The following is a 50,578-nucleotide window of genomic DNA, read 5'->3' as shown; positions in this document are numbered from 1 at the left end:
ATTAAGTATGAAGATGTGGAAACATCGCATAAAAGCCTTATTTTATCTCAAGTAATTACGCCAAGATCCTCTTAAGCAGATGAAGTGTGCACAAATTAGCTAAGATGCTAACATTCGCTAGCACCAAACTTCCTTATTTTCTCATTTGATACTTGTAACTTCACTTATGAGCTCTATCCTCTTCCTCTATACTGTATCATCACATGTGAAGTGGTAGAATATTTCCTTCAAAACTGTGATGTCCATCTGAGATCTCCATTTCCCTCTGTTTACATGCAAACGTGAATACGAACATCTGCCGAAATCTTCACTTTGGCTGGAATTTTTAGAAACCATCATTTTCAGTGTGCATGCCCATCATTGTTGGGTAAACGTTTTTCCAGGTATTCTGCTGCGTGTAAACGCAGCCTGACATTATGTTAAAAAAAAAAGGATATACTCATGGTCACACATGTATGTTAACTCTTGAAACATTTTTATTTTCTTATCAAACCTGTAGTTATCCAACAGCAGACTGATGTAATAATTATTCAAGGGTCTTCTAACAGAGGTGTCAAACACAATGGGTGACTTGAGGACCTTGGAGACATGGTAGACACAGATGTGACCTACGATGTGTCTTAACTGTCTACTCATGTAAGGATCACAAAAAAAATCATATTTAAACCACATTTAAATGGGCCCTTGATGTGTCATGTTTCTTACTGCATGTTGTGAGTTTGCTCAAGGTGAGTTTTATGCACTGAGACATTGAATGTGCTCACTCTTCATACATAACATAACATATGTTTTGACCACCGTGTCCATCTATCCATTTTCTTCCACTTTATCCGGGGCCATGTGGCAGGGGTAACAGTCTAAGCACGGATGCCCAGACTTCACTGTCCCCAGACACCTCCTCCAGCTCTTCCGGGGGACCCCAAGGTATTCCCAGGCCAGCTGAGAGACATAGTCTCTCCAGTGTTGGACCACCATATTTTCACTGTATATTTGAAAATGTTAAAACATGCAGTTGCTTTCATTATGACAGTGTTTTTCAACCTTGGGGTCAGGACCCCACATGGGGTCACCTGGAATTCAAATGGGATCCCCTGAAATTTCTAGTAATTGATGAAAATTAAAATAATAATAATAATAATAATAATAATTTAAATTACTAAAAAAATATATGGTGAGTTGATAGAGACGATGCCAACACATAAAAGACATGACAAACTGTGAAGCTGAAACTGAAGCACTGTGGTACTGTTTATCTTTCAAATGTTCATTGTGGTCGGTTTCAGATGCTGCAGCTCTTTCATAATTCATAGTTTGAGTTATTGTTTGTTCAGTATTAATTGTTAGCTGTGGAAATACAAGCTGGACTGACTGTACATATCCTGACCAAGGAAAATAAAATTCTCACTTTGTGCAGTAATCTCAACCTTGCTTTTCTGCCTCCGTCTATAATAATATACATTATATAGACTAAATGTCATTTAAAATTAATGTTTAGTTTAAAAAACAAATCAATTTTAGCAAAAAAAAAGTCTCTGTTTTGAATGTCTCGGGTCGCCAGAAATTTGTGATGTTAAAATGAGGTCACAAGCCAAAAAAGGTTGAGAACAACTGCATTATGGTCTATCTATCTGAGTGTTTTTCATTAATTTCACCACTGACAAAGCTGCCTGATTCCAGTTGTTATGAGAATGTTATGTTAGGATGTGGGGGCAGATGGGTAGCTCGGTGCTCATCACTAGAGAAGAGAAAGGCGATGGAGACACAAGGAGCAGAGAGGACATGTGACAGTGTGTAGAAACCCCTGTGGCTGCTCCCTTCCCCCCTCCAGCTCATTCAGCCTCTCCGTCTGCATTAAATGGGCTCTGTCTTCTCCCTCACAGCTGTAGCTTAACAGTAACGCTGTAAAATGAGTGACAGACACACACATTGTTCTTCACCCTGAGTACTCCTTAAAAAAATGTCATTTTTATTCATTTTATACTCAACAATGATTTGTTAACATTTATATATATTTGTGACAACAGTTGTATGACATAAAGTAGTTTTAATTAAAATTTCATGTTTCGAAAAGGATAGACACGATGTTAGTTCTATAAATACTGAATGGATACCAAGTATATGTTTTGGTTCATGTCTGCTCCAAGGCAGCCACACACACACACACACACACACACACACACACACACACACACTCAAAGAGGCTACATGCACACAAATACACTAACACATGCATCAACTAAAACATTAATTAGACTCACAAAAAGTCCCAAATTCACTCACATGCAGATGTACAAGCACAGTTTCACATTCATTAAACACACAAGCTGAATTATTCCTTTTGGTGGAGTTAAAGCCGAGCAGCGGCTGTTTGGTGTTTATTTACAAAGCAGGAACTGAGGCCATAAACCCAAAAAGCCCAAAGGCTGAGGCAGAATGACGAAGGCTCTGTGTACCTCTTTGTTTTCATCCAAACTACTTTCAAGTTCACATCTATTAGTATTTAATGAGGTAAATACCAAATGAAGGTGGTAATTCAGGCGGAGACTCTACTTTTTTTTTAAAGAACTGAATGGCACAGTACTTGCTCAGAGGCTAAAGCAGTGGGTTTAAACTCTGTCAGCGGTGGTTATCGTCCCAACAGCATTTTGCTGTGCTCTGATGATTTCACCAGATGACACAGTTTTAACATCAGGGCATCTTCGGCAGAGAGATGCACGTGCACACACCGGAGGGAAAAGAAGCATTCGTATGCTTATCTGGGCCACTACAGCCAGAAAAAGACAAACTCCATCCCAGGAAATAAATCAAGTTTCTCTTTTCAATTCCATTTTAGTCAATTGACATTTGTGTACATGAGTAACCAGCTCATAAAACTAGACAAAACATGGCACTAATGAAGGGTTTCCCCCAGCACAGCCACATCCAAACCAACTTCACTGTAACTGAACTGTATGAATCAGTGTCTGATTCCCTTAACCCTTTCATGGATACTGGTCACTACAGTGGACAGCTATTCTACAGCTGTTCATTTCAGTTTTTCATTTTATTCATGGAATTTTTTTTTTTTACACATATCTTTATTAAAGTTTTAAGACACTACATATCTTTTTCTGACATGAATCGGTAACCTTGTGTAGATCTCCCCTGAGCATAAACCCCCAGAATCACAAGCCCCCCCCACCCCCCCCCACCCCACCCCAGTTTTCACACAACTTATCAGTAAATACATGTTTCTTTGCTTCAAAAATTAAACGCATGGTGTCCAGCTGATTATTATTATTATTATTATTATTATTATTATTATTATAGTTTACTGTGTTACTTTTTTATTTTTTAATGTTTTTTTTTTTTTTTTTTTTATCTATTTATTTATTTTTTATACGACATTTTTCAATTACATAGTTTTTTTTTTTTCATGTTTAAAGAGAAATTAAAACACTCAGGTAAAAAAAATCTTGATTAAGGTTCTCATAATTCGTGAATGAAAGGGTTAAAAACAGTGTGGACGTGCCCACTACACAAAAACAGATGGAGCTATCATTTACTGTGTGATGAGCAGCGGTGTTTGTTTTGTGATTTTACATTAAATTAATTTTGCTTTCAGCTCAAGGAAAATGTGTTCATGATCACATAAACTGAAATCCAACAAAATCCAATCCAAAAAAATAAGAGTGGGGTCATGAGCGTGCTGATTATTTTGACTTATGCAAACTGAATTTCAGTTGATGAAATAAGGTTTCAAAATGGATGTCACAGCGGCTCTGTCCATTTCTTTTAGATCATCATTGATTTGTAAAAGCAATGCTGCAATGCACAGTGTAGGACACAACAAAGGAAGGCAAACAAAGGAAAGGATGGGAAGACAATGCCCAAGAGTGGACAGGTCTGACCTTTACAGAAACCCAGAGACTAGCAGAGGACAGACTGAGATGGAGGGAGGTGGTAGCCAAAGCCGCAGTGGTGCACCAATGGCTAACAAGGCTCTGAGAGAAATGGGGGAAAATAACAGGAGAAAGAATGAATGAATGATAGTACATGTTACAGCAGTTGTGAATGCCATATCTCAAATAAAGCCTAAACCATGTCAAAGTCCAAACCCAATTACAGCTTTGACAACATCATGCCAAGAGCAAAGGAAAGGAAAGACTGAAAAGGGCAACTGCTTGTGTATGTACTGGATAAACATATGTGTGTATGTGCATAAGTCAATATCTACCTGCCAGAGCGACTGAATGTATTAGAGCACCCACATGCCACACAGCACCAGTATCTCCTCATTATAAAGATAAAGATGTGATAGGAGACGACACACTGACAGGATGCCCCGGAGGCTCAAACCAACCGCAGTCGACCTTCAACCACCCAGCATGTTCACCTGAACCATCTATCTATCTATCTATCTATCTATCTATCTATCTATCTATCTATCTATCTATCTATCTATCTATCTATCTATCTATCTATCTATCTATCTATCTATCTATCTATCTATCTATCTATCTATCTATCTATCTATCTATCTATCTATCTATCCATCTATCCATCCATCCATCCATCCATCCATCCATCTATCCATCCATCCATTCGTAATTTTAGGGGAAGCCGAGCTTCTCATAGCAGTCTATGAGAAATCGCCTCTGCTATCTCTCTCTCTCTCTCTCTCTCTCTCTCTCTCTCTCTCTCTCTCTCTCTCTCTCTCTCTCTCTATCTATCTATCTATCTATCTATCTATCTATCTATCTATCTATCTATCTATCTATCTATCATGGTGGGAAAATCTGTCAATAGAGAACACAAAAGTCAAGGCTGGTCTTACATGTGAGTATATTCACCCCTTGCAAGGAGGACCCCTCTCTAACAAAAGCACAAGGCTAAAGTGTTGGAGGAAAAGGGGTAAGAAGGAGCACAGGCAGTGATTTTTTTATACACACAAGCTATGGCATGAAAGACATGATTCTTACAGAAATGAGGGCAAAGTTAAAGTCAGCTGACAAGTGGTCAAAACATCATGGAGCATTCATGAGACAGGAGACACTCAGGGTCCCTCTTCTATGAAATGGGGGAGAACCACAAGATGTAAAATGGGGGGGGGCTCTGGTCATGTGTGTCAATGTGAGACAAACACTCCATGTTCTTCTGGTGCACGATGGTCCAAGGGTGTACTGTGACATATGTCAGCATGATCACTTGGGAATAGAAGAGGTTTAAAAGTAAAAGGCACACAAGTTATATAATGATATGAGTTTGAGTAGTTAGACAGGAATTACACAAATGCCAGATATGAGTAATTTAAGTGACCTGGGTTTGACAGTTATATAAGTGACAAATAATTTTGCCACTACAGTCTATCTATCTATCTATCTATCTATCTATCTATCTATCTATCTATCTATCTATCTATCTATCTATCTATCTATCTATCTATCTATCTATCTATCTATCTATCTATCTATCTATCTATCTATCTATCTGTCTGTCTATCTGTCTGTCTGTCTGTCTGTCTGTCTGTCTATCTATCTATCTATCTATCTATCTATTTTAAATATTCATCAGTATGCATGAGGACATACTGCAGACATTTACAACCATTTCACAAATGCGCACTCAAAGCTGTATTTTTCAGTGGCACTTAGCATCTCACTTATCCTCTCTGTTGGTCTCTTTCCACAGACACCGTTACTGACACACTCATCACACAGCAGGCATCTCTGCACAGTTATTATACATTCACATAGGGACCCTGATGTCTGCCGCTTGACTCAATGGAAGAAGATTTTCTTCACCTTGAAGCGATGAGTCCAAACATTCACACAACACACTGGGTAATCATATCAAACCTGAGCGTGCATCAATAACTAGGAGCAGCAGTCAGACAGCGGGATGTAATAACAACACTAGTGTTACGCAATCATCTGCAACAGCTCTGCAACAAGTACTTAAAGTGTAAAGCTCACTGGTTAAATGGAAATGATTTTTTTCTTTGATGGTTTCTATGACAGTAACGTGTTTTTTTTACAGTATATACTCTTATATATACTTATATCTGCAGACTGATTGATTGATTTCTACTCCCCAAGAGCAAGAAATGTAATATCTAATATATCTGTCCAATAAAACATTAGAGTTTCAGGGCACTCTAATCCATAATGACTGAGCCAGATCCATTTCAGAAATGGATCAGATCAGATGTCAGGGTCAAGTGTCCTGTTCTCCAGACATTGTGCCCTTTGCCCTTGCTCAAAAAAGTGCAAATAAAAGATAAATAAAAAGTCACAGGCTCTTTCAAAATAAATATTTATCTATTTGTACTTGTCCTCAGTGTATCTCACATTATTACACAAAACTAGCACACTCCAGTATCCAGGTTATTTGAATGTGTGTAAAACTGCTAAAAATAGGCAAATTACTCCCTGATTTGTTCAACAAGGAGCTCCATGTAAAGCAGTGATCATAGCTATAGTTGTTTGTGACTTTATATAGGCTATTTTCTTCAGTTTGTCTTTCAAACTGAATGCAGACTACCCCCCAAAAAAAGTCCTGGTTGAACAGAGAAGGATGGAATTTACCATTCAGACCTGAAAGTAATAAATACATTGACCTGGAAATGAAAGTTAATTTACAATCAAGACAAGAGACAGATGTTAGTGAGTCATATCCAGATTGAAACAACAGTCTGATGTTTATGTAAAACAACACACTTTAATATGTAACAAGTAAGAAAAATGATTTTACACAGTCTGCTCTTGCATAAAATGTTATTCTCAAAACAAGATCAATAAGACTTAAAATAGGAATGCTGTTTTTCCACTGAGGCTCTTTTGGCATTTCCACTGTGAGAGAGCAGCTACCATCAGATATCATCAGATACTATTTCTAGCATCACCTTTTCCAAGGTACTGAGATAAAGCAATACCAAATGGGATGTTAAATCTTATCATTTTTGAGATGGAAAATCATATACAAAATCATGTAGATTTTACATTCCATTTAGATTGATCCAAATTGTGGCTATGTCATCGTGTTGCACTGTGGGACACTAACCCAAGTTAGTGGGAAATCTCAGAAAACATCTGAGCCATTTTTCAAGTGGGCTCTATTGTGACTTGAAAAATTGAATTTTATTTCAGAAAACATAACTTATATCCTCTTCTATTGTTTTCTCGTTCAACCAGCTGTGGTGAGACGGTCCTATTCTGCAGAACATGCTTGAATCGAGTTGAGACCAGTTCAGTTGATTCTGTGAATGGAAAAGCAGTACCATGTAAGTCTTGGTTAGATCAGGAGTTTTTGCAGGGTTGAAACCTGTATATTCAGTTGCATGGTAAGGAACAAATGCTTACTGAACAAAACTGGACATATTTATGCATCCACATCCCTTCATAATGGGCTTATAATTTTGGCTTTGGTGGTGAACCATGTTCATTCCCATACGTCCTCTTCATGACACTGTAAATGCCTTGTGTAGATGTTTTATGCATTTAATGTTTTCTGTCTTTGCAATCTGACTCCGTGGGATGAAGTTCCAAGAATTTCTCCCACTTCAGGGCTCCTGTGTGACAGCTCAGCAGTGTTTTATTCTGTCTTTATTATTTTGTTACTTTACAGGAAATGCAGGCCACTTTGATTCCTTAACACAGACAGCAGCTGTGGATATGAGAGTCACTTATGAAACAAATATCAACCTGCTGCATTTCAGTGAGCCTTATCACAGCTTTTGAAAAGCACGGGTACTGTGTTCAATTAGCTGTTGTTGTGGGGAAATAACTGCTCATCAGAGGGATGTTCAGTTATGGGTGCTTTGGTGTGTAATCATGCTCCAATAAGCAGCTCAGTATTCAGTTCACTCAGCTCTGGTTTTGTAGGAGAGGCTGAGGGGCTACTCCTCTCTGTAATGTGGCGGAGGAGTGCTGATGAAGAAGGTCTGCTGGCCAAAACCCACTCTTCCTCCCACCCTGCATAACATGGCAGAGACACAAGAGTGAGGATTTCATACAAAGGGAATTTCTGTACGGTTATGGGGAGAAAGAAAACATTCCAAAACCTTCTTTTTCTCTATTGTTTTTTTAATCTTATTGTTTCTAGTTGGCTATGTTTATTGCACATATCCTCAAGTGATCAAAAAAGATTATTATTATTATTAGTAGTAGTAGTAGTAGTAGTATTAATAATAAGATTTATTATTATTATTATTACGATTATTATTACATATTGTGCATAAAAAATTCAGACAAACTAATTTTGCAAGTGGATGTAAGTGAATATAATGAGGGAAATAAAAAGTAATTTGGCATCAACAAGTAATAATTACATTTGAGCAACATAAAACACAGGTATTTTGTGGGGGAAATCTTTGTACTATTTCATAAAATGACCGGTATTTGGCAAAACAACAATTTATTAAAAGAGATGATTGTGAATCATGGATATTGTATGGTGCACCACAGGGGTCTCCACTGGGCCCAAAATGGTTTCTTTTGAATACTGCATGGTTATATCAATGACAGTGAAATTTGTGCACAAGCCCAACATGTTTTGTTCTGGAGAGTAATTGCAGCAGCTTTTGCAGATGGTCATGAATAATAATGATTACAAAACAATTTAATAATGACAGGTTATCATTAAATTTAATTTGTATTATTTTGTTGAAAATATAGGAAACAGTTAACAATGTGTACAGACAGCTACATAAAACACATATTGATATCACTTCCCATTAGACACACACTTGATGAATGACAAGCTGAAGTAGTTCTAAGACAAATGTTTCAAGCCTGTTCTAACTCCATGTTGTCAGGCGCTGACACTTGGTCTTGACCTTTTGGTATTTCTTTTGTCAACACCCAGAGTATCCCTATAGTATCAACCTGCAGAGTAGCTCCAGAAATCAATGTAAGTCCTTCGATGTCAGAAAGTGACAGCATGTCCCAGGTGAGTGTATAGCCAGATTAATGATATTAGCACTGTATAAACGACACTTAAAATAGTTAGATAGTGATATTTGAGTGAATTTACTGCAGTATTTATAGGTCACTCTGAAGGAAATAAGTATTGTCAAGGTTATTTTATTTAAACAAGTCATTATTTAAAACTGTTGTTTCAGAAATGCTTTTTTTTTTACAAGCAATACTAATGGGGAAAAATAAATAAATAAAATAATAATAATCATCATCATTTTTATCATTCTTGTATATCCAAATTAAGTCTGAAGTCTAAACTGGAGTAAGGCAGATGCTGACAACACAGTCATGAAAACTGGGGATAATTAATGCAAGAAATGAAGAAATCGCTTGAGTAATATTTAAAACAAACATTCAATTTTGAAAGGAACCTTTATATGCTGAAGGGCAAACACTCATTCATCAATTTTCCCCATAATGGGAATTCCATAATTTTCACTCTAGTGTTTTTGTTCTTATTTCACCACAAGGCACAGTGTAACTAAAGGGTAAAACCCAGGTGAGCAGTGGATATGTAAGCAATTTATACTCGAGAATGATTTTCTGCAGGCTGGTTTATCTCCTCTGTGCACTGAGCAGATTATGAAATCCTGCCAGCGCACAATATAAACCCCTTTTCACCAGCAATGAATTTCATCAAGCAGTAGAACATGAGAGCCATCCAGCCATAGCCACATAGTCTACCTTGTGTTGAGCTGCAGCTGAATACAGAGCAGCCCGGGGAAGCCTCCCACAATCCCAGTCAAGATATTCATTACAGCCACAAATGTCCAAGTCAGCAGAACAGGAGAGCCAGGATTCAATGAGAATGCAGCCATCTCCAGTGGCTCTGATTTCATGCTCCAAGCCGCATTTCCCCAGTTGCGGAAACCTATTCTCCCAACCCCCCACCAGTGTTTTTCCATTGTCTCGGCCGTTTTTTCCCCTCGGTGTTAGCCCACAAACGTGACTGCATGCAGAAAGTGGCCATCACACTCTGATTCCTCCTTCACGCGCTGGATGCCAAGAGGAGAGGGATAGGATTTCATCTGCAGACAAGAGGTCTGTTTGCCAGCGTTGGTGCACTTAATGTGGTTCCACTCATGAGGAAAATGGTCCAGTATCTCTGTGAAATTATCTTTTGTTCTTTAGTGAGGGTTTTAAATCAGTGTCTTTGTGCTTTGTATGTCTGACTCTACTTCAAGCTGGAAAATGAGAAATAAAGAAAATACAGCTCTGTCACCCAAAAATCCTACAATATATAAAGTTTTGTGAACATTATAATATTCATCTCATCTCATAGCCTCTGGATGTCCACCAGATCACCGGTGACCCCTCTGAGCATGATCATAGACCAACCCCACAATGTTTATTATCTGTCCTGGTCATGCTTATGACATTAATTGTGCTTTGTGTATTACTGATAAGAAAGACAGGCACAAATTCAGCAAAAAAAAAACAAAAAAACATAAATGCATCCTACTGGACCTTTTTATTATGTTAATTACGCGTGGGGGCAGAACCTATGGGGAGCAGCCATTGCCGACCAGAAATGACATACCTTTGTTGATTTCAGATGATCAAGTGCGAGTAAACAAGGAGCAGTCAGTGATCGAGACTGAGTAGAAAGCACGTGATCAGGAAGCAAACTATGGTTAGCAATTTTGAGGAAATAGGTATATTTGGTTACCTATTTGACTCGATAAAGTGTCATCTTAGACTGGTGTCCGCTGCACGGGGTCAGTAACCAGTTCATCACAGCCCAGGAAATGAGACAAATCAATGAGTCTGCGTCACTACCGGTGCTGGAACAGCCCATGACGGAGGCAACATGTAGCTGACCACGCCTGACTGATGGAGGAGTAGTTTAGTACTAGCACATACTTGACAACAGGCTATGACGTAAGTTACCTGATGGAACCGCTATTATTAAACATGATCTTTTGAAATCACTAGCAATGAAAATTCCCCACAGGTACCCTTTTAGTTGTAAACATATTACTTGTGCCAACACAGACATGCTAAATATCATCAACTCATAAAGACCCAGTGATACTTTTCTGGCAGTTCCCAAGTGAATTGTATAAACCTTTCCTAAGTCATTTATCACCATTTATTGTAATATTATTCTCTTTATTTAGAACTTTTTCAGTGGAAATCATATATTTTCCTGTATTTAATTCACTGATCATGTAGCTGTTCATAAAAGCTCAGAGTAAATTCATAGGTTATTAGATCAAAACAGAGACAACTGAAGAAAAACTGACTTTTTTTGTAAAATATATCATTAACTGGACCTAAACCAAGTGTGTCCATCCACTGTCATTTATCAAACTCCATGGGTTTTACTGGTGAATCAGTGTTGCTGAAGATAACAGTGTTTCCATATTCACTACAGAACCTCTGAACGTTCAAATGGGTCATATCTGATGACCATGAAAAGATGACAAACTGTATTTTACACCAATGATTTACATGCATTAATAGGATTAGTGGATCAACAGGTATTAAACATTTTAGATTAATAGATGGTTTTAGTTGCCAGCGGCTGTTTCTTAGATTCTCCATATTTTTGCTGTTTGGGTACTTTTATGGAAATCATGAGGACTGAAGTATTAAAGTCAAGACGTGTTGAGGATGAAAATGACATGAATGAAAATTTCATCATGTACAGATCTGTAGCATCATGTTTAAGTTATATTATAACTTAGTTACGCATTAATTTATTTATATGTATTGAAGTTGCATTGTGATTGTATCAACATCTGCACTGGAATTCAATAACTCAAATCAAATGAAGAAAGAAATAATTCAACATTATTACAACTATAAATCAACCATTTCAACAATGTTTATTTTCGTGCAACTCGGGACTCTGGAGAGTTAATGACTGAGTTCTATATATATTCTAAAAGTAGAAGGAATGTAGTGACAGACTGAATTCATATCCACGGTCAGTGTTTTTGTGTCTGTAAACTGTACAGTCTCAGCCGCTGTTGTGTGAAGACAGTGTCGTGTCGGTCACCTCAAGCCAAAAGTTTATGTAACAAAGATAAGTGCATATCAATGTGCTGAAACCAAAACACAGGCAAATTAAGTGCAACGTGGCATTTAAAGGTGAACAACAACCTATTTTATTCATAATAAAAAAAAGCACAGTAGTTGTGTCGGATGCAAATGTATCCTGCTGGAGGAAATATGTAGATGAATTATTATGTAACAGCTCGAGTTTAACTGATATGCCAGTCTATCACAGATTAGTATTGAGATATGTTTTTGGTATCAGCACTGATACAAATGTTTTTATAGTTATTTATAATAAATGAAGCGGGGTTTACCGTGCAGAGTTGTGATACGAGATTCACTTTGGATAATAATATGTTAATTTTTACCGAGAGCTTTATCACTGGTCTTACCTAACCACATCTGAGGGATTGTTGGCCCTTGTATTTATTGGGCTCTAAAACAAAAACCATTTGTTCATTTAAATGCGTCATGATCTATTCATACAGTTCTATCAGTTACTGGTAGTTGTGGCCAAAGTATGTTTTGTGAGATTGTAGTGATTTTGACCTCTGACCTCTAGCCGCTATATTGTTACCTCCACCAGGAGGTATTGTGATCACTTTGCTTTGTGTGTTTGCGTGTGTGCATGTTTGCGTGTTTGTTTGTTAGTAAGATAACTCAAAAAGTTATGGACAGATTTTCAGGAAATTTTCAGGAAATGTTGATACTGGCACAAGGGAGAAATGATTAAATTTTGGTGGTGATCAGGGGGGGCAGATCTGTCTTGGCAGAGGTCTGTGCTCTCTGTGTGCTTTTCTTGTTTTTGTTTGTCTTTTGTCCTACATTTGTGGAGATGTGTCATGGATATCTTGTAAAACACCTACAAAATGCAAAAGTGAATGTTATTTCAGTGAAATTTCACAAAATACACATTGAAATACATTAACAGGTTAAGAATCACAGTATTTATTATGTAGACCAATGGCCCTGTGACTGTTATGATGTCACATGCAACTATATTAGAAGAATATTACTGGTTTGTCACTGGGGAAGTAAAATTTTACTGTTCTTGTTGGTTCAGCCGGCACCTTTACTACATTACATATACCGCTGGGTAATTTCATCCTGAGTGATGTAATCAAGTTTAAGATGAAGATTAAATCTGATTAATGATTAGAAACTACGCCTGTTGACCTGTGAGGAACCATGGGTTCTTGATCCTCTGATACAGTTCATTCCTTTACTTTCTTTACTGTCTTGGTAAATTCCACTGGAATTTTCAGTTGAATAACCTCTCAGCTGGCATGTCTGTTTCTGCACATGACTTTTGACACCATGGTAACATGGCCCAATTGTTTATCTGTTGCTAGGTAATCCACTTCAATGATGAATCTATGATTCTGGGCATAGCAACGTGATCGTAAGGCTATTCCATTACAAAATTACTAATATTTCCCAAAATACTGGTCCTATCAACTTGCTGCTCTCACTAGTCTCTTCCTTGACTAAATATACATGAATATGTCAAGCTGCAGCAGTCAGCTCTTTTCAGAGTTTGTGTGGTGCCCAAGACACACACACACACACACACACACACACAGAGTCCACTTCCTTGATGACCAAAATTAAAATATCAGCCCCACATTTTTACCACATTAATTATTTAAGTACTGTACTTTGTTAAATGTACCAGTTATATTCTGTCCTCAAGAACCTACATGCAAATGCAAAAATGGCTCCAGATGAAATCCCTGAATGAATGTGTCGACAGAGGATGTCCATTAGGTCTCCCTGGCTCCACCATGAATAACTACGGCAGCCGCTGACCTGCTATTATTTCACTGTGGGCGAGGACAAGGTTAGATTAGCAAAGAGCGGGAGCAGCAGAGACACAAGCCTTGAAGAGAATTGATATTGAAACATCACTGACACCTCTGCAGCCGTCACCCCTCTAATGACAGGGCACACAGACAAGAAACACTCATCCATATACATTAGGGCGCTCACTATATGTGCACATTCGAACTACACACAGACACATTGTGGTGTGTATCAGGCTTGTGGGAGATGGCAACCAGGGAGCAGAATGAGGTAATGATGAAAAAGCCGACAGCAGACAGGGAACATGGAGAGGAGAGCCTCATTTAATGAGCTATTGACATTTTCACAGGAGGAGTTCAGGGTGAGGATGAGCAGACAGGCCTATAGCTGCTGGATTTTAAAACCCCCGATTCACATTTACCTGAAAATATTAAAGGTGTATCCAAGGTGCATCCAAATACGGCATTTGATTTTGTTTTAGTCAAGGAAAAAAAACAAAAAGAGAGATGAGAAAAGGTCTTGAGGGGAAAAAAACAGATCAGGTTCCAGCAAGATGGATGATGGATGAATCAATAAATTAAATCATGCATCATGCAGGGAAAAAAAGCCTCAATCAGGATGGGCTGGACACACATGGAATACCAAATATTTCACAACATATAAGAAAAACAAATACCCAGGATATTTTTATTTCAGCTAAAGAAGCAGTGGTGTACGCGTATGTATATGGAATGTATATTACACATTAGAATAGTTTTAAAGGTTTGTTTTGTAAGATTTGCTTAATTGCAGATAAGTAACATAATATTCATAATTATGTTTTTCAGGGGGGCATTAAAGGTACAGTGTTGTAACCTACCTACCCTAGGTGGCAGCAAATACCTGAATCAATGCAAAGACAGCTTGATTTCTCTGGTTCGGTGTTGCGCTTACCTAATGGCTGGCACTTTGGGACAAAAAGCCTTGGCTGTATCTTTCTCAACTTTTGAACACTTTGTTTCCACAACCTGCCAAAATCCCAAGCACCTCAACTTCTCTGCCATCACTTCCATCAACCTGTTCTCACAGAATTCCATGTAATGATGTGTAATGACCACGGGCGCCTACCTCAAAATCTGTGGTGGTTTCATGGAATCGCTGAAAATTCCATGATGGGCCCACAGAAGTGATGCCGATGTAAGTCAGTGGCAGACATCAGGCCACGCACGGATCCCCTGATTCAAATATAACTGCATCGGCATCACTCATCTTATGTGGTCTACATGCAGATCCCCTTTGTCAAATGTTATCGCATGTAAGATGAGTGATCCAGATGTGTTTGACCACAGCTGATGCCTGTCACAGACTTACATTGGTATCACTTCTGTGGGCCCATCATGGAATTTTCTGCGATTAAGACAGTGGACAGTAAGACAGTTTTTTTTTTGCTAAAAAATTAATTTTATTTTTGCAAATAAACATTCATTTTAGATGACATTTAGTCTATATAATTTATATTATTATGGATGGAGGCAGAAAAGCCAGCTGTAGATTACTGTACAAAGTGAGAATTTTATTTTCCTTGGACAGAATATGTACAGTCAGTCCAGCTTGGATTTCCACAGCTCCAAATTAATACTGAACAAACAATAACTCAAACTATGAATTATGAAAGAGCTGCAGCATCTTAAACTGACCACAATGAACATTTGAAATATAAACAGTACTCCAGTGCTTCAGTTTCTGCCTCACAGTTTGTCATGTCTTTTATGTGTTGGCATCGTTTCTATCAACTCACCATATTTTTTTAGTTTTTTTTTTTGTTTTTTTTTTTAATTTTCATCAATTACATAGAAATTTCAGGCGACCCCATTTGAATTCCAGGCGACCTCACGTGGGGTCCCAATCCCAAGGTTGAAAAACATTGGATTAAGATATGGAGAAGCCCTCCCCGTTCTGCAGGCAATTACTTCAATTTTTGTCCTCTGAAGGCTCATGTAGCAGTTATACCTATGCTATGTATATTTAAATGGGTTTTCCTTGGTTAAATGTAATCAAACAAATTGGGTTTTTTTTGACTGATTGAGCACTATTTTTCAATTACAATCAATGATTAGATTGATTATTGGAAAGAACACTATAAAAATCCTACACATTGTACCTTTAAGGTGCATTACTGTCACCTACTATGTTTGAGTGTGGGCAGTTAACTGAAAAGCCCTGAGAAAAGAAAGATCAACTGTAATTAGAAATATACATGTCATTAACAGCCAGCATAGGGGAGGGTGAGGAGTATTTACTTCACTGCGCTCTGCATCTTCATTACTAGTTGATACTAAATAAGTATTTTATTGTGAATCTGTGATGTTATTAAAACAGGCAACAAGAAACCTGTGAAACATGGACCAAAATGTTGCTTTTATACACATTAGATTTATAATGTATAATATATGATATAATATATGTTTAGAGACTGGTTGACGGTTTATGTTCAGAGACTGAATGACCTCCTTCTGAACCTTATTAACGGCAGAATGATCAATTACAACCAATGGTCAGAAGATCAATGGTTATTCATACTGTGACTGTTCAACCACAGACATTAGTGTCCAACAGTTTATACCTGTAATTTCTTGCTTCAGTGCATCCAATTGCACACTTAGAATAATAGCTATCATGCATGTCAAATAAAATATTTGACAGTTTCTCCATATTATATTATGCTTTTTTTGTGGATTAGCTCAAATTTGTTCAAAACTGATAGGCTCTCCTCAAAGTAATTTAACTCATCCCTCAAATCGATTGCTTCTTAGATAGAGGCTGCATCTGTTTGCGTGATAAATGTGATAAAAAAAACTTCAGGAAGGCCTGGAGGTGAGATGATAAGAGTAATTTTTCATTCACTGTCAGTGCATTTGTTCAGTGTCCAGAGAGACGGACAGAAAGACAGACAGAGCTGCTGAGACGCATCCCTAAGACTAATCGACTGGAGCTCCAGGCAGCAGACAGAGGAAAGTCCCAGAAGACCGGCTGCCGCTTTGGTTCTTAAACACATTACTATTGATTTGTCAGTGTTCTTATGTCATCACAAACTGTACAGGACAAGATGAAGCTTTCTTTACTGAACAAAGAAAGGGCGATCGTTCAGACTGCTGAAAGACCTAAAAGACAAAAAACATCCCCAGGACTGAACCAGCTATTTAACAGCTTAATCCAGCCCAAAACATCCACTAAAGAAAACAAATCAACCCCAAAAAAATCAACTAAATGCAATACTGTGGAAATAAATCTCAACTGAAATGACTGAAATGAATGTTTACTGTTGTTTACCCCAATATCAACAGATGGCGCTGTCTACATTTAGATTGAGTAATAATAAAAGTGTCAAATTGACCCCAGATCTCCACAAGTACAAGTATTAAGCTCATGGCTTAAACACATCAGTATCATATGGCATCAGTTTTTTCCTTTAAAAAAATCTCAGCCTGGGTGACACAGTGGTGCAGTGGATAGCACTTGTGCCTTATAGCAAGATGGTCCTGGGTTTGATTCCAACACCAGTTGATGGGGGTGGGACCTGCCTTCACCCATAAGTAGCTGGAATAGGCTCCAGTAACCCTAATGAGGATAAAGCGGGTTCAGAAAATGAATGAATAAACAAAATCTCAGCTTTTCAGTATAGTTTTACCTATAGCTGTGTTTTTGGCCAGAAAACAGCCATAATAAAACTGCAAATCCTCTTGGTTTTCTGTATAGCTGCACTAAAGATTCATTTAGAATTGTTAAAACAAGGTCACAACTGTCACAGTTTAGTCTGAACCATGGATCAACAAATGGCACCAAATATAGTAACTCTATACCTTCATTATCAAACACTGCAGTTTCAACATCAAACTCTATTCTTTTCATTTAAAGCTGTGACAGTGGTGAAAATTATATTAGTGTTTCTATTTTTCTATCACTCTCACTTTCTTTGACTCTGAAAGTTGCTTCTTACTGGTTCTCATCCTCAATTACTAAATCCTTGTCTTGGTTTTCAACACCATTGGAGACTGGCAGAGACTCAACACTCCCTCTAGTGTTTCACATACATCCAAAGTGACATGTTTAGCATGTTGCTGGGAATAAATTCAGATGTTGGGATGTTTTTACATAATTTCTAACCTTTTAAAGTTCAAACAATACATATAAATAATTTATGATTTAAATTATACGTATTTGTTTTTTGCAGAAAAGTAAAATAGCAACATCGTAATCTGAGGTTTGCATTAGGATTACTGTAAAAAATAAATAAATAAAAAGATAGAAAGAAAAAAAGAAAACTTCTAAACTGTATATGTTTTTTAAATTTATTTATGGCTTATATCATAAACATCATTATGTACTTTATTAATCATTTATAAAGCCATTAGTGGCAATTCATAGAGTCTGAATTATTAAAGTGTTCCGGGATAATGTTCAGTATCTCTCATTTGCAAAACAGTGAAGTTGCATAACTGAGTACAACAGCAGTCCAAAGATAATGATCACAGCTGAAATGCAATGACAACGCAGTTCTTTGCATGTCTAACACTCTGAGCAGGTGCAGATGTCTGCCTCTTTAAATACCAAGAAATTTAGCTGTTAAAATTAGAGATTCACACTGCTGTCTAAACAGTGAAGCCACAAACCTGAGGTGCTCTATAAATGAGTGTAAACAAAGACAAACTGTGCTGCATGGCTGCCTGTGTAAATACAGGTGGAATTAGCAGTGAACAAATGACCTCTTATTCTTCATGCAAATATAAAGGAGGACCAGAGAGAGAAGCACCATCCATTTTCAATTAGGTGCTATGGCTGATGAAAAGTGATTTTAATTACAAAACCGTGTTACAATCACAGATGATGACTAGAGTGGGTAAATAGAAAAATTAAATATCAAAGAATGATTGAAGGGAAAACCTGGAAACAGAAAATGCTGTTTACATTTTATTTGATGTACGGATCGTGTATAGAGTCAGGTATAAAATGTGTGAAAATTCTTGACATGATAAGAAAATATGGCATTAAAACATAGGCAATAATGAAGAATTAGAGCATCTTTTAGGCCCGAAATTTATTGCAATAAATACATTACAGGCAGGAAATCGCAGAATCCTTAGAGGCTGAACATAACCTTGCACTCCAGAGTGTCAATATTCCCCTGACAGTGAAGCTCATGTTCACCCCCTCTGCCTAAAATGCATTAGACACAGATGATATCCTGTAGCCGAGCCTTCAATCTATTCCACACAAGCACTAATCTGTTAATTGATCTGAGAGAAAGGCTGTGTGTGTGTGTGTGTGTGTGTGTGTGTGTGTGTGTGTGTGTGTGTGTGTGTGTGTGTGTGTGTGTGTGTGTGTGTGTGTGTGTGGGATGACATTACTGAAGAAATATATAATCTTTTATAATGGGTTCAGGGACCTTGAGAGGATAAAAGCTTGCTGTTGTTGTGAGCTGCTCTTTAAGAATTCATCCATCCCAGTTTATTGTTGGCGATCTGACAGTGTTTTATGCTGCTGTTGCACAATTAAGAAGAGAAGATGTAATTAGAAGGCTAAGAGGTGGTGATTGTAGCAAGTACTGAAGTACTGCTACTTAGAAAACAAGAGCTTTTACTGTGAAGAAGTGAGTTTTGTTTTGTTTTGTTTTTTTAAGCTTTAAATGCTAAAGAGATGGGTATCATGTATTAAATGGTTTTGCAAAGGATGTATTTCATTCTTGAGGTATTTGCATTGTAAAAGGTCAATATGTATAACAGATGAAGGCAGCGTTTTACATTACATTGTACACCCACCTCAGTACACATCAGGAAATACATCCTCCCATGGATTAAGTCAGAGAACTGGGTACAACTCCACCACACAGATCTGCCCCCATTTCCCCCAGAGGACACTCACTGAATTGCAGTGAGGAAAAAACTCCCCTACAGCCCAAAAATGTTCCTCATAGACCACAAAGATAAAATTAGTGTATGCCTACAGATCTATGACTGCAAAAAGAACATAGGAAATAACTCTTTATTGTCAGGGGTTTTTTTGTTTTGTTTTTTTACACAGAGGCTTTATATGTTTTATGTTTTTCACCTAAATGCAACCCTTTAGTGAACCCCTGAGTGCAGACTAATGCTACAGAGATTCTCTTTACCTTTGGAGAATTTCAGCAGACACCTTTAAAACACAATACATTCTGTAATAAGTATTCACTATAATTAAAATGGAGGCACTGCTCTTGTAAGAATTGTACTTTACAAATGCTTTCAATGGATGCTCGTTTTTTGTTTAGTTTTTTTTTTTTTTACAGAATTTACAAAAAGTTTAGTTTTATTCAGCAATTTCATCTCACATTGTCCTGATCTTAATAATATTGTCCACATGAAGGTATGACAAAGGAACATGTTAAATAAAATATTAAAAGAAGCAATCAGTTGTTAAAGTAATCCAAAACATTGTACCATACGAATGTCAGATGAGGAATATAAAGTAAATAACATCAGGAACAAGATAAAAATAACATTGTCACATAATATTAAAACTACTTTTTGTCATACTTCTGATAATTTAAGCAAATTTTTACATAATTTTTTTAATATGTTAAACTGCAAAATGTAATAAATTGTCCCTTTAAGCCCAGAGCTATTCCATGCAGATGACCAAAGCGCAATGACACTAAATATAATTTTTAAAAAATTTAACCCAGGATCAAAAATAAAGTCTGTCACCACACTTTTAAACCTACAGTTAAAGGGCATATATGAAGCTTTTTTACTCTGTTTCACACATGTCCCCATGGCTTTATACTAGTGAGAATCCATTTGCTGAGACATAAAAAGAGTGCTTTGATATGACTGAAGCCCACCTGATACCAACCCTTCCTGTTTTTTCCAAGGAGCCCAAGAGATGACGAAGAGGAGGACGAAGAATAAAGCTCAGACCGGAGGAGTCTGGAGGATGACAGCGAGCATTATTTCACAGGATAATATGTGCAAAAGTGTTTGGTATTACTTCGCTTCTCAACTACTAAAGGGATTAGGGGCTTGATCAAGGCTGCAGAGTAGGTGATAAGAGTCCAAAACAAGAACAGGATGTGAGTCACACACTCTAATCCCTCCATCATTCTCACCAGCCGACATTTAGCATCATCTCCTGCATGATACTCCCACTTTGAGACGTAAGGAGCTTACATGATACAGCATTTTTTTTTTCTTACTTAAAAAAAGGGTTGAGACTTGAAGTGCTTGAGCTTGTGGCCTGTGTGGTTCTGTCAAATAAAGCAAATACCAGTAACTACGTAAGACAAGGCTTTTATGTATCAAAATGTGCAATTTAATCTTAAATTTTACATTCTCGAAGAGTCATCAGAAAATTTACTGCAATGTATAATACACATAAATTATATATTATATTTAATATTTATGCTCACTGTTTTCTTATAATACATAATGTATGACGTATCATGGTTTTCTGTATGGAAACCCTACATTTTAATCATATGTGCATGTACGTATGTAATTGAGATGAGCATTTTAATTACATTTTCAAATCAAATTGTCAAGTCATTTTAAGTCAGTCTTGACGTCATCATTAACACGTGTTTCCATCCAACCAAGGAGTGAGTGATTCACAAGTATACAACATACACGTGGTACGGTTTCACTTGTTGTATTGAACAAAGGTGCACATGTGCACTGCATCTTCTGGCCTTCATCGGGATCAACAGAAAAGTAGAATTTAGGGGGTATATGAGATGGCTCTTCATATGCCTCAGTTTACTTTCTAATATATGCAGCACTTGCACACAAACAGTATCACATACATCAGTTGCATGTCTGTACGATGTAAGATATAAATCTCCTCCCACCCCAAATAAAAGTGAGTCGACTCTTAAAAAAAAAAAAAAAAAAAGTTCACAGTGCACTATTTTGAGTAAACAACTACTTGAATTCATGCACGTCCCCAGTTTTGAACTATATACTGTATGTAAAAGTCCACCTATAAAGACAAGAACCACCTTTTATTGTATTATCCCAAACAAATAGACATAAATCATACATATATATATATATATATATATATATATATATATATATATATATGTATGTATATGTATATATATATATATATATATATATATATATATATATATATATATATATATATATATATATATATTTGAGTAATAATCTTGATGATTAGTTCACACATATTGTATGTTTTATACTTTACTGATTTTATATTTTTATTTTTAACTGCTTTTAGAATTGCTACTGTATTTATTCTGGGTGCTTTTCAGAGCATAAAAAACAAAATTTTGTTTCACTGGATAGTTGTATTTTAGCAATGACAATAAATCTTATTCTGTTCTATGGGCTCTATGCACAGCCCCACTACTTGCTGAACTTAAGGCAGCTCCTTTATTTCCTGTTTACTTATTATTGGACACACTGATTAATCCAGGTGTGTCTGCTACTTCATGTTGTGACTACTGTGGTCAGACACACCTGGATTAATCAATGTGCTCAACAATGAAAGACAGGGAATAAAGGAGCTGCCTGAAGTTCAGGAAGTAGTGGGGCTGTGCATAGAGTCCATTCTATTCTACTTGATTGTCAATTAAGAAAGAATTCATTATGATTTTATGCCATCAAACCATATACATTCAATTTACATCTGTGCAAATAGTCGAATGTGGCTAAAAATAATCAGAATTTTCAGGTAGTTCCACTTTAATGCCATGTGGTCATGTTGTAAAACTCCACCTGAACTAAATCATGGTTCATTTGGACTGCAGAGTGAAAATACATTTCAGATGATTCTGACTTTTGGAAGAGTTTCAGGACATGACCAAGGCTATTGTTAAAATAAGAAAAACAAAGAAGTTTTATTGTTTTTTCTTCTTTTTTTGTCATATTGATGATTTTTTACTCAGTATGTTGGAGGCCTTGGGGAACTTCTTCGGACCACTTTGTGATTATGTGTATTATATATATATATATATATATATATATATATATATATATATATATATATATACAGTATTCAGTAATAGGCAGTGCATATTTTTTAATTCATTCAGCTCAATAATTTCTCCATTTCCTCTAAGTTTTCTGTGTCAAGTTTTGTGATTTTTCTGTATGTTATATTATACAGTTATAGTTTCTCTCACTGACACAGGTGGGATGGTCATGTCAGATATGAACATTGGCGGAGTCCAGTTGCTTTGTTTACATGTTAATGTAATGTTGCATATTAAAGTCACTGTGAATTAACGTTCCTTAACTGATGATCAGGTAAAGTGTGACGTATCACAAAGACCCACTATCTCTCACTTAATAATACATGAACATGAATGCCTGATACTGCTTGCACATCTTGCATGAATGAATCATTACTTCAGATTTGTGCCCTTATGATCAAGTTTTAAGTGTTTTCAGTGTTTCATTTTTTCATTTCAGTTTCTAAACTCCTGCTCCTTCCTCTGGACTGAAAATCATGATCACAAAACTATTTTTCAGGCTAGAAACTAAAATTAATTCAAGCTGTGGGACTGAAATGAGGCAGAGAGGCAAATATGTAGAGTCCATTTGTTAAGAGTAAAGAATCATTATGAAAATTGTTCGATGGATTGCTTTCTTGGGGAAAGACTGTCGTATGAAGCCAACTTACATAATATATAGTACGGATTTAAGCTTGAAGTTGGTCTACTCTCAGCCTCCGAGATACACTCCTGTTCTCATGCTGACACCTGGTGGTCTTTAAACATATTACATGTATTAAACCCCCACATAAATAGATTGTACTGTATATTGCACACTGTGTGATACATCCGCACTGTTCTCGCTACACCCTCTGATCAGTCAACAGTGTGGTTTCATTGTATAGAATCAATAACTCATTAACTAGAGTTTACCAAACAGTCTGGTGCAAATCCTATTTATGACTCCAACCCTTTAAAAAGTACTCTCCAATATCAGCGTTCTCACATCAGTCAAATCTGCTTTGGATAAAAGTTTAATTCACAAAAATACATTGACCAATATAATGAAAATGTACTAAAATGTACTTTAATAATTCATAAAAGCTGGAACATCATTGACAGAAAAACACAAGAAGCATTATTAGAGTTGGTTTAGTATAATATATTTCAGCTTCAAGAGACATAGAAATCAATCCTTATTTTTCCCCATATTTCTTCTATAAAAGACCCATTTTTTTCTGAAGCATTATTATGCAAAAAATGGCATTAGAATATATTATGGGAGCTATGAAATCCCAGTGACTGAGTATAAAATTAAGTCACATCAGAGAGATATCTGCAGAAGAGAAGTCCATGAACAACAGGGCAAACAAAGAAAAAAATAAAAATAAAAATAATACATATTATAGACCTTGATCTATCATCACTGACATGACAGGCATGGAGAATAGGTGTATGGCTATAAGAAAAATTCTCACTTTTCCACTTGATTTCACTTGAAAACATCTACACTTAATAACTGATGCATTTTTTCATGCTCATTTTGAAGAATATTTATAATCATACAACTAAAGAGGTCAACTTCCATGTCTTTCAAATACAATATTGATATTGAAAAGATGAAAAATACTGAACCCAAGTTCTAACTTTGCTTACCTTCTTAAACGCTGTTATTTTCTTTTGTTAAACTGTCAAAAACTGTCAAAAATAAGGGGCTGCTTTCTGGTCATGTAGGCGGCTCATAGACACTTTTTTTTTCTCATATGTTTAGGGGCTTTTTGCTGCACTTTTATCATCAGTTTGTGGTGGTGTTTGTTGTTGCAGAAGTGGAGACTGTCCTTTCAGGGTTCAAACTGAAACTTGAGACACAGAGGAAGGTCCTCAGAGGCGAGAGACTAGAGTCTTCTCTCTCTTACTGTCTCTCTCTCTATATATATTCTCTCCATCTCTCTCTCGTGTAGATCATCCTCATCTTTGATAGGAGCAGTTCAGTCAGCTGATTCACCGTTTATGGCTGATGGAGGGAGGGGGCGGGGCTGTTGGAATGCTGGCACGTTCCAATCAGGGCAACAGTTCTTCATTACAGCATTTCTGAAAGGAAATAAAACAGAAAAACAGCTCACTGGTTAAGTCTTGATTCCATGTATTAAAATTTTACGTTCAGCAAATGTATAGGTTCTTATCGGCCTCTACTGGTCATTTAATGGCATTACATGTATCTGTGTGTGGAGAGGAAATAAGAGGACAAAAAAACATAACCTCCTCGAAAAGACTGAACTTTTAGCTTTTTGTACATATTTTCCCCCATGTGTCATATATTTAACCTTTTGTCCATTTATCAATATAAAGAAACAATTTCATCACTTGGGTAATCAGTAGTTTTTAATTATCAAATGCCAACATGTTCAATTAACCTGATTCTTGTTTGCCCCGTCACTTCTATTGACAGCTGTCTTCAGTCAATCCTTTCCTAATGAGCATCTAATAGAAATGATGTGGCAAAGTCAGCAGTCAGAGTTAATCCACAGACCTAACAGCCTTGTTGTCTAATCGTTTTTCTGTTCGATTAGGAGGGAAGCTTTGAGGTGAAGGAATAACATTCTGACTAATTACAATTATATCCAATGGAGGAGCTCGTTTGGGCATCGGCAAAACACAGGGGATATGAGCGCTCTTTCTGCACCCTCAGATTATAGCTGGACAGTCAAACTTGAAACTTGCTCTCATTTCAATGCAAAGTATGTGCATCTATTTGCAGGTTTTAACTCTACAAGCAGAGCTGCTATTAAACCAGGTAGTTTCCCTGTTGGAACAATTTACACAATGCTTCATTTCAAAAGTTTAGATTTCTGTTGAGAAACTAACATTTTGTGGCTAAAAAAAACCCAACAACAAATGGACACAACCTACAACTGAGGCTGCCATAATCATGTACTTTTATTAACATACAAAAAAATAAAGATTTGTGTTTCTCCTGTTTTTTTTGGCTACTATTAAAGTGTTATCAATAGTTAATAGAACATAGATAATAACTTTTATTTGTCTTTTATACTAATACCCTCAAACACCTCAAGTAATGCAGTGATGGTGGTATTTCTGCACTCAGGTGCCATTAAACCATAGCAGAAGAAGGCACAACTACATATTATTAAAAAAGGACCAGTCAAACCTAAAACTATTGAAAATGACTTTGAAGTAATGATAAAATGACATTTGTTAGGTTATTAATCTGTTTTTATGTAGGCGAGTGAAGGCAGCGTTAAGGATTCTGCAAAATGATCACATTCAGCTCAGACAATCAGGCATTCCATGACATAAACATAACGTGCCTGCACTTGAAAACCTTCGGCCTTCAGTCCACACTAGGGTTTCCTTATCATTGACTATCTGCTACTACCAGCTGAGAACTACTGGGGAACACCAAACTTTTTGCACATACGGACAGACAGACAACAAACTGATAACAATACCCTGTGGTAAGGGCTGAGGGTAAAAACTGTAATGGCCTTAGTTACATTTAACCGTGTGCAGATTCTACACTTTCACAATTAGGGGTGTAAGAAAATATCGATTCTGTAATATATTGTGATATTTCATCTCACAATACTGTATCGATATTAAAAAGTACTGTATTGATATTTTCAGGTATTTATTTAAATGCAGATGTGGCAGAGGTTCATTGTTGTTTTTTGGTTTTCTTTATTGTTTTTATCTTATTTATTATTATTATTTAACACTTTTATTAAATAATGGTTATTTGAATATGTCAGCCCTGCGATGAATTGGCGACTTGTCCAGGATGTACTCCGCCTTCGCCCCTATGTAGCTGGGATAGGCTCCAAGCGACCCCCGTGACCCTAGTGAGGATAAAGCGGGTTCAGAAAATGAATGAATGAATGAATGAATGGTTATTTGAAGCATCCTAACAGCACTTTTTACTGTCTGAGAGGCAGATCTTAGTTTGTTGTTGGGATTGCACAAAAATACTGTTCTGATGTTAGTTCTGAACTAATAAAATATGAACATTTGAGCAGCATCTTAAAATGTAATGTCTGTAAAGCATGACTGAAATTTTAATACTGGAAATTTTTGTGATATAGCATTAGATCTTTTTGTGATTAAAAAAAAAATGTGTTTAGTATTTGTGGATATTTCTGGTGTAATTCAATTCTTCCAGGAAATATCATTTTTTAAAAAAGAAACGAACAACAAATGGCCTTCTTAACAGTATCATGATATATTGTGATATATCGAATCGTGATCCTAGTATTGCGATTTGTATCGTATAGCCAGATTCTTGCCAATACACACCTCAATTCACAATTCAGGCTGATACAAGTGATGACCCTTCCAAAGAGCATTTGGATTCATGCCTTTGAGGTCTGTCCATATTTTCACTCTAATTCTTAAATCATTACAGTAACATTTTCTTCATGTATATGACTGACAACTGCAGGTTTTACAAAATTGCAACTGCTTTAAAAATGACAATTTTAAGTCTCAATACAGAGCAATTTACAGATCAATAAAGTATCACAATGGGGATGAGCTTCCAACCTATTTCTGTCCGGAGTAAGTGCAGTTCTGCTAAAATCAAAGTCAGATTGCTTATGGCTCATGAGGTCAGCTTATTGGAAACCAGCCACGCGGCATTGAGTGAAATGTTCCATTAACTGTCTCTCTCTCTCTGTCCCGTCCGAGACTGGCACTACAAACCCTCTCTCTGCAGTACAGGAGCAGTGGAACAGTGAGGTTGTAATCCCTTTAGTGTTGGTTCATTGGGCTGGCCAGCGTGTGAACGGGGTGGGGGTGGGGGGGTAGACACCGCCCCAGGGGCTGCTGACAGAGGCCCCACTCTCACACACTCTGGGCCTCTAACTGACCAACACAGATGGATTCAGCCGAGGAACGCAGTGGGTGGTTTAGTTACACTGGTGTCTGAGCTGGGCACAATAGTACTGTCTGTTTTCCTAATCCACTGTTATCGGTCATATCAAAGTTTTTTCTCACCACTCTGAAAGTTAAAAGTAAATGATGGAGGAAGGTATAAAATGACTGCAATTTGATGTGCTCCACTGGTTTGGCAACACTGAGGTTTTATTGTGACAACACTGCCCTAAATGTGTTAAAAGTGACTTTTCAGACTCCACTGTGGTCAAAACACTAGTAACACTGTGGGCTTTTAGCAACACTGACTTCAGATTTTAACAACAAAACCTCCCCGCCCTGTACGATCCATCTGTTCAGTATCAAAGGTTAAAAACACATCTGCACATTTCTCCAGAACACCTGCCTTCAATACTGTCAGTGATGTTTATTTTGCACTTAAATGCATATGTAATTTCTGCCACTTCAAGGTCTTTGAACATCAACGTAGCCATGTGATATAATGCAAGTCAAAGTAAAAGTAAATAGTGGCTGCTGTCATTTTACTTGTCCTTAAGCGTGCTTAAAGCCACATATATACTAGGTGATTCTGAGCTGTGACGGAAACGAGATCACAAAGTAATATCTCTGGTTGTAGCTGAAAAACAGTGGTTTTGCGACGCACTGTGAGATGTGTTCAGAGACAGCCATCAACAACCAGGAGGATTTCAACATAAAATGACACAATCTATAGAGCTTAAGTTTATGCAGGTAAAACTACTAACCTCAAACTTTCTTTATAAAACTGTCATCCAAAATTGGCATCTTTTCCATATTCACCTCAACTTTAAATTTTCTTTTTCCATAAATAATACTTTGTCTATAAAAGTGTGATCACACAGATGTCCACAGCACTTCCTCACAGGTTTACAGTCTGTGTACATGTCATACACAAGTTAATTGGATCTACATCACACAGGGTGTCTAGCAGTAACCTTACGACTGGAAGATGGTAGGAACAATGTGTTCTCCAGACAAAATCTGCCTAATTATTCCTCTGGTAATACTAGTGTCTAAATGCAGTGATCTTTTTTTTTTCCATTTTCATTCATTTATTTGTTTCGAGCAAAACAAAAACCAAAACTTTTATGTGTACAAAGAACTAATAGCAGAGCAAATGCATTAATAAATAGAAGTGATCAAAACAATATAGCAATTGCATGTACACTAGTAATATAGAAATAAATTCAATAAGCATTGATCAAAAAGAAGTGGGAAGTAGAAATCTTATTAAATCCTACCCCCACCTCTCATTTCTACAGCATAACATATTACTTTTGCTTCCTTAATGATAAAGTTACATCTGCTTCGAGTCCTAATAATGCAAATAACAGACAGTAAACAGATTAGCAAAACTGATGTATATTACACATAGTAACCATCTAAAGCGTCTTTGAGTACTTAGAAAAGCGCTATATAAAACCGATGTATTAATTGATAGGCTGTATAACTTACAAGACAACATATTTCAACAATAATTACATACCAACAATGGTAATGGAGTGACACATACCAGCATGGTAAACAACAACAAGCACATACCAACAAAGGTAAGAAAGAGCCAAGAATGTAATGACCCAGCAATTAACAATAAGCCCCGCCCTCGCTGTACTGTGACCAGAGCATCGTTAATAAAGTGTTTTAAAACTGTGGATATTTTGGCATTGCTTGCGGTGAAGATCCAGACTGTTCCACACTTTTACCCCACATACAGACAGACAAAAGCGCTTCCTGGTAGTTCGAACCTCAGGTAGTGTAAAATTTCCAAAGCTGTTTATGCCATAACATCCTGACACCCAGCAAGGTTTGGGCTTTTTTGTATCAAATAATTGCCTTGATTGGAAACAGCATGATGCAACAGTTTTCCAGATATATTCTTTTTGTTTTTTTTCTTTTTTAAGGAATGTCCTTTGCAGTTGACACCGTTTTTTTTTTGTTTTTTTTTTTACTTTAAAGCTGTGAAACTCTTGTCCACTAAAGGGGACAAAAATTCATTGCTGGCTCTCAGGAGGATATGTACTCTTTAAGTGCAAAAAACCTTTGTATGTTATTTGGTAGTGATTTGTTGAACGCTTTAAATGAATTTAACAAGGTATAATATTTCACAAGGTCACGAATCTTAGATAAGTTGGTTTAAATAAAGAGATTATTACTATGTGCTAGAAATTCAGCCTTGTGTATGATCCTCACTGCTTGTTTTTGCTTTATTCATAATTGAGAGGCTTTTCAAAATTTTAGTTCTTATATGTCTGATGTGGGCATTCCATGACAACTTGTTATCAATTATAACTCCTAAGAATTTATAGTCAGTAACACTTTCTAATTGGACACTGTCCATCTTTATTTGTGATTCTGAGCAGCTCGTTCAATTGTACATTTACTTCCTTCATTTAACCCTGCTATACAATGTAGTAATGACCGTGTCTGGCAGGTGCTCACTGTAACTTCTCTAGACTTCAAGTCTAAAATTATGTTCTAATGGAAACTTTACACACAAGGGTGGAAACAAACATGCCCTATAGACCAACACTTTCTGAATCATGACATCTGGGTTAACTGGGGTTAAATCTTATCCAGACCAGTAGTCAAGGTAATGTGGATAACATCTAACACAGGTCTAACAGCAGGTCTTAATACTCAATTCTGATTTTTCTGGTTGCTCATATTATAATTTAAATGCCACTGCCATCAGACTCACATGAACAGACTACAGTCCTGAAGTGACCTGCATGCACAGAGGACACAATGCACACCATTTTACGAAGGGAAATATTGACCTGATTCCACCTCCACCAACGCAGAATTTTGACATCTGATGCATTTCAATGACGTAAAAGTCAGTTAGAATGCGACATGATTGTAAAGACTGACGCCGCATTGCAAACCTCAGATATGGAATCAAGTTAGGACTGCATATGAAAGCAGCCTGGGTCTAATTAAAAAAAAAAAAAAATGAAGAAAAATGATAATAAAACTTGTGTTGTTCAGACTGTCATGAAAAAAAATCAGATATGAGTCACATATGAACAAAAACCTGGATTTGAGCCACTTTTACCTGCAGTAAAATAGAAAATTATAATAAACTAGCATGTTGACCCGTGGGAATCCACGGGTTCTACGAGCTCCAGCAACCCCCGTGACCCTAGTGAGGATAAAGCGGGTTCAGAAAATGAATGAATGAATAATGGCCCCCATTTTGTTTTGTAGGGGGACGTTAATGGGCTGGGTCTGACCAAGGACCTGCAGAGTGGGCTGGGCCACAGTAAGAACGAGACCGACCTTGTTAGTGTGTGATCACAGCCGGACCTGGTTCTCCCATCATGTCCCAGCAGTTCTGTTGATCCTGATTCAGATTCGGACCCAAATCTGAAAATCGCCAAATCTGAAAATCGCCCCCCCCCCCCCCCCCCCCCCCAAGTTTGCAGCTGTGAATGGACTCATCTGCATGTAAGCCCCTTGTAATTTAAAAACAACTAATAACTCAGAAAGTATTGGTTGTACCAAGAAGCTGTTTTCACCTGTCTGGTCCACCTGTCTGATCCTTGACCCAAAATACACGAGTGCTCCAAAAGGCAAAGGCTAGCTCTCTCCAGTTTTTCACTTATAAAGCAGGCACATGCACACAGAGGCCACTTGGCTTTTATAATATAGATTACAGGTAAGCAGCACCTACAAATGTTATAACTATTATGACTGAAACACTGAAATTAGGAAGAAAAAAAAAAAACTGGTTGACTGAGCATGACAGTTTTGAGTCTTCCTCATTACCAACAGCCGGTCAAACAGTAAAAAGTGCCGTTAAAAAAAAAATGAAAAAAGAAAAGGGGAATCTTCTTTTTATAGGAAACCAGACAGACAGACAGGGATTTCCTCAGATAGACCCAGCTGCTGCAATGTGCTGAGTTTAAAATTAAGCCATCATACAGTGACTCATTCAGTGAAAAGAGAAATAGTTGCAAAATATGCTAATGAAAGTGCTTTGCACATTTTCAGGCTGACTCAGACCATGATGTCCATGCCACTCACTGTAACTCATCAGCATCAAGCTACTCAAGAGCCATTATCAATATTATTAATGGTCACAGGAAGATACCAGTTGGGGGTTAAAGAGAGTAACGGCAAGCTTCTCCCATATGTATGTTAATAAAAGTATGTCTGAGTCCTTAATCACATGACCTAGTTCCTCCTCAGCGTCTACTGGTTCAGATCAGGCTGCAAATGAGTTTATGACAAATGCCATCTGGGTAGAATAATTACAGTTCACAAACACAGACAAAAACTACAAATGGAAAAGTGATCTCTTTCATTGACCATTTTCAAAAACATTAGTAACAACTACAATGCACAGTGCAACTAAGCCAAATTAGAAAAGGAAGTTAAAATTGACCTCAACAATTTTAATTATACAGTACATGATACAGACTGAAAATGACTTAAGTTTTAGGGAAAAAGCGGTCCAGTCCTATAACGGGATGCTTTACTAGGACGAGCCTGTAGTCAGTTCAACGATGAGCAACAATAACAGTAATGGGAAAGGTGTGTTTGTAGTTAACTAATGCGGTTAGTCAAGCCAGTTAACCACCTTCCTACTAGTGAAACATGCCATATTCCTCATTTTCAGCCCCAAGTTATTCACTGCACGACCAGCTGCCTGGTGAGGGGTAGGCTTTCTCTTTGAGATCCACCTCCAAAAGATCTGTCTGACTTTCCTCATGAGCTCACATCCTTCAGGAGGCTTTTTTTTGTCCCCTTTAAAGACCTTAGGAGAGATTGTAACCACTGCTGGCACCTTATCTAATATTATGCTTTCCACACAAACTTGACGTGACTTCGCTGCAGGCAGACAATGATAAACTACAAGTGATTTAGGTAGAATCATCTAAGATGACAGTGGGATATCAAGGTTATTAGGTAATACTAATTAACCTGACAGCTTGCCTATGCATCATAACCATTCTATGGCTCCTTTTGCACATTATGAAATTTTAGACACACACCTGGCTCAGAGCTGCTGCAGGGGCTGGGGGAGGGGTGTCTTTAAAGCAGGACACAGTTGGATTTCTTTTTTGCCTTCTTCTTTTCCACTGGCGTTTTCCTATTTATCTGTCTGACCAGGTCATAGAAGATCTACAAGAAAGAAGAGATAAAAAACAGAGGGGGAAAAAAATATGTAAGTGGTCTTATACCATTAACAAAGAAGAGTGCATCTTTATTAATGCAAAATAAAACTCAGCTGGTGAAGTTACGTAGTGGTGACACATCTAGGTCAGTCTTTCAACAGTTCCCTGACAGTTCAATGTGGGCTTCTGGCTGCTCTTTGAAGACAGTCTTTTACAATGTGGGCAGGGTCACCACTGGTTTGTTTCTGTGTTTGTGTGTGTGTGCTCACATCGAGGACGTTGATCTTTGACTTTGCAGAGGACTCTAAAAAGGCACAGTGGTTCCACTGTCTGGCCAGGTTCTGGCCCTGCTCCTTCCCCACCACACGCTCATCCTCCAAGTCACACTTGTTCCCCACCAGGATCATCGGCACCTGTGGATATGAGTGGACATTAAATATGAAAATATTTTTGTACAGTATTTATTAAGTTGCCCTCTTAAAGATTTGATTTGGATTTTTGAGATTTAAGAAAAGACAGCTGTAGTGGAAAAACGAAAAGATCTTAGGCAACAAAGAACGCTTATCAAGAACATATGTTTCTGACATTTATTTTGAGTGGTTAGTCCACAGCTCAATAAGTCAGTTCATGAAAATAAATAAAGAACATGATGGGAAGGCAGGCCGTGCAGGGTGGAAACTGTAGTTAAACAGAGAAATGATGACTCAAGTTCCACATATTTCAGTAAGTATGGTTCCACTCCTTTATAAATATTTATTTTGATGTATAAAAATGACAGCAAAAATAAAGTTTGACAAATGAAAGAATTAAATCCATCTTGGCCATAGTGGAAAAGGTACCAGTTGAAGTCAGTGACATGATATCGCCTACTCTACTTCAAAGCATTGACTGGCAAACTGCTTCCATCACCTTTATATCCCTCTGAATACAAACCTTATGAAGCTAAAATGAACAAAGGGTGTGGCCTTATCGTATACAATGCAAAGCATGTAACCATGCACGCAAGGAAATACAACACAGATCATTCCTACTTCAAAGCTAGAACCCGTGTTACAACAATAAGTACGTTTACAAAGTGCTGTCCTATTCCTCATGAGGCATTAAACGGCTTTGAACACTTCAGTCAGGCTGAAGTCTTTGAACACTCAGTGACTAAAGTGGAAATGGGAGCAACAGCACTACAACAATAAATTATCAAAAAATGTTCCACTCATATACAACATCATATTACATGAACAGCTTAATATTACTACTCATAGATTAGGAGCAAAAGACAAGAAAACCAAATAATTTCTCAGAAAAAGTATAAAAACATGTAATTTGTGACTATCATGAACCAAGTAGCTGCTTTATTTAGAAACCCACAAGCTCTCAAAGTGAAATGATGCACACATTACATCTAAAGAAAAAAAACAGAATGTTTCCAGATTGTGTGCAGAGGTTGTTTTAAATAAGAGTGAGTCAGTGGACATTTGGAGGAATGTGCATGTTTACCCACAGGATTAGATTACAGCAAATACACAACAAAGATATGTATCAGTAAAGGATTTGTGGAATAGTTACAAGAAATGACTTGAGTTGTGATAATATAATTCATGTATTTTTTCACTAAATAAATATCAAGAGATCTGCACAAAATAATTAATGTAGAGAGGGTAGGTGTAAGCAAGGTTTCAGCCCACACATTTTCAATAAGTTGCATAATAGGACATACATCTATTCTGATCATTTATCAGTTTACGTGTCTGTTTGAGATGCTATGTTCAAAGTGGCAAAACTCAACTAAACCAAACAGTAAGAAAAATAATGTTTCAACAGTGTATGAATACAATAAATGCAGTTCCTTTTTTTTGTTTCTACTATTTCAACCTACTGCTGAGAGCACAACTACTAAGATGCAGAGCAGCTGGTTTTGGAATCTCCCAAACACCCAACACTTCTTTTTTTGTGCCCTGAGTCAGATGTTTTAACAGCCAAGGTCAAAAAAACAAAAACTTTGTGAGGAAGAGAGAATATTCTGGGTATAACTTCAGATCCAACTGTCACAGTGGGCAAAGCAGGGCTGTCAGGGTGTCGGGATGCGTCTCATCCTGCCTGCTGTTTCCTGACCGGCTATCTGGGGAGCATGCTGGCCCGGAGGAAGTCATGGCAGCCCCGCCCAGCCGGGATAACATCGCTTTCCTTCCTGAATGTTTTCGGACATTTCAGCTGGATTTCACGCTCTGGCTGCACTCTGGAATTACTTGATAGTGTACGACTGTTTGTTTGTTTATGTGCGTGTGTGAGTGTGTGTGTGTGAATTTTCCATCTGTAAACTTGACAGCAATAAAAACTGAAATGAAACAGTTGTTGGAGGAAGAGTTCAGTTTTGTAGGCTTGCTTTTCCTGAGGTTCACAAGTTATTTGTTCCTGTGGTCCAGCTTAGCATTGGAGACATAATCAGCTAGTGGAAAATGTTGCACGCATTACAGCAGGCGCCAATAATATATCAGCTGGGGTAATCTATTTGTGGTGGGCCTGCAACAAATAAATCTATGCATGGGAAATCCTGCCTTTTCTCCCCTCTTCTACTCCAGAAATGGCCCCCAGACTTGTCTCTTGGATCTGGAAAAACTGGATATTTGTCAGCAATATGGCAGCAACCTGACATGCACCAACATGCACAATTTTTAAACCCCTTCCCAACCATAAGTGTATTGTTTAGACACTTTCTTGTCAACATGACCACATTCCCTCAAAAACTGTAAGGTATGGGATGAATATTGCAGAGTTCTTTTTATCCCCCTCTCCCTTGCTCTATGGACTGTGGGGCAGACGACAGGAAACTGGGATGTTTGGATTAACCCAGTGGAGGTTGCTGCTTGATGTTTGATATCCAAACAAGCCCTTGGACTGGGCCGCAAAACGACATTTCTCCCAGGGGTCCTGGGAGAAGCAGTGGTATGCCCTCCAAAATACAAACTCTGGGCCAAGCTGGGATGAAAGGATGGACAGAGGGGATGGAGGTATGTAGGGAAGAAAAAATGTTCAGTGTCAGCAGTGCACAAGGCAGTATTAGCCAACTTGAAGAATCTGCACAGCCCACAGAGAATCGGTTCAGATGCTGTTAACATGCTACAGACAGGTCCTATCCCGCCCACAATGGCATGCTCCAGATTGGATTGTGGGTAGCACAGAACAGGGGAGTATAGAGTAGTCTAAATGAATGGAGCAGTGAGTCACAAGCATGTAGTCATGACTTTCTGGGCCACCTCTGTGACTGGGATGGTACAAATGCCTAAGACTTCTCTTATGTAAGAGCTGTGGAGAGACGTATGGGAAGTAAACTTTGAATGTACTTCAGTTTTCACTCCAATAGAGTGCATTTTGCAATACTACATTCAATAAAGAAACATAAAAAACAATAATGGAATGTGATTGTGTACAATACTCAGAGGACCTATTTAAGTACAAATTTGTGGTATATGTAATTTACTTGAGTATGTTTTATTTTATGCTACTTCACTACATTTCAGAGGCAAATACAGAACTTTAAGCTCTGCTGTGTTTAGTTAGTGTTCAAACTACAGTTATCATATCCTTGCTGTCCGGTGAAAATCACATACTGCATCTCCAAATGGTTGATTTCAATGTTTGTGATTAACTCAAGGATAAAGTTTTCCTGCCTAGAAAATGTTTTGCTTTTTTAATGTTTTGCATTTTTTATGTTCTTTGTTCCGTGTTCTTTGCTCTAAAGTAGAAAACAAGTTATGAACTAGATCAAATGAGAAGAATTGTAAAAAACCTATGTGTACTAGTAGTAATTAATCCAAAAATATGTTGATAAAAGCATCAACAGTGACATGAATTATTTTAGTTCACAATGACTACTTTAACCTTTCCTAGCTGCAGTATTTGGCTGGTAATATTTATATTCTTTAAAGTTTTGAATACAGTAGTTTTATTTCTGGCATTTATTAAGTATTAATACATTTACATAAGTAAAGGATCTAAATACTTCTACCACTGATTAAAAGGTATTTTAATTGAGCTGAGCTATTTTAAATGTGCGTGTCATTTTGCCAGCTTTGCAGTAAATGGTGCGTGGTGGAGCTGAGAAAGAACAGCTGCAGGAGTGACTACAGTATCAGCTTAAAGCTTGAAAATTCTCTCCAAATAGGAAAAGCCTGCTCTTGGATCAAAGGTAATATATTATTTTCTTTGGTCATGCATTCCAAGGGGCAACAAAGATAAGCAGATGACTTAGTCATCACAGGTACTGTATAGGCTTAAGTCACAGTCTAACTGATAGGTAACAAAGTGGTCATAATGGCCAGCACAACCTCTTAGATTCAGAGGAAACTCACAACAAGAAGAGGGATGGCAACTGTTTTCTTGCATGCTGAGGAGCCACTGATCCTGTAATCCATCTGTTAGCCTGAGGCTAACCTCAGCTCCCAGACCACAGAGGCTCTAATGAAGTACCGCAGCCCCACAATCCACTGTTTTTGATGAGCTGAGGCTTTCCTTGCACATCATCCCCGACAGTCCAATCACCCTCACAGAGTGCCAGACCACAGTAAGACCACATGGCAGGCCATAAAGAAGACAGGGAACACAGCGCAACAGGCACTGAAAAGGCTAGTCAAAACAAAAAAAAGTAGAAGAGTATACTGGCAAATATATAGGAGGAGGGATGCAAGGGGGGAGAGCCAGAAAGATGTAAGTAGGATATAAAACTTGTGCACCCAGCTGCAGAGCGACTTCATAGACATTTGACAGGGAACAGAGAGAGAGAGAGAAGGAGTAGGAAGGAAAGAGGGGAAAGAGAGATCGAGGGTTATGGTAACATTCAATCCCTCCAGAGATCGCCAAAAAAGGGCATCATAGATCCTGCTGACGCACTATCTGCCCCACCAGAAAGGGGATGGAGGGCTTACTCACAGCAGCAGTCTCACAGTTTACCAGAGAAAAATATTAATGCCATGCTAGCAAACAGTAAATGAGGAAATAATGAGATGATATAACCTCTTATAGTCTGATCTGTTAAAGATCCAGGCTGAGGGAAAAACCACACTGTATGAACAACATGAAAGACTAACAATTTAACACGCCCTTGTGAGGAAGACATTCTTCGACTTACAAAAAAATTAAACCCGCAACAGGACCACTGGCTGAGAGGAGACATGAGACTGTGTCCATATAAAAGCCAAATAAACCAATCATAGATACACGTTAAATCAAAGTACCAACACTGTTTCCATTTTACAGCTGTCAAAAAACAACAGTGACACCACATACATTACGTAAAGGCACAACAAACTTAGACTTAACAGGCCTATATTGCAATGCCTGTGCTGAATGGTATGCATAGCAACTATGTCATGCAAGTCCAGAAACAATGTAGGTGGCTAAGAACAAGGCAGTAGGACGGTGCTATTTTCTACTACATCTGTTTACAACCATTTCAAGAGAACAATGTGCTACTCAGGCTTTATGGGACTTTAGAAGAGTTTCTTAAGTTCATTATGAGTGCATTTTAAGGCCCATGTGCCAGACACGCTAGCAAAAGTACAACTTTGCTACATATAGTGTAACAAGACTTCCCATTAGACTGTTATGACTTCACAGTTTAAGTTCTGCAGACTTCAACTACACATTTAATGCAGTGATCCCAAACCAAGCTTTGTAGAATTTGGAGATGCCAATATTAGATTAAAGTAATGTTAACAGACACAGTTTTAACCTATTACTTTAACAAGAAACTGTTTTAAATGAGTGGACACATTAAATCTGTGTTCTCTAATAAGTTATGACCAGTTTTGTTTTGTAGATTTATTTGAGAGTGATCAACGAAATTTCCTCCCAAGAGTAATTTAAAACAATACTGGAATAAATGTAAATTTATGGTAACTTTAGTTTCGTAATCTATTCCATCTTAAGACCAGTGAATCTGTATGCAACTTTTGAAGACTTGCAGAAATCTGTGTGATTTTAAGACACTTGTATGCGAGTACACACTCACATCCTCTGTGTCCTTTACTCGTAGAATCTGTTCTCTCAGGTCCTGGAGGTCATTGAAGGTCGACTGTGCTGTGATGGAGTATACCAGGGCAAACCCTTGGCCGTTCTTCATGTACAAATCCCTCATTGCTGTGAACTGCTCCTACACCGGGGGAAATAAGAGAAAAGGTCAGCCATGAGCTATATTGGGGTGTGTGGGTTTATTGTAAATGTTAGTTTTTCTTCCATCCGAACAACCAACAAGAAGCAGCTGCATCACAGAACTGGTCAACAATTGGACATGCTAGCTGTAGACCAACTGATCACTTGCAAAGTTGGTGTCTGGGTTTAAATAGTCAATATGCATCGTGAGTGACGATTATGTGGTGCTTCGAGATGCTGATTTAAGTATTAATACTAAACATAATTTACTGCTGTGGATGGCACAACCTTTCCTTGTACTTACCAATTCAGTTAACTACAGTGACTCAGGAGTCCTTAAATAGAGGAATAAAACAGGTACATGCAGATATTTGAGTGGCATGGAGTTCACTTACTGTGCCTGCTGTGTCGAGAATTTCAAGCATACATTGCTGCCCATCTACCTCCACTTGCTGTAAGAGAAAAAAACAAATGGTCCATAAACTAGTAACTAAATCCTACATGCAGCGAAGCCACAGCAGACAATTGCTATTTAGAAAACCCTAAGTCTAGCATTAGAGAAAGGAAAAAAGAATGAACTGGAGAGAGCGATGTAATACAGAGAGGAGAGTTAAATGAGGAAAAAGTACAACATCATGACGTGAACCTGCAGAGCAGCTGCTTGTAATCAGCTCATTCCAATCCAGCACTCACTGCCTCTCCCTCTCCACCCACCAGACACTTACCTTTCTGTACGAGTCTTCTATTGTAGGGTCATATTTTTCCACGAAGATTCCTTGTACAAACTGAACTGTCTGTTGGAGACACAGAGGGAACCAACGTCAGAACAAAATGACCTCCTAGTCATAAGAGCAAAATATTTGGAACGGGAAATATGGCCGAAGCACCGTTTCTCTAAGGCTACGTTCAGACTGCAGGCAAATCTGACCCAAATCCGATTTTTTTGCCCATATGTGACCTGTATCCGATCTGTTAAAGACGGTTTGAACAGCACAAATCCAATTTTTTGAAATCCGACCCAGGCCACTTTCATATCCTAAATTGTCCTAAATTAAACTGGTCCTAAATCCAATATGTATCTGATATTTTGCAATGCGACTTCACTCTGAACGGCAAGGTCACATTTATATGACCTTTACGTCACTGAAATGCGACAAACGTCACAATTCTGCATCCCAGGAGGAGGAACAGCAGGAAAAACATATTTACTTCCATAAACACAGTGTGTGCCTACGTGGTCACGTATTACATCAGGAACTCTTTTGCGCACGTGGGTCACTTCAGGGTTACATTCAGTTCATACTAAAAACTGATAAGTCGAATTTAATGTGTAATATGAATGAGCACACAAAAAAAATCTAATTTCATCAAAAAATCTGGATTGTGCATTAAGACCTGCTGTCTGAATGTAGCCTTAGAGCAGCACTCTGTCAGTTATTCAACAATTTGACAAGATAACAGGGGTGCAGATGTTTACAATATCGACAGACACAATAAACATTCAAATTATAAGACACAAAAGTCACAACTTTAAAGTTCTCTAGATTTGTTTCACAAAACGTGTGATATTGTCTAAGTTTAGACTGTGCTAAATTAAGCTCTGTCCTTTACGGTAGGTTTATATTAGGGGTACACTGAGTTCACCTGATAACATCTTAAGGTCTAAACATGTCAGGCTGTCTGTGTGAGGGATTAAACCAACTTAAACACCTCGTCAGTGTTAGTCAAGTGGTGGCATGGCCAGCTGTCAAACTTTTGATCATCAAAAATACAACTATTTATTGAACTCTTTGATAGATGACAGACTGGTCATCATTTTTCATTTCAGCATTAGAATTACATTTTGTAATAACCTCTAATAAATTCCTGTTTTCTTTTACTTTCATGCGTGGATTTTTCTTCATCAGGAACCATCTGCCCCTTTCACACATCCTGTTCAAGATGGGAATGTTGCACCTTCATTTGTTCTGTATAAAGCCTCGTGCAGACCAAAGATTTCAAAGATAAAGCTGTTTTAGAACGTTGCAGGCAAAGGATGCATCAGTGTGAGTCAACCTGTTTCCACTTGACAACTGATGGTGTCACCACAAATTCAGTTTGTCAAATCACCAATGACTGGATATTATCAGCTGTTTTCTGGGTAATTTCTGTCTGGATAGTCTGCATTTTTTGTCTTTCTTGGAAGTGACGCGATTTCCTCTAAATAGCAGAACTACTCCGGGAACAGACAGGAGAAATTATCTACCCTCTCATTTATTTTTATGTTTTTGCAGTTTCATCAATACTAGAAATGCAGCTGTCAGAAACAATTCACTATCATTATCTTTGTTTATATTTTAAAAAGCTACAAAGCAAGTCCAGCTATTTAAAAAAAAACAATAAAAATCTGTAGTAACAATAGAAACACAGGCAGCTGCTAGACACAATTGTTTCTTCATTTTATTACAATTAATGCATCTGTTGCTATAGTGTATCTTCAAAATACAGGCTTAAACACAGATATTAGGTGCACCAAACACATGGGAATACTTTCATGAACAACAGTAAACTGAAGATTCATTTCCTGTTTCTGTGTCGCACAGATTTCTTCAGTGTCTCACCCCTTTAGAAGACCAGCAGCAGATTTTGTTCCCTTCATTCCAACGTGAGAAGTGAACACGATCACTGATTACGCCCAAGTAAATATTTAACCTATTAAGCACAAGCCTTCTGATATGAAAACGGTATTTGTCAGACACACAGATGTGAAAAAGCTGGCTTTGTTTGAGCCCTGCCTCTGTCTCAGCAACACATCTCAAAAGATCTGGCAATGCAAATGTGTCTGACAGAGGTAAAAAAAAAGGGTGTGAAAATAAAGCAAATGATAATTATAACGCAAATTACATTAGTTGGGAGAAAAAAACATAATATTAGTGACTTATTCAGTCATTTTTACCACATGATGTTCTCAACCCTTTAGACTGCACCCACTTGGGAGACAGTGGTGTGCCGCTTCATACCACTGGCGGTATACACTGCACCATCTACGTTTAGAAATTAATTGCTATATTATTTCCTATAATCATGTAAATTTCACACCTGATTAAGATATAGGCTTGTGATTATTCAGTTACAACATTTTTTTTTAAGTTTCCCAAAAACACACCTTCGTCATTACCACAGACGTAGTTACATGGAACCATTTGATCCAGATAAAATCAGCCATATGTTTATATACAGATCACCGGCTGTATGTGTTGCTTTCTTCCAGCTTCTTCTATGTTGCTCTCTGTGTTGTTTTTAAAGTGCTTTATAAATAAAATTGATTTGAGCAGATTTGAGTTGTTTTCTTGTGGCTGATCAAAACATCACACCTTTCTCACAATGCCAGGAAAGGTCACATTGAACATCACACTAGACACTGTTAATGTTACACGTCTGTTTCTATAACGCCGTCTTAAAATTCACACTGGTACATAATTATCTCAGCTTTGTTTCGTTCAGTGTAAAGAGGCAAAGTTGGAATAATAAGGGGTATTTTTAATGGCTATTCAGCAGGATCTCTTTCTATTTTTAAAAAAGGCAATGGGTTCAATGGGTGGATCTACAGACTAAGAGGCCTGTCAGACACAGCTTCCTCTTAGAAAAGCAGGCTTTTTATCTGTCGATAACAGCAAACAATTTTAACTTTAAGGACAATAATCTGTCCTGATTTGTCACACCTTCATCTCAAAGTTTAACATTTACCTCAAAGGCTCCTACAAAGTCTAGAGGAAACACTGCAGAGGTGTCAGTAATAGGAAGAGGATCAGGAAGGAATACTCACCAGAGCGGACTTGCCCACACCTCCAGAGCCTAACACCACTAGCTTGTATTCACGCATGGCGGGATTGCTTCACCAGACAGCCAAAAAGTCTATACTGGACAAACAGGAAGAGAAGTAAAATGGGACAGACAATGAGAACAATAGAAAAACAAAGGGAATATTAAAAAAAAGAATACAAGCTAAAAGAAAGAACTGTCCACAGTTTCTTTTTGAGCAAAACAAAGAAATTTTTCCAGTCTGCACTCAGGAGTTTTTCCACTCCAGAAAGGAAGGATTCTAGTCATTCCTGGAGGTTATGGACAAGAAGCAGCACAACAATGGAGGGAACACCCATAAGTGGAGCTGCTGCAGGGTGGAGGAGGTGAAGAGTATGTGACCCCTCTAACACAAACCAGCTGTGGTGTGTGTGAGCGTAGGGGGAACTGAAGGGGAGATGATACATGGATCTGGCAGATATTTCTCATAATGACACAATCATCTGGCCTTCACCCAGCAAAACACACCCTGCTGTCAGATTTTTAAGGCATTCACTCATTTCTCCAACTGTTAAAGAGTAATATATTGTCAGCTTTGTGACTAGTGACAGAAAACAGCTGAGGGAAGTGGAAACTGCAACGGGGAGGAAATTGTGAAATCACTGGAATATCCCTTTAAGAGGAACGTGGAGGCTTCAGATCACTGGCACACAATGTAGTGTAATGTCAGTTGGGGTGGCCAACTGGGTCACTACAAGTTGGGCTAGAGACATGAAGAGACTGCTATTACTAAATGATATTTAGTAATAGCTGCTTCAAACATGAGATTTCAGATTCTTTGTCTAATGCCCTGCCTTGTATCTTTAAAATGACAAGTTTTCACAATCTAGATAGAGAAGACACCACTTAACAAACAGGACTTTGCATTTTCATATGAATGTAGTTCAAGGATGATGTTTTTTTCAGTAACATAATATTCCAGACTCAAGTACAGTAATGATTTTGAGATGATGCTTACCCATATTTTGTTTGTTATTTTTTTGGTTTTGTAATATTGATGTCCATTTACTGTTATCGGTAGTGCTCCAGCAACAAATTGATTAAATCAATTCAAATCGATTCTAAAAAGAGCTGGCAACAAATTCGGCAGTCGATTCGTTGGGTCTTGAGCACCTTAGTATTGAGGCATGCCTGCATGTGGTGTAGTGTAACAGAGGAAAACACAGAGCAGTATGGCTGAGGCTTCAGATGCCAGACCAGATTTTTTAAAGCTTTACATTATGTTCCCAGTGGCCCCATTTGCCCGAAACGTAGTTAGTTAGTTAGTTAGTTAATGTAACAAAAGTTGAATATGGAGGAAAAAATGGCCAGAATCCCACAGTGTACTATGTTTCAGGCAAACGGGGCTGTCTTGGCCACAGGGAAAATAAACCTAGCTTAAGACAGTCTACATGTTGTGATTACTTTAGCCTGCAAGCTAGTTAGACACAGTCGCCATAAATATAAGGTTTTCATCCATCTCCGTTTATCAGGCCACCAGACTAACGTTACCTACTGGAGCTGGCTGAAGACCATACCTTGAATAACAAGTTCAATTTATAAAAAATTATGAGAAAACGGTTAAAAATAATTACTTGAATGCATGTTTGAAATAATTTGTTTCAATTCTTTACTCAATGGATAAGCATTATTTACAAAATTCAGCCATCTATCAGATAATATGTAATATCTTCAGCTGTGGCTCTGCTTGTCCCAAACTTTTATTGAAGAAAAAAAAAAGAAAAAAAAAAAAGAAAACTTAATACATTAATACATTATAACATCATGTTTTTGTAAGTCTGTATCAAAAGGCAATTAGACAACACTTTTAAGAAGATAGATCTCTTGATGAGAGGCTAAAACATTTTGGGTCATGAGTTAAGAATGCAGCTTGCCGTGTTGAAAATCAAGACGTAGCTTAAAAAAAGGGGGGAAAAATTAGGCCCCAAGAAAGAAACCGTTGCCTCATTTGATAATCTATCCTTCTGTAAAACCTCAAAAGCAAATCACCAACCATACTGGGAAGCCGATCATCCACTCCTACACTGTTCTTTTTACAGCACACTGCGCTAAAATACCCAGCGGGGTGGACAAAGGACTAAGGACCTCCAACTTCAATCACAAGCAGTGACCATGTGGGATATGAAGGCTGCACTGTGAATAATTCATATTCACTAATCCTTCACACTCAAAGAGAACTTCTCCTTGCACGATTAGGGAGGAGCCATTTGAAGGAGAAGAAAAAGAACAGGGCTGCTACTGCTGCTTGAGTGCTATGCAAACAGACTCTGCTCAACTCTCATGTAAACATTCAAGTACAGTCAAGTGCATGCACAGTGTCACTTACTGTATACTGTGTCACAAAGACAATGTCATACTTAGATTTAGGCTAGGCCTCACTTGTCAGCTATCCACACGTCATGTCTGTTGTATGGACACCGTGGACTGACCCCTGCTGGGACACATGACGTCAGGGAGTCGCTCTATGGCAGTAACAGTACTAGATTATTATGTGACTGCTTCAGAGGTTATTGAGGACATCTGTCATGTTCAAAAATCCTCTTCCTCCTGTCCATAAAAATCTGATACCTGTTATATGAAATAAAGCTACATTAAGCATATCCATCAGACATACATTTTAGGACCAATTTTTTGTAAAAACATGCTGCAGTAAAAGAAAATACACTACTTGTAGAGCTGCACAATTGAATTATAATGTCAGTCTGTGCAATTATATAATCTGAAAAGGCTGCAATTTTAACATCCAATGCAAGTATGGTGGTATATTGGATTTGGTGACACTGTGCAGTGAGGCGGAGAGAAGTATGTTCAAGGACTTGAAAGTTTTTTAATTTTCTTACACTAATTCAGGTTGGTATATTTGAGCAGAAAAAAATTTAAGTAAAAAAAAAAAATCGGTCTGTCCATTACCTTGATAACCAAGCAAATAGACTCAAACCGCAATGTTGTGTGAATAATATGACTTTTTCCTATCAAATGATGTAGCCTTAATTACTAGTCACACCTCTAAAGATGCTGACACTGACAAATCCACTTACAGAAAATGAAAATAAATAGTGTTAGCAGCTTAAATACTTTTATTAGCTACTGCATATTCAAAAGAAATTCTGACAAGTCTGCATATTTGGTAAGTTTGCTCCATGAAAAAAAGGGAAATAATGTTTTCTTCCTCCTACTATAATTACGAGTACTTATCAGAAATGGAAGCTGCAATAACAGAGAAAAGATTTGGGTAACCACAGAGATACTGGGTACTAGTAAATAATTACTGAGTTGATAACCAAAGACTGCACAGGAAGAGCTTTTTAAGACCCCGTTGCGAGACATTTTACTAACAATCTTGGGCTGAGGTCGTTTGGCAGATATTCCATGGGAACTGCTCCCAAACTATTCAAACTACATTAAAATTAATAAAATATAGTTTTACTACTGGGCAACAATGTTAATAGGTCTTAAAAAGCTCAGACAGTGTAAATCACACCTTCACACCAATATTTTTACACAATGCTTTGTGTTCCTCTACACAACAAGGATGCATGCATGAAACAAACATGGAAGACAGTGAATGTTGCCTAGAACAGAATGATTCTGAATGGAGAAGGACTCTGACCAGCTAAAACAAAAAGAGGAGCTAGTAGGTAAAAATGAGGATACTTCTGCCCCATGGATGTGGTTTGGATGAACCAGGAACCTGTACCACAGGCCGGCCTCCACAACCATCTAGAACCAGCAAACTCTTTCAATGAACACACAGACAGTATACCGTTGGGTTTTAGTATTTTTGAACACACTCACCTTTTACACCTATATTCCTTCACTTTGGACATATAGTGGAAGACTATTTCCTACCAATAGCATATCTCCGATTTTATAGAGTACATTATTCAAAATGAATTTCCCTGTGGCCATTCTAGACAAACAGTTTATTAGTTTAAAGGAAATGTGTCATATTGTGATATGTATCTTTATCTGGATAAGAAATCACCTCTAATCAGAATATCAGATTTTGGTCATAACACACCGTCTTACTTTCTTACTCAGCTTTCCATTCTCTGCTTTTTCTACATAAGGTAAAAACCAAAATGAAGAACATGATTAAATGGGATGCTCCTGACACTTTGACTGTATACAATCTTACATACTAGGAAATTTTCACGTAATGTTGCACTCGCAACTGCCTTCCTACACACAGATATGGAACTCACAATGAGCATAAACACACACACAAGGCCATTTAAGGACATCTCCCTGAAAAACCAAACCTCTCACTGTTTCCACTGCTCCCAACTCCACACTGTCATTCCCCAACAAAACAAACACGGCACTGCTGTTCCTTTGCACTCATAGTAACCCCAGCAAATAAGGAGCTAGGGAAAGCCACATGCCACAGAAAACATGCTTCACCATGACATCACTGCATCACTCACCCTCTATGGCCAAAGGTATGTATCCATCTAAGGCTGGAAGTTGGACAAGGTAGTGCTGTTAGCAAAGCTGCAGCAAATGTGAGGCTGGATAAACTCACAGCTTAGAGGAAACAAGACTGATATAAGAGAGGCTTCACGGCTAAACTACAACTTTCAGTATCCACTATTTCCTGGTCTAGTGAGGTTAATCTGACCGCAATAAAGCTGTCACAGCAACTGACTCAGCAGGGTGGCATGATTGACAACTGCCCTCTGTCTCTTTCACTCAGCGTAGATGATGAAAATGCATACATCCGTTGGTTAAGTAGCAAGATATAGGCTCTGGTGCTCTGACTTGCTTGCTGGTTGACCCACATGACAGTTTCAGGAGCTTGAGCGATAAAAAAGCACCCACTTGAGGTTTCGAAGCTCAAAAAACAGGGTACGGTAATGGTAGCTCTAGTGGAGTGTTTTCTATGCTGATAAGCCACTGGTTAGTCATTACCTCCACCAAAACCGCACATCACAAGACATGTTAACACCAAGTGTAGTTAAAAAAGAAAAACACTAACTTCAGGAGGAATAACCAAGATGCCTACAGACAGAACAAAATCTGTCAAAGAAAAAAGAAAAAGCTACAGATACCTCATGTTAGATATATCTAATATCCTACAAAGAACCAAACACCTTAAAACTTTCCAGTAAAAGGTAAATCGATATGTTTCTAAAGGGATCAAGTTCAGTGAGTTGTGAAGAAAACAGCTGATTTCCTGATACAGTCACTTGACAAGACCTGATTTATGCTGCAATTGGAACTGTGTTTTTATTCATTTATTATAAACTTTTTCATGGATATTCTGCTTATTTAAAAAGCTTCTTCCACTTCATCTACAGTTTTGCATTTGTTAGCAGCATGTGAAGTTAGTGTTTTCAAGACTCTTGCATGTTATCTAATCCTAAAGCCTGTACTGAAGTGGGAAAGGGGCGTTAAAGGATACTACTACTTCAGCTTGGAATGTGTTACAAAGTCACCTGAATCCTAAGCAGTTGGTTTAATTAGACACAGTTTGTCATCGTAAATGACTTGAAGACATGCAAGCATGTCTGCAAATCTTCTGACTGTTTGACACCTATATGGATATTGACGATTTGCATTGCACTGGTATTATACAATGTATTAATTCATTTTTTACTTGTATGTAAATGGTTTTACATGAGCAGCTACCATCCTGTGCATTTGCAGCACTGGAAGTTACCCAAGTCTCAATTTTTTGTAACCGTATCTCAACTGAATAACCTGAAATTAGACAAAAAACTGTTGGTATACTCAAACCTGCAAAGAAAAATAAGCTAAATAAACAATCATACTTCTACTGTCTCTGTAGTACTAAGTAGATAACACATTACAAAACCTTTCTATCACTACCTTCATTTACTCAGTCACAATGTATGAATAGTGAAGGTGGGTTGAACTTCAGCTGTCAAGAAAAAGAGTACATTGACATTTACAACCTCTACGATGAAAGTAGTCAAACTCATGGTACAATCTCTTCCATCATGATTCTCTGAAAAGGAATGTTACAAAGAACCCAGTCTTCCCGTGATCTCGTGCTTGCATCTCTTTTAAGGCCAACTACAACTCTGAAATCTCTCATGAGTCAGAACAAAACTGCAGAAGACACAAAAAAATTCACTGTGACTAAATTATGACATAGATCTGTAACTGACAAACACAGTCAGCCAACTGCATCTGTGTCGCTGAGGCCTTGACCTGTAACCACATCCTCTTTCCAAAGCACAAGAAGGCTTCATGCTGATAGGATGGAAAAGGAGTAGCTACCTACTAAAATAGCCGCTTCCAGTCTCTGTTCCTGTTCAAGACTCCAGACAGCAGGCTTACTAAGAGGTGGGGAAGTGGGTTATATAGCATGTATCTCATCACCAAAACCTGGGGTATGAAAAGATTCAGGGCACAGGATGAGGCAGATGTATCATTTCACAGGCTTAACACGGGCTGTAATAAGCGCCTGTGCGGTAGAGAGCCCCCCTTAAGGCTCTACTTCACTTGTGATAATCTATTATTAATAAAAGCTGTCCTGCTAAGTGTTTATACTTTGAGGATCACGTAGATACCTTCCCTGTTCCACGCACTCTCCTCAAAACAAAAAAGACCTGCAACAGGCTATCATGAAGCATTGGTTATCTCGCTGTGAATCTACCTAATTTGCTTACAGCAGTAGCATATGCTTATCACTCCAGGTCATGCTAAGTCCCTGCAATCTGTGGCAGTGACTATACCACAGAGCAGTAACTAACACACGTCGATATGTGATTATTACAACCCTCGCTGCAATATCACTCATCAAATTTTGTTCAAATCATAAGCCCGCTTAAAGATAAATCCCTAAAATACCATAATCTTTAATCCGAGCAATTGAGACCAGCATCTGCCCATAAACAATCCAGTTTCACATCAACTACTATATTAAGTCCCGTTATCAAGCTCGTTAGCAAAATGCCGCTAACTAGCTAGCTTTGACTGGCTGCGACGGGCCGCCGACACTTCACAACCGCTAGCTACAGCTCGTTAGCAAGCAAGCTAGCTAGCCGATGCATTCCTTTCCTCCGGATTTAATCAAATCGCAGCTCAGTTGTCAGAAACACGTCGTATTCAAGCACATTTCACAGCTCAAACACGAACAGGACTTGGCAGCTTTTTAATTCCACCGTATTCCGGTGTATTTGGTCGGGAAAGACAGAGTACATTGCTAACGTTACCTGCCCTTCCGCCTGGCCTTGACTGAAATGGGAGTGCACACTCCGTTTTCTACTTGCGGACAATTCTTTTCATTTATCCGACAGAAAATACACACGCCATGCACCCTGCTCTATCTGCTTGATATCCTGTAAGTAACGACGCTATGTGCTTCCCGACAAAAGACTTATTTAACAGCGTTTAGGACGCAGTAAAGTTTGGCATTTCCACTCACCGTTTGTCGCTCGCTGTCTCTCGCCGCTCCGCAAGTGTCAGTTTGCCTCCGGCCTGTGTGCGCAGCAGACGTCACTGCTGACTATTTCTCATTTTTCTTAAAAGGGCATGACACATCGGGCACTGTCCCGCATCATTTGCATGTTAACTGTTTGCACAGTAATGATAAGTGTCAAAAGAAACACTCACACTCACTGTGTCCTGATTTATTAGTAGCACATTGTAATGCAGAAACACTTCTTTGGACTCTTGTATTGGAGCTTTAGTCCACTCACTGTGGCCTTTTCAGTGGTGGAATGTAAATAAGTATTTCTACTCATGTAGCCCACTGAGGCTGGTTTATAGTGTTAGAACCCCACTTCACCTCTAACAATGGTCTAATTCAAGTTTCACAGAAAAAAAGACAGTTTCACTCA

General features: G+C 37.9%; 1 protein-coding gene across 3 annotated transcripts; it reads right to left on the bottom strand.

The window, feature by feature from the left end:
• Nucleotides 1-23,802: 23,802 nt before the first annotated feature.
• On the bottom strand, nt 23,803-50,271 carry LOC115419406 (ras-related protein Rap-1A-like). Of its 3 annotated transcripts, none has more exons than XM_030134150.1 (8): nt 50,164-50,271; nt 42,733-42,821; nt 39,653-39,721; nt 39,323-39,379; nt 38,788-38,928; nt 33,053-33,196; nt 32,661-32,790; nt 23,803-24,828 (listed from the first exon to the last, which is right to left on the bottom strand). In XM_030134150.1, exons 2-7 carry the CDS (start codon nt 42,787-42,789, stop codon nt 32,701-32,703), a joined length of 558 nt encoding a protein of 185 aa, XP_029990010.1. In that variant the 5' UTR covers nt 42,790-42,821; nt 50,164-50,271; the 3' UTR covers nt 23,803-24,828; nt 32,661-32,700. The 3 variants fall into 3 exon arrangements, with proteins under 3 accessions (XP_029990010.1, XP_029990011.1, XP_029990012.1); XM_030134151.1 differs by having other exon boundaries at nt 42,733-42,826; nt 50,164-50,233; XM_030134152.1 differs by lacking the exon at nt 50,164-50,271 and adding an exon at nt 47,195-47,239.
• Between the last annotated feature and the right edge of the window lie 307 nt (nt 50,272-50,578).

This window comes from Sphaeramia orbicularis, chromosome 5 (genome assembly GCF_902148855.1).
Source record: "Sphaeramia orbicularis chromosome 5, fSphaOr1.1, whole genome shotgun sequence".
NCBI classification, from domain to species: domain Eukaryota; kingdom Metazoa; phylum Chordata; class Actinopteri; order Kurtiformes; family Apogonidae; genus Sphaeramia; species Sphaeramia orbicularis.
The sequence above is the reverse complement of the archived record's forward strand: the minus strand, read 5'-3'. Positions and strand labels throughout refer to the sequence as shown.

Coding starts and splice junctions, on each gene's coding strand:
- LOC115419406 (XM_030134150.1), bottom strand. CDS start 42,789: ATGCGTGAATACAAGCTAGTGGTGTTAGGCTCTGGAGGTGTGGGCAAG. Junction 39,380..39,652: donor TAGAAGACTCGTACAGAAAG/GTAAGTGTCTGG, acceptor TTTCTCTTACAG/CAAGTGGAGGTAGATGGGCA. Junction 32,791..33,052: donor CAAAGATCAACGTCCTCGAT/GTGAGCACACAC, acceptor TCTTTCTTGTAG/ATCTTCTATGACCTGGTCAG.